The sequence below is a fragment of the Podarcis filfolensis genome, assembly GCF_964270895.1.
Source record: "Podarcis filfolensis genome assembly, chromosome: 3".
In the NCBI taxonomy this organism is placed as follows: domain Eukaryota; kingdom Metazoa; phylum Chordata; class Lepidosauria; order Squamata; family Lacertidae; genus Podarcis; species Podarcis filfolensis.
The window spans coordinates 101,593,693-101,665,466 of record NC_139606.1 but is presented as its reverse complement, the minus strand read 5'-3'; the positions used below and the strand labels follow the sequence as shown (position 1 = coordinate 101,665,466).

The window sequence follows — 71,774 nt, the reverse complement described above, 5'->3', positions numbered from 1 at the left end:
AGAAGAGAGAGAAAAGAGACATTAGTTATGAGATTTAAATGTAATAGTGAAAGTAAGAAATGTATATTAAGTGAAAAGATTGGAAAATTTTCAGATGTGATTGATGGAAGTCAAAAAAATTGTATAAGATATAAAAGTATGTTTAATAATTGTTGAAAATGATATGTTAAAAAACTAATAAAATATTTTTTAAAAATAGAATATGGTGTTGTTGTTATTATTATTATTATTATTATTATTATTATTATTATTATTATTACATTTATATCCCACTTTTCCTCCAAGGAGTTCAACGTGGTGATTCTCTCCCCACCTTCATTCTACCCAGAGAACAACCTTGTGAGGCAGGTGAGGCTTGAGAAAGAGTGACTGGGCCAAAGTCACCCAGCTGGCTTCACGGCTGAGCGGCGACTTGACAGCTGGTCTCCCAGGTCCTGGTCCAACACTCTAAAACCATTACACTGGGCAATCAAGTTACCTTGGGCTTAATTTGATGATCTGAAAGGGCTCTTTCTAAGCAGAAAAAGACTTGACTTTTGCAACCTGTGGGACACCATGGACAGCTTATGATTACAAACAGTAGTTGTGGTAGAGAGGGATATCTTATTATTGTAAGGTATGATAAAGGTAAAGGGACCCCTGACCATTAGGTCCAGTCGTGGCCGACTCTGGGGTTGCGGCGCTCATCTCGCTTTATTGGCCAGGGGAGCCAGTGTACAGCTTCTGGGTCATGTGGCCAGCATGACTAAGCCGCTTCTGGTGAACCAGAGCAGCGCACAGAAACGCTGTTTACCTTCCTGCTGGAGCGGTACCTATTTATCTACTTGCACTTTGACATGCTTTCGAACTGCTAGGTTGGCAGAAGCAGGGACCGAGCAATGGGAGCTCACCCCATTGCAGGGATTCAAACTGCCAACCTTCTGATCAGCAAGTCCTAGCCACTGTGGTTTAACCCACAGCACCACCCGCATCCCTTGTAAGGTATGATAGCTGTTGATAAATGCCCAGTGTAAAGTATACCGTAAGTATCCGAACTCCTCCTGCTTTTAGGTGTTCAGCAGAAAGCACAGTCCTGGAATCTCTTGATGAAGGGTGTTAAATTAACTTAATAAAAAAGTTTTGATACCTAAGTTAAAGTTTGTAGGGTCCAAGGCAGGTTCACCTGGGCCTCAACATCATTTGCTTTCTCATCAACATTTTATAATCCCCTGTTAAACGTGTGGGCTGGGTCTTCACATGCAACAGAAGGGAAGGTGGGATTCTAGGGGTAGCAGGATTCTGACGAAGACAGACTGCACCACTTCAGGTGTAGGGGGGTAGGGTTCATCTATTTTCAATACCTGCACACAGAACTCTCTGCAAACAGAAATTGGACCAGCGAAGGGTGTTGGGGACCGAGACACACGCACACAGGTACGTTGTTCGACTCCGACTTCCATTAGTACCAGCCATCATTGCTAATGGTCAGAGATTATGGGAGTTGTAGTGCATGACCACCACCTCTCTCACCCAACACCAGGCTTTGCTAACCCAACTTCATGCTGGCTCTCTATCTGTAAGCCTTTTTCCGCATAAGGAAGCATTCCAGACTGACATTTCCCACTTGCGTCTCAAGTGGGGCAGTCCTCATTCTGCCAACAAGACCCCGATGTCCTTTGACTGATAACCTCACTGCAGACGGAAACATATTAAACTACCAAGGTTTCATCATTTCGGCCCCTCCATGCTGCTCCATGCTGCTCCATGCTGCTCTATGGGACACGGGTGGCGCTGTGGGTTAAACCACAGAGCCTAGGACTTGCTGATCAGAAGGTTGGCGGTTCGAATCCCCACAACGGGGTGAGCTCCCGTTGCTCTGTCCCAGCTCCTGCCAACCTAGCAGTTCGAAAGCACATCAAAGTGCAAGTAGATAAATAGGTACCGCTCCGGTGGGAAGGTAAACAGCGTTTCCATGTTCTGCTCTGGTTCGCCAGAAGCGGCTTAGTCATGCTGGCCACATGACCCAGAAGCTGTACGCTGGCTCCCTCGGCCAATAAAACGAGATGAGCACCGCAACCCCAGAGTCGGCCACGACTGGACCTAATGGTCAGGGTCCCTTTACCTTTTTATGCTGCGCTAGCTTTCTGCTTACATAGAGACTTGGTTTGGGTTGTTGTTCTGCCCTTAACTAGGATGACAAGATTGCTGATGACACCAAGGTTGTAGGTTCTATACCCACATGGGGCAGCTGCATTTTAATTCCTGTATTGCAGGGGGTTGGACTAGATGATCCTCACAGTCCCTTCCAATTCCTATGATTCTATTTCATTTTTTAAAAACGTGATGCCCCACCTGCACACATATTCAAGTCAAAGAGCGAATTGGCTAACCACGCCTTGGAGTTTAACATGAGATCCCGCAGGCAGTACCAAGGCGCTCTGGCTGAAGGTTGTGATTTTTGCAACGAATCTGGTCCTAAAAAGACCGGGCAAGATAGCAGATAGGCGTTTCCCGTCCCTCTGCAGTCCCCGTGATGCGTGCTCGTGTGAATGTAACACGAAGCCGACGGTGCTTCGTGTTACCTCGCGCTGCTGCGGGAGATAAGGTGAGCCTCGCCTGTCTCTCTAATCATACGATTGAAATGTTCAGGCTTGGTGGGTTTGCTCATTCCAGCCTCGCCCCCCGCCCCATCTCGCTCGCTCGCTCCCTCCCTCCCTGGTTGGTAATCCTGGCTTTGCATGCCGAGCACACCCCCATCCCTCTAGACCGCCTCGCCAAAACAGAGCGTAAACTCTCTAATTAGCAACGTGTTCCATCATTAAGGAGCCCTGCTGAGAATTTCTATTTAATAATGGTCTTAAATTAGTTATGATGGTAAATACTCATCGGAAAATTCAACATCTAAAACCATCTACGATCTGGAAAGGCTCCAGCCCGTAATCTCCTGGAACTCACAAACGACCCCAAAGCGGAGCATTTTTTAAAAAAAAGAAAAACCCGACATTCCCCCCCTGCCTCGCCCCCGCTCTTTTTGCGCCAGGGATTGCGCAGACGATTCGCGCTGGATGAGATGGGGAAAGGGGGGGTGTTAATTAGGTTAGCCTCTAAACTGACTGCTTTGGCAAATATTTAGAAATAAACAAGAGCAGGGGGCAGAGTTGTCGAAGGGAGATGTTAAATGCGCGGAACAAAGGGCGGAGAGTGAAGGTACAGGGGTGATACCCCAAACCTTGCGAGAAACATCTTGCTTCTTGCCGCTGTTTGTGGTGGGAGGAATATTTCTCCCCCTCCCAAAAAAAAAAAAAACCACACCAGGACGCAGTTCGTTGATCCTGGCCTTAGTCTCAGAAGCAGATCTGGGCGCGAAATCCTTTTAGCCATCTGAGCATGTGCAGAGTTTATTTTTCTCTTCCCACCCCCGCCGTTGAAAAATATCACAGCCAGCCTATCCAATAGCACTGGGGGGGGGGGCGGGGGTAGAGGGATTCAGATGAACAAAGGAACACAGGAAAGCTGCCTCTCAGACAGAGTCAGAACACTGGCCCATCTAGCTCAATATGCTTTACACGGACTGGCAGCGGCTCTCCAGGGTTCTCTCTCTGCCCCCGCCGAAATCACCGAGGATTGAACGTGGAGCGGGTGTTCTACCGCTAAAGATGGCTGTGACCCCAGGCATCTCTCTCCTTACATTCATTAAGACCTTGATTGGTCGTGGGTGTTGTGGATAAAGGGTTGCGCTTCCATAGGAAGAGACTCTGCCTCATACATTCCCTTACCTATGAAGTCTCCGGGGCCTACTTTGTCACTGCAGTGTGTGGCCAGCCTGCCCGGGCAAAACTTTTATAACTGAACCTCCACGCAAAAATAACTCCGTTTGCATAGAAAGCGAAGGGCTTAAGCCCTACTTAGAGTAGACCCATTCAAATGAATGAACCCAATTTGGTCGTGTCCGAAATCTTCAGTGGGTCTACTCTGGGTAGGACTAGCGCTGAATAACAGAATAAGAGCGCGAATATACACGTGTCTACTCAGAAGTAATCTCCACCGAGTTCAATAAGACTTATTCGCCAGGAAAGTGCTCTAGGGTTGCAGATTCTGTCTTCAGAGATTTGTGATCATTACCATTTGGCTGCATTTAGGCTGCGATCCTATCCACATCTCCCTGGGCGCGAACTCGATGGGTCTTACTTTTCGTGGAGAAGCGCAACCGCTAAGGAAAATCGTGATGAAAATGCTATAAAGATAAACAAAACCTTTGCCAGGCTTAGGCGTCATCAGCGTTGAAACAATACAGAGCGCACCCAAACCCTCTGTGCATTTCTGCCCTGCAAGATGTCGACTGTGAAAATGATCGCTTTTCTTTCCGGAGATTAGGATTTCTCGTCTTTGACTTTTGAAGGCGGGCACCTTAGGGATGGCACTCTCTTTTTCACGCAGGAAATTCTGCTAGGCGTGTCGTCCCACTGCAATGAAACGCATCACCTGCCTCCACCGCGCAAGGAAGACGCCGAGTTTCTTCTGGTTCAGCTCCCAAGCCGTTTCAGAGAGGGAGGCCGTTGTGCAAGAACACTGCCCGGTGGATCGGGCGAATTACTTGCAAGCGAACACTGGAGAAGAACCTTACTGGAGGCAACGCATCATTACTAGCACAGAGGTGAGGTGGAAGCTTTGTTTACTAAAGACAAGTAAAATAAATGCGCTAAATTAGATCACTTCCCGTCCCCCGGGCAAAATTTCCACTCTAGACCAGCGATTATAACCTGCGGACTTCCAGATGTTGGTCCACGGCTCTCATCCTTCCATTGACTATGCTGGCTGGAGCTGATGAGAGGTGGAGCCCATCAACATCTGCAGGGCCACAGGTTCCCCATCCCTGGCTTCCATTCAGCCTCCTCTTGTTTATTTCATCTCCTTCCCTTCCTCCCAGGAACACCAAGCGGATCTCACAGTTCTGCCTCCCTCAATTTCTTCTCCAGAAGAACCCCGTGAGGTGGGTTAGGCTAGGGAAGCTGGCCCAAGCAAGGCCACCTAGTGAAGTTCATCATAGGGGTTTGAACCCCTGTCTTCTCCAGTCCTAGTCTGCTTACTATTCCACACTAGTTCTACACAAGCTTACGTCCAGGGCTGTTGATTGTCCTCAAAACATCAGAATGCTGAGTAGACGCCGTACAGTTAAAGCCTAGAGCTTTCCCCAATGGATCCAGAGCTGTACAGTAGTTCCCAGCACCCTGAGCAAACGACAGCCCCCAGGTCAGATTCTTTGGAGAAAGTCTGGTGTCCCGAGCCTGCTTTTAAATTTATGGTGTGTCTAACCATCGCCTCTGAAGATGTAACTTCCATCAGCCCTGTCTAGGCCTGTCCTCCAGGAGTTTGCTTCCTCTAATTTCTTCCTGACCTTTCGAGCTAGTGACCACAGACAACCATCATGACCATAGTATCCAACTCCCAATAAAATATTTGAGGGGGCCGGGACACCCCCCCACACACCAAGTTGATGGGAATTGCCACGCAGCTGGACTTACCTGCCCCCACCCCAATATTTCATTCAGGTTGGCACCCCTGATCCTGACTACGTCCGAACCCGCGAGACTGTCCTCTGAGTAGACACATCTGAGAGAGGATTGCACAACTGGGAGTTGTGGACCAGGTTGTTCCAGGACCAGCGAGTCATCACTTTGCTTTGATGCGACAGGGGCATGGAAGAAGCGACACTCGCGTGAAAGATGCAGAGATAAAACACGGAGCAAAACAAAAACCAGGGTATAAGTCATCTCCGTGGAGGTCCCAGCCGGAGTTATTTATAATAGCAGCTGAAAAGCAGTAAGCGAGACAGTTGGAAGGGAGGTGTGCGATGGAAGGGGGGGGGAGAGAATATTCCGGCTTCCACCTAAACGTCTAAACGTTTCTCCTCTCTTGCACTAACCTTTCATGTTTAATGAATGAATCTGCATTGCAGTCTCTCTCTCTCTCCTTCCCCCCTCCCTTTCCCGGGCCGGCTAGTTTTAAATCTGCAAGCATCATATAAAGAGGCCGTGATCCCATCTGCCTATGATTCCAAATTAAAGTTCAAACGGCCGGCTTACACGCTGCTGATCCTGTATCATAGCCTCTCGCGACCCTTCAATTACTATTTAATAGAATTACAGTTTTAAATCCCAATAGTCTTAAAGAATGTTTTTTTTTTTAAATCACACAGGCTGAAGAGAGAAAGAGAGAGAGAGAGAGAGAATATATACAGGCACCTTCAATGTTATTGAACTATTGCAGTTGACCCAGTTTAGACTTTCAAAAGAATGCTGGGTGTTCAAACAAGATATTACAAGAGGTACTTGTAATCTTCACGTAGTGGTGGGGGGGGGGTGTCTGTCTATATGCGCAACAAGCCTGTTAGGCACTAGTCCGCAACTCATATATAGCGTAGAAATCATAGAGACTTTAATAAGAGCGGTGCGGAGTAAATAGGTCACACACTCACAGACCCCGTAGATGACAGCAAATCCTGCAAAGCAAACCAAGCATAGTCCATTTGAACCGACTGACTAAAGAGCCGATCTAGTCCCACGGATCTGAATCACCTGAAATGCAAGTCCGGCTCTTTGCCCGGATGTCGCCTTGATCTGAGAAGCCTTATTACAATGTGGGTAAGATTTGCTAGGAGAGAACCCGTCTTATTTTCCTTCGCCGGAAGGGTGGGAAGAAAAATATAATGCCCGCTGTTTAAATCTGATGCATCTTCCTCTTAAGAAGTTGGAAGCAGTCCTCATTTATGTTCATTTGGAAGCAAGTTCTGCGTGTTCAATGGGGCTTCCTTCCTAGGGCTGCAACCTAACATCTCCATCGCGCGTCCGCCTACTCAGAAGCAAGTCCCATTCCTCCTCGCTCCCAGGGAAATGGGCACAGGATTGGAACCCAGATTGCCTTTCTGACCTGCCATTCAAGGGCCTGTTTTCTGAAGGAAAAGTTGCCTTCCAAGCTGTTCTTTGTCCTGGGCTTCAAGACTGAGACAAAGGTGCCAAGGCTGGTGTGACCACTTCACCGCCATTCTTAAAATCCCATTCTTCATCCCCCCACCCCCCCTGTTTGGAATACAGCCCTTGAGGGCCTCTTCCTCGAAGGAAGCTCATAAGAGCCTGCTGGATGAGGCCAATGGCCCATCTAGTCCACTATCCTGTTCCCACAGTGGACAACTAGATGCCCGTGAGAAACCCACAGGCAGGATCCGAGCACAAAAGCCCTCCAGCCCTCTTGTGGTCTCCAGCAACTGGTATTCCAAAGCACTGCTCCCTCCAGATGCTTAAAGCAGCTTTCCGCACAAAGTCCAGCTCCGACTTCCTTCCAGAAGCGTTTGGTGGTGTTTGACTGCTGTTTCTGGAGTTGCGCTCCCCGAGGAGCGCAATTTCTCCTGGAATATTATTCCTCAGCAACTCCTCTCTCTCTCTCCTCCCGTTAATCTGTGGGTGCTGCTGGGTTATTCCACCGCCCCAGCCAGCCCCCTCTCCCCCTTTCTACATTTGCTAACTTCTTTCTAATTGGTCTTGCGTGGGTGGGTGGACACCGCGGGTGGAGAGCAGGTGCGGAAGGCCGAGGCTTCCACGGTGCGCGTGAAGTGGGCCTCTGAGTTTGCGTTGGGCGCACGAAGTCGAGAGGGCTAAGGGAGCGCCATACATTTAAAGCACATTCTCACGCCCACCCCCAGCATGAGGCGTAAACTATAGTTGCCAGGATTATTGGGAGGCTGGTTTAAGAGTGTGTGAGAGTGAGTGAGTGAGATATGGGTAGATGATATGGTATTTGGGAGGGGCAGAGCTGTGTGAGTTTGGGTCTATTTGCATGGTATAAGCCTTTGTGTTTGGGGTAGTCGGCTGGGGGGTGGAATACAGTGGTACCTCGGGTTAAGTACTTAATTAGTTCCGGAGGTCCGTTCTTAACTTGAAACTGTTCTTAACCTGAAGCACCACTTTAGCTAATGGAGCCTCCTGCTGCTGCTGCAGCGCCACCGGAGCACAATTTCTGTTCTCATCCTGAAGCAAAGTTCTTAACCTGAAGCAATATTTCTGGGTTAGCGGAGTCTGTAACCTGAAGCGTATGTAACCTGAGGTACCACTGTACTGATATAATGGGACAGGCGTGGGGGAGAAGGAAAAGGGGGTTCTCCTTGCTATAACGTGGGGGGTGTAGGAGAGAGGGGATCTATGCGTGGTGGGGCCTCTCCCCCCCCTCTCTGTGTGTGTGTGTGTGTGTGTGTGTGTGTGTGTGTGTGTGTTCCCCAGCGTTTGCTGCGGCTGCGCTTCCCCTCTCCTTCCCCACACGCTGAATCCAGGGCAGCGCAGCGCAGTGTGGAGCTCAATGAGGGCCTGCATGAATAAACACGAATAGAAAAGTTGTGCTCAGCTAACCGAGGAAATCAGAGCCATGCCAGGGCACCAACGTCCCCGTTTCTTTTCACTGCAGCAGGCCGAGGCTCTAACCTTCCTCGGCGAGGCTGGAGAAGGAGGGAGCCAAAACGGGCAAGGCGAGGCCAGCTCCGTCGCAACAGCCAGCTGTAATTGATCAGGCCGAGAGAGGGAGAGGATCGAAAACCGATCCTGAGCCGGAAGCGCGGCCGCCCCCCCCCCGTCAATAGGGAGTGGATGGGGGTTGGGGTGTGCGCGCGGAGGCCGGATAGAGGCACACAAAGAGAGCTCCGAACGCGGCTGGGGGGGGGGATTCAAGGGGGAGGGGGGGCTTTCCAGGTGACACCCACGCTCGCCAAACAAAGGGCTTTACATATCTACTTGGATAGGTGTGCATACACAACGCGCCGCTAGCACCCACCCGGACACCTGCATTAATCCGCCTGCATAAATAAAAACCTTCATAAGAACAAAACAAAAAAAGGCATCGTCCATTGAAGTGCGAAGAAAAGCTCCCATTGAGCTTGAACGATGGAGAATTTACTGTAACACTAACAAACACACAGACGAATGGAGCAGGCTCCGGGGCAGACAGAAGAACTGGCCCTGAAGCGGAGTCTCTCCCTCAACCTGTTGGGAAAAGCCGAAGATGGGGGAAATGATGATGATGATGATGATGATGGTGTTTCCCCTGGGCACCAGCCCGCTGTGATCCTGTTTTCTCTGCCATTAGGTCTGACCTAATCTGGGGTTTGGGTTTCTTCATCTTGATGTTGTTGCTCGACCCCCCCCCCCCCGCTTCTTCAACCGTCACTCCTAAGTCAGTATTAAATGGTGAAAGAAAGAAATCCCGACCCAAACGGCAAGATGGCGGAACAGTGGTTGAAGCAGTGAAGCCCAAAGCAGGTAGTTGTTCCTGAAGTTCGCCTGAGAATATTTTTGTGTATTCTAAAATTTGAAACCATCAACCTTTTCTGAAGCCTTGGCGGAAAGGCGGTATGCAATGGAGAAACTCAAGAGAAGTAAGTTGCCAGTAAATTTTCGACCAAGCACCGTCGAAAATTTCTCATACGTTCGCCTTAGGTAGACCATGTCGCCTTAAAGCCCCCACCCCATACAAAGCAGCAAGATTTTGAGTCAGTGGGGCAACATCGACTTAAATCCACATACTCATGCTTAACTTTCTTGGGCGTAGGAGGACCTTGAGCCATCTGAGAGACCAAGCGGGGAGATCGTATAGACCTGACAACCGAATCTAGCCGAAGTCTGGACTTTTTAAAAAATTAAAATTAAAATTAAAATCCTATCCTATGCATTTTCAATTCCACAAGTCATCTCCAAGTAAGTGCATATAGAAATCTATAGCCATAAACCGGTGTAATCAACTAGTTTGGTGGAGACATTTGATGTCAGTCCAGACATGGGAACGTGCCTTCGCGAGCAGAGCGGGTTTTTTCCCGACGCAGCAACAGAAATCACACTCCACACTGACACACGTACGAACCCAGACCCAAATTCCCAAGCCCGGAAACCTAGACTTCCGTCTAAGTCGTCCCAACCCCTCTCTGCAGCGCCCCCTAGTGCTTTTCTGCCGCTCTGCCCCGTCGGGGCTTTCTGGCGCTGCGCGCCTTGTCTGCCATCTGGCGCGCTAGGTCTTGTGGCTTCTCTCTTGCCTATTGATCAAACGCACTTCAGCTTCCGAGTAATTTCATCTTAATCAACAGTCCAGCTTGTCCCGGATAATAAACTAATATAGGAGAAGGGGTTTGTCGATAACGATCGGCCAAATCAAGGAGATGCGGGGAGGGGGGGAAGAGGTAAGCCCCCCAGTTTGGAGTTTTTCGATAGGCACTATCTTCCCAGGGCAGATGGCTTTAGTTGGGGGTGGGGAGAGCAAAGCGGGGGCCGGAGAGAGAAGGCTTTAATGCAGATTTTCATAGATTTACACCTCAATCAACCATTTAGGTTTCGAATGCAAATCCTAAAGCAACTTCGTTTATCAGCTTGGTGGGGGGAAACTAACGTTTGCAGGAGGGGGGAAATGCTCATTAACTTGAGCGTTGTCTGGGATCGGGGGCTAAAAAGCACCCAACTCCTCCAGGCCGCACTTGGTGGTGCTACTTCAGAGTAAGGCGCTTGTGTCTTGCAAGAAGCAGGGAAGGAAGAAAAAAGACGCAGCCTAGCAACCCAGTCCTAAGTGCATTTACCTGGAAGTAAGTTACATCGATTTCAAGAGCATTTGCTTCCTTCCTTCCAGCCATCCATCCACCCCCGAGCAAGGTTTGGAGTCCAAGGCGGCCTTGCTTTGGACTAAGCCACGGTGAACACAGTGGGGCTTACTTCCGAGTAAACACGCATAGGCTTGGGGCTCGGTGGGCTCGGTGGGAAACCTTTGCGCGGCCTCTGCATCCAACGGCACAAAGCAACAAAGAAAACAGACAGAAATTCGTTTCTGAAAGGCAACTCAAAACAACAATTCCGTCGCTTCTGATAAAGGAGCCGGCGGCTGTAATACTTGCAAGAGGACTCCAGATGGTTGTTCTGTCTGCGGAGGAGCTCTGCTTTTAGGGCACAGAGTCTCCGCCTGAACTATTATTCTTAAATAATAATTTATATCCCGCCTGATGGTGAAAACAAAATAGGCGACTCACAATAAAAAGGGGAGGGAAACATTTCGCACCATCTTGCCTGGTCCTAAGACTGTTCCAGAGATAGAAATGGTTTCCGAGCGCCGAAATATATATTAAAAAAAGGGGGGGACGGCGTTAGTCTAGAAACGTAAACTCTGTTTAATAAAATTACCTCCAAACGCACCAGGGAAAATAATTCCTGGCAACAGGAGGGGTAGGTCCTAATTAAGACCCATTACGTAAACATGCTTTGATTCGCATTAACTTTCTTTGGATTCCAAATGTGCTTCGGATCAAGCACCCGGTTGGCTAAAAGGCGCCTAAACATCCATACCTGGAAGGAAGCCAGAGACTGACTTCAAGACAAACGTGGTTAGTCTCAGGCCGCAGACCCCAAACATCCGAAATAAAACGTGAGAACAGAATCTGTGCGATCCGAGGAGGCCCCCTTTCACATCTTGTGATAATTTCAAGCTACTTCTCGCGCAAAAACCCCCACGAGGCTTCCAGTAGTGAAAGCAAAATCTTAGGACGCCCCCACAAAGAAGTTTGGGTCAAGGCACTAGTCTTGCGGGTTTGACTCCCGCAAATGCCCAAATTTGTTAAAACGTTGTGGGACCCAGAAAATCGCCATCCCTTGCGACTTTTTTTCCCCTTTGATGAGACTGCAGGGGTCGGAGCCCTTCGCCTCGCCCTCCGTTTTCTTCGGGGCTACTTGAGGGACAAAGCGGGGTGCCCCCAACTTACTTCAGTGGGTTCACTCTTGGAAACGGGAGAAATAAAATCCTGTGCATGAAATGTGGCGGCCCTGACTGGTTCGGCCAACACGTTTAACACAGACCTTGCCCTTGCTTGCGAGCTGGTATGATCTCAGCCTCCGCTTTTCCTACAATGAAAATAAGAGGCGGCGAGGAGAGGAGGGTGCGGTAAGTGATCCTGACCTGACTTTAGCTCAAGTTTACCGTCTCAGTTCAGAACCCAGCTAAGGGCCAGCAGCAAATCCATTTCGGCTGATTTAGTCCCATGGAAGTGAATGCGACCCAAGGCTACACTTCCGCGCGCGCTTACAAGGGCTCAAGCCCCATTGAAGTCAATGGGACGAACTTCCCAGGCATAAGGTCGCTGTTTTTCGGGCTGTTGTTCTACTTCTACTTACCTGGGAGTAAGTCCCACGGAACACAGAGAGATTTAAGCATGCGTGGATCGGGAGCCCTCCTAGCTTACGCCAATGTCTGGGGGCAGGGGGAAGCATCGTTATATCCGAGAGCTTGGATTTGAGCCGATCCTGAGCACACGGACAGAATCGCTTTCCAAGGAGAAGCATTTAGGATCAAGGGGTTACTAGTCCCTGCTGCTGGTTCTAACCTGTTTGAACTGCAGGTAATTCGATTTAACCGGGAAAATGGGTATCTGTTGTGGTTTTACCAAAACAAAAAACATCCAACTCTAAACCAGTTTGATAGTGGAACAGGACTTTGGATGAACCACTGCAAGGTGGCGATAGGCTGAAATACACCTTCATAAGCATCATGCACTTAGCGGATAGCTTCCTGTTTTAACATGTTAACATCCAGGGTCCAAATCTTTCAAGGACCAGAGATAGTCTGCCTCTCGCCTGGTTCCTCCCCCTCTCTCAATATTCCAATAAGTTTCCTGAATTGCTTTACTATTTCTGCAACATACCAGCTTTTCTGTCTTTTAGAAACCTTTCCTACCTCGGTTAAGCTCGAAATCGTGATATTCCTAACAAACGGATAAGTCAATCAAAGTAAGTAGATTTCTCTCTCCCCTTTCTCTCTGTCTTTGATAGTCCTGTTTAAAAAACACGTTTACATAAGGCCCCCATAAAACAGGGTCACGATCCAGACCAAGTCCGGTCCATGAAAGAAGGAAACACGTGCCTCGACCTCTTCTGCTGGAAATTAGTGGGGCTTCGCCGCCTTTCACGTCGGGTGGATCAAGTGCCAAGCCTGATCCCACGACCTCTTTCTTAAAAGTAAGTCCATCGGGGCTTACTCCCAAGCAAGCGGGCATAGGCTTGCAAGCCTTAATTTCGCGTGCGAGGCGGCGAGGGTCGGGGTTTCACTAGGAATGCGGTTTACACCCCACCATCAAACACGCGCAAACGCTCCGCATTCTGCTTAGCAAGAAAAAAATAATACCCCAAATGAAAAAGTCCCATTTACACGCACACACACTCGCTTCCCCACCCCCTACGTCCCTTCACAACAAGCCACGGGAGCAACGTAATTCGGAAATCCCAAACGAGTTTGGAAATGGTCAAGAAAAATTCCAGGCACGTTGCTCCTTAATCCCAATCAAAGTTTCAAAATTGTATTTTCAAGTAAAAACAAGTTTAGAATTCACCTCTTCTTAATTCACGCCTGACTAACCTGCCCCGGGGCCAAGCGAAAACTTTTGAATGCGCCAAAGGTGACGCGGGACCCCTGTTCGCGAGGGCAGAGAAAGGCTCTTTTCAACACATTAACCATCTACTTAGGACTCGAGGGGAGGAGCCGACAACTGATTAGGGAAGAAGGGGTTTGTGAGGTGGCTTCGGACGGCTGCTTGGTTGTCATGTTTGCATTTAAAGCTACAGACACCCCTCATCCCCCCCAAAAAAACCCACCATCGCCCCACACCCCAAAATACCCAAACACCCTAAAGTGTCCTAAACTGCACTCTGGAGTTTACTTAAGCAAAACAAATTAAAAAGTCGTCAAGCTGATTTGGGAGGCGGAGAGGGAGAAGGAACTAAACACGATGGAGAAACCGTGTTGGAAAGCCATTTCCTAATGGTGCAGAATTCAAGAGAGAAGTTCTGCCGATGATTCGAGGTCAATGCCCACTTTCCAGCCCAAGCACCTAAGCAGAACCTCTCGACCCGTGCTTCTTCCGAAGTAAGGACCGCCAGTTAGGTCGATGCCACTTACTTGCAGGAAAATTGATTTGGTGTCACACAGTGAGGAAGAGTATCCGAGCAGCCTAGAGTTAGAAGGGAGCGCGGGCTAGGAATTATACGCACGCACATATGCCTACGTTTACGCACGCACTTCAGACCCTGCAAATCTCAGGTTATATTTTTGTCCGGAACGTGGGGCGTCCCAACGTTTTCTCACAGGTCCTTCATCAGAGAGCAACATGCCACACAGGAGAGAAAACACCAAGTAACCCCTCGCTTCAACTCACCCATCTACACGGGTGCAGGCACCCGATTGTCTGGGTACATACGTACATGCCCACTCTGCGCAATTTCGCACCCAGCACCTCAAGAATATTGACTAAGAAGAAAGCCTCAAGGATTGCGATGGGGTTCTAGCGGGCTGCAAGCCTAACACCACTGACCAGCTAGTAAGCCCCATTGTATGCCATAGGATTTACTTCTAAGTAGACATGATTAGGGTTGCACTGTATAACAAGTAGCCTTGCAGGCTTGCATCCCGAACCTTAAACATACACTCCTTTGGAAGAAATTACCATGGAAGTCAATGGAATTTATTTCCAAGTAAATTTGCATGAGGTTACAGGTTCGGGCAGCTTTCTTAGCCCTGTGCAAACCACAGGCACACTATATGGTCGACCAAGCTAGGCTCAGGGGCTTAACCTTTGCAGCTCAGAGAAGTCCTACCGGACTTAACGGGACTTACTTCAGAGAAAGCTCTTTTTTTCTTTTTTCTTTTTTGAGAAGTTAAGGGAGCAAAAATTGGCTTAACTCCGAGTGCTTCGGCTTAAGGGGCTTGCTAGCTTGCATAAAGGGGTGGAATCACTGAATCAACACGAGAAGAGATTTTTAAAAAAACGAAACAGCATTTCTTTGCGGCTGTTTCTATGTGCAGCAGAGGAAAAACACCAACGTCACTGAATAGATAAGAAAAATGGAATACTGTATTTGATTTTTTTTTTTAAGAAAGTTTGTACATATAGATAAACACGCAGTAAGGGAAACAGTGGTATAAGTGTCCTACGTGGAGTTTTAGAAGAGACCCCCAAAGCTGCTATTTAAATACTCAAAAATGCTTTTGCATAAGAGGAGGACAGTGGCACTCTAAGCCTCGTTTCGTCTACCGTTGAGGTCCCTTTTGAAAACCTAGTCCATCACCTCTTGACAACTAAGTTTGTGCAAGGAACTCAAGTCAGGGAAAATGTTTTTCTTTAAAAAAAAAAGAGGAGGAGGAGGAGGAAGAAGAAGAAGAAGACGGAGGAGGGGGAGAAGAAAGAGAAGAAGAAAGAGAAAGAAAGAAAGAAAGAAGGAAAGAAAGAAAAGAAAGAAAGAAAGAAAGAAAGAGGCAGAGGCAAGGGAGAAGAAGGCAAAGGGACAGAGAGAAGAAAAGTCAAAGAGAAGAGCAAATATAATATACAAGCAATTTTCTACACATATATTACAAACTGGGGGAAATGACCGCATCATTAAGATATACATAATTCATATAAAATTTTGAAATAAAAATAAAAATCTGTTACAGTCATAACTATTCTTTTCCCACATTTATAACCAGTACCCACACAGGCAGTGACAGACGTGTAGAAAAAAAGGTGCTTACGAAGAAAATGATTGTCTGTTGAACAAAAGAATAAAAATTCTTAAAAAATAAAAATAAAATAAAAACAACGACGGAGGGGGAGAAAAGGAGGAGGCGGAGCAGGAGATGCATCTAGATTAGACCATCGCTTGGACTTTGGGGGGGGGGATTACAGATCCAGAGAGACAAAGATTGATAAAAACCCAACAAAAAAGGCGATAAACATTTGTTATTTCCCTCTTCAAAGAGTTCCTTTAAACGTTTTTCTTTTTAAAAAGCATCTCTCTCTCTCTCTCTCTCTTTGTACAAATTTGATCGGAGTTTTCCTCCCGTCCCACACCCCAGTCTTTTTTCTCCTTTTTGTTCATTTATTATAGAGAATAGCATATCCCCCCCTTTTCCCCAGATACAAATTGAATCATCGTCATGCAAAATGGGTGAGATGCTGTCCATGGGAAAGCGCGAACAATAAAATCAAAACGAGGAAAAGAAAAGTAGAGCTGGAACGTGCTTTCGTCCTACAAAGAATACAAATGTCACCTTTCTTTCTTCCTTTCGCCATAATAATATTTATAATAGCAAAGTATGAGCATTAGTATTATTTCCCCCCCCCCGCTCCAGAATCAGCAACTGTCCAACTTGTGGTTTGCTCCTTTATGCTTTTATTTTTTATTTTTTTGCCTAAGTGGATGGTTTGTTTCTTATTTCAATCATTTGCTTGGTAAAGGTTTGGGTTTTTAATTCCTTTTTTTAAAAACAACAACAACAACTCTTTTAAAGGTCTTTTTGTAATTTTCTCTCTCGTTGTTTCGCTGCTCTGCCTACGAGTGTTCTGAAAGCGGCTCGTTGTTGCTTTCTTTCCTCGGAGGCCGGGGCAGTTCGGAGAGGGGGGCGGCTGTTCTCGCTCGCTCGGGGTAGGTAGGTGGGTGGGTGGAGAAAGGGGGGGCTTATTTTTGCCTTTTTTCCTGATTGGTTTATTATTATTATTATTTATTTATTTCCTCCTTTAAGGGTTTGTTTGTTTTTCCTCCTTTTTTATTTGTTATTTTTTTGTAGTATTCTGTTTTGTTTTTTGTTCCGTTATCATACATCACATTCTGAGTCGCTGGAGGTTACCGAGAGGATGGACGTGCCCGTCTCGGCTCGTTCCGTCAGGCTGGAGACGCTTGTGGTGGGGCTGGCCGCCGTGGACGGAGACTCCGCCGAGCTGTGGGTAGGGCAGCCCGGTTCTGACAAGGACCGCATGCCGCTCTGTCCGATCGCCTGGTGCTGGAGCCTGCAGGACGCGGGGTTGGGGGTTGGTGGGGAGACAAAGGAAGAGCACACAGATCCTTGCTCAGAAAGGAAAGCCACACAGAAAGGGAAAGAGGCGAGACTCCCCGAAAACGCGGCCCTCGAACGCAGCAATCCAGGCGCGTAAAAGCGCATGGCTAGGGAGGGGACCCGGATCCCAAAGGCGCTTGCCAAGAGGGCGCAACAATCCCGATCTAGCCAGAAACACCTTCCCCTTTTCTCCAGCAAACCCTTCGCTCAAACAACCGCTTAGCCTGGTTTATCGAGAATCCTTCCTTCCTCCCCTCTCTCTTTTCTTTCGGCCTGATCTCAGGCCAGCCACGGGGCCCGCTGCCGCCTTCTCTTTGCTGCCCAGCGCGGCGCTGCAAGCCAGCTTCCTGCCTGCAATGGCCCTCTCGCCCTCCGCAAAAAGTGTTTCAAATCAAAGGAGAGGGGGTGGGGGGGGTTGTTGGGGGGGGGGAGAGAGTTAAAAGCAAGCAAAGGGACTTCGGAGAGAAAAGGTCGCTTGGAAAGCACAGAGTAAAAGAAACGCTCTAATTATATTTTTAAAAAGAGCGGGGTGGAGAAGACAGAGGGTTTGCGTAGGAAAGCAACTGGCACGTTCAGAAATGCACACACACAGAGAGACGCCAAGGCAGGCACATAAACGCACAAACGGGCCGCTATCGTGTTGGTTTGCAAAATATTAGTCCGTTTCAAGCTAACGCTCCCCTTACTCACACTATCTCTATCCCTGTGGCCGGTTTCACTTGCGAGGAGCGGCCATCTGTGGGCCTCGATCTAACCTCTAGCGCATTTGCCGCCGCCGCCGCCCCCATTGAGTGACAGTCTAGCCCTAACAACAAACGTGGACAGTCACAAACGGTGGTCTGTAGAAGCAAAGGGTGGCGCCTTCTCAGATAGCCCCCGTGAATCACTTAAATAAATGCGTACCGATATACGCACTTGCAACACTTTCAAAAAACCCCATAAAATAAACAAGCACCCAAACCAAGTGAGGACACTGTTTTGTGGGGAGAGGGTGTCCGGAGAGCAGCATTTCCCAAGTCATCTGCATGCTCAATCTTCTCTCTTTTACACACACACACACAAGTGTATTTTCCAGCAATGCATTTATAGTTTTATTTATTTATTGCTTTTGTTGGGGCCGACGCCCGAATTCTCAGACTGCCTTTGGAAACATACAGACCGCCAAGAGACAAAGGAATCTCGGCCGCTGCTCTTTATAACAGTCAACAACTAAGTGGATTTCTATAGGGTGGGTGGCTGGGGAAACCAAGCCCAGCGAAAAAACAATCTGCAACCGCAGCAGAATATTCTGAATACTAACACACAAGGCGCTGGACGGTTATGAACTCTTGAGCCGTTCAGATCAAGAGAGCTGGGGTGGGGGGCGCTGAGTACACTGAGAAGTTGATTGCACACCCCCAAAGGCCAGTGCATTTTTTAAAAAAAGTGTAGGATCAGAGGCAAAAGAAAATAGCCAACAAATAAACAAAACAAACATTGTGCCGAGCCCTGAAATCCTTTGTAAAATGTTTTGAAAGACAGCCTTCGGGCAACTGGATCCTGTAAGATTTTAATCCCCCTCTTCACCTCCGCAGTGAAGTGATTTTAAATATATTACATATTTAAATTGCGTTTCTGCACTTTTTATTTCCATACTATTTACTTATTCCCCCCCCCCCCACCGTCCCTCCACCGCTGCCTTACAGTTCCTAGTCACCTACTGACAACTCGGTGAGTCAACCCAAACCTTTAGCAACTTTCCGGATTCTCTGTTATGAGTCGATCTATTCTCCCTCCATTGATGAAGCTGGAAGGTGGTTTTTTTATTTTATTTTTATGCTTTCTTGCTTCCCCCTCAACCCCCTGCTCTACATTTCAGATTAAACTTTACCAAAATATACATTGCTATATAAACTGGGAAAGTCCAATTGGAGGAGGTAAAGTGCCACCCTTTGTTTATATTTTCTGCATTGTTTCATGGGACCCTTAAAATTCTTTGTGATCTTATTTATTTTCAAAGCTATTATTTAAACCCCAACATTCTTAAAGCCACGTTGAGCAATTTGGATTGGCAAGAAGATTCTGCGTGGCACACCGACACAATAAAATCACGCCTGCTCACACAAACCCCTGCATATTTATTTACATACTCATAAACATGCATAACTCAAACTAATGACATCCGGAAACAGAGATAGGAGAGGGCGGATAGCTTAAAAAAATGCTTTCCCTTCATTTTATTTTTATTTCCGCACCCCCGCACCCCCACCCTCTCGCCTGTCTTCCTTTCGGCAAATGAATTTGTTTTGTTTTTTTATATAATTAATAAGAACAATAGAGGGACAGCTGCCTTCTTTTCGCTCTGTGGAAGAACGCTTCGCATTATTATGTTTGTTTAAACTGTTTATAGCTTGGGCGGAGGGGAGAAAAGTTAAGTTGCCAAATACAGCTTTCACGGCACAAATAAAAAAAAAATACATCTAATCCGCACCCCTTCTGCATTTCGCTGCGAGGAGTTGTCCCTGTTGTTATTGTTGATGTAGCAATAACAATCATGGCGGTAAAAATAATAGGCAATCTATGAACAAAAAGAAAGAGGACGTGCGAAAAGGAGAATGAAAATTTTAATTAAATTAAGAGCTCCATCTAGAGCTAAGAGGGTTTACACCCATTTCTCTCAGTTGGTTCCACTGAGTGTGGGGACTCGGCTGAAGATAAAGTCCCTTTATTTTGTGGTTTTTGGATCCCTAGTTAGAGTAGGCACACACGCGCACGCATACACACACAGACATACATTCTGCGTTCAGAAAACTGCAAAGCATTTTACTGAGAGACGGGGTGTCCTATTTAGAACTGTGAAGGAGAGAGACGGAGTTTGGAAAGAATGTGAAACTTTGAACGGGTGGCGGAATCGAGTTGCTTCTGTTGAGCAGCCCATTCGGGAAGGGGAAGCGAGCCCTGTCTTTGGCTGCGTAGTCCCCTTGATAGCTCCCAGGTGGGGAGGGAACCCTCTAAGGGCCTCGTTTTGCTTTTTAACAGAGCCCACTGACTTCCTTATCCCTGCTGTTGAAGCCAGCGAGCCCTCTAGGACAAGATTTAAGGTCCCCCATATCACACGCACACACACGCAGAACTGAACCCAAAGGCGATTTTTCAAAGGGTCAAGCCTCGCAAGGCGTTCTCACTCTTGGGAGACTTGCAGGAGGCGAGGCGTCCGATCTAGGCAAGGCAGGCCCCGCGTGGGATGGACATGGGTTTGTGTCCTGGCTGTGTGAGCCCCGCACACCCGCTGCCTACCCCCACCTTCAAGCCTCCCCCCCTCCCCACACACGCCCAGCTTCAGCCGGCTGGCACTGACCTGTTCTTGGCGGCGGCCGCCCGGTCTCTCTGCCTGCGGTTCTTGAACCAGTTGCCCACTTGCGTGGGGGTGAGGCCGGTGGCCTGCGCCAGTTCCCTTTTCTTGCTGGGGTTGGGATAGGGGTCCTGGAGGTACCACTCCCTCAGGAGGCTGCGAGTCCTCTCCTTGAAGCAGTGCGTCTTCTGCTCGCCGTCCCAGATGGTCCTGGGCAAGGGGAACTTCTTGCGCACGCGGTACTTGTCGACGGGGCCCAAAGGTCTCCCGCGGAGCTTCTCGGCTTCCTGGTAGTGCGCTTCCAGCCACATAGCCTGCAGCTTGCCGTGCGACTCCTTGGTGAACTTGTGGTTCTCCAGGATGTGGTAAAGGTCTCGAAAGTTGCCCGTGTGGAAGGCCACCACCGCCCGGGCGCGCAGGATGGATTCGTGCTTGTTGATCGCCTCGCATGCCCCTGGCGCTACCGGCAGCGACCACAAGAAGCGGCCCAGCCTCTCGATGTCGCCCGTCTCCTCCAGCGTCTCGCAGACGCTGGCCACTTGCTCCGGGGAGAAGTTGAGTGTGGGCAGCTGGAACATGGACAGTTCTTCCGGGGCTCCTCGAGAGGCGCCTCCTCCTCCTCCGCCGCCACCGGCGGTTCCTCCGCTACAACCGGTGGCGGCACTGCCGCTGCCGCCGCTGCCACCGCCGCTGCCTCCTCCTCCTCCTCCAGGTCCGGAGCTGCTGCCACCGCTGGCCAGAAGGAGCGAGCGGTGGTGGTGGTGCGGGTCGCTGGGGAAGTTTGGCAGGAAGAAGTGGGTGGGATAGAGCTCTAGAGGGGACCTGAACACCATGGGACCCAGCCTGGCGGACGGGGAAGGGGGGTCGGAAAACTAGAGAGAGAAAGAGAGAGAGAGAGAGAAAGGAAAAGAGAGAGAAAGAGAGAGAGAGGAGCTGGATCAAAGCGAAAAGAAAGGAAGACAGGAAGACGGAGAAGGCGCAGAGAAAGAAGAAGAGGAAGAGGGGAGGGACAGGGGGATCACGCACCCCACGCGCATCCACACCCGCACCCGCACGCGCAGCCACATAGAGACCCTCATCCAAACGCACACACGCACTCAGCCGCGCGCGCGCACTCCCCTCTCTCTCTCATACACGCACACAAACACACTCACTCACTCCCACCACCTTTCACACACACTCGCACACGGGCAGGCAGGCACCGGCTCGCTCGCTCACTCACACGCACACGCGTGCCCAGGCGGGCGGGCAGGCAGGCATCCGCGCGCTGCTGCGGGCTCTCTCCACACACACACACCTCCCGACCCGGGCGCTGCTGTTGCCGCCGCCGCCGCCGCCGCCGAGGCGCAAAGCGATTCAGTGATTCGGCCGCGATCGCCCTAATGACAACAGCCTCATAATATCTCTCCTAAATCCACCGTGAGTGCAGCGCCGAAGCATTTTGTTTCGCTTTTCTATTGGCCCGCCGGGTGTCGTTGTGGCGTCGCCATGGCAGCGCCCTGCCAATCACTGTCAGGCCTGCCAATCATGGGGGACTACGTAAGAAAAAGGGCTCTTACCACGGCGCCCAAAGGCGAAGGGGAGGGGAGTTGGGAAGGAAGAAGCCAGCCAGCCAGCCAGCCGGGAGGAGGGGCGGGGGGGGGGAGGGCGATCGGAGGAAAGCTTGTGTATGTGTGTTAATCTTTGCAACTCCTAATCTTAGCACTTCCACTTCTCTCGCTGCGTCTCTCGTCCCCCCCCCAACACTCCCCACCATTCCATTCCCTAAATAAAAATGGTTTTTAAATAAATTCTTTGGTGGGAGGCGGATGCGCAAGGCAGTGCGCAGCGCCTCGTTTGAATGGGATCAGCAATTACACGCGGAATATGACCGCCGCCTTTCAGGAGAACCCCCCTTTGAGCTAAAGGAAGCGAGGAGAAAGTAGAGAGAACGAAGAGACCTGGGCCAACCAGCCCGCCCTGAGCTCGGTCTTCGAGAGAAAGGGCTCCGAACGGAGACCATTTACACATGATTTGCACGTAGTTGCGCTTCATTCTGCCTATCTGAGCACTAATAGCGCCGGGGAAGAAAAGCTAGATGAGATCATTAGGCCCATCCTCAGGCCGCTGACCCTGCCAGGAGCAGCATCTAAATGCAGGGGAGGCGCGGGGAGGGTGGGGGGGTGGAGGGAGAAGGAGGAGAGGGTGAGCTTCCTTTCCTCTCTCCTTCTCCCTCTCTCTCCCCTGCCCTCCACCCCACCCCGCTCTGAGTTTCTGAGAGGCTGGCCTCACAAGACAAAACTTTGCCAAACTCGTTTTTTCCCCATTGGATCGCCGGGATCTGGGGCTGGGAGAGTCCCAAGAAGGAACCGCGGGGAACTGAGGCCGACGGGACCGAGTTCCAAATCGGGCTGCGAGCTCCCACGCGCCCTTCACCCGGGAGAAAACGCCCCACGCAGCCAGTGGAGCTCTGGCTTCCGAATGTGGCCACCACAGGCCACCCTCCGCAGTCTTGACGCGCGGGGCCACAGGAGGCTCCGATCCAGCCTCTTTTCTTTGTTTATTTGTTTGTTTGTTTGAGGATTGTGGCGGACATAATTACGCTCTGGTGAATTCTTTTTCAGGGGCCGGGTGGGTGGGCTCGGATTGCAGCCCAGAACTTCCCCCAAAGTGGTCCTCATTCCCTCCCCCGCGCGCCCCTGGACGCTGCTCACCGCAGACCTTTCGCCCTGCCCAAGCGAGTTTCGTAAACCCACCGGGGATATTGCCCTGATATAATATCCTAAGGATTGGTTGCATCTCTTCGTAGGTTTCTCACCCGTCTCAATTCTTTCTTTCTTTTTTAAAGGTCGAAGAGTAATCAAAATATTCGTGGAGGGCGGAGTCTGGTGGAAACCCCATATTTACACCTATATCTATAGGTGAAAACAAATCGCTGCATGCTTATCTCTGGCCCTAAAGCTAAGCCGGCCTTTTCCGTCCAGCCGCCTGCCTCCATTTATCCTTTAGGTGCGTTCCTTTTAAGGCGATTTTAATCGGCATCTTGAGCTGGTAACTCCTTTTGTTTGGTAGCTGCGGCTATGGAAGTGTGATTTACAGAGATTTGTACGGGTCATGGATGTCTTTCCAGCCTTACTGTGTATATTTAGACAGGACTTTGGTTGGTGTTAAAAAGTGTATATTTTGAATGGGTTCACACACAGTAGCAAAACAATGCGGACATTGTCAAGGCATGTAGAACGCGTATTGAAACGCAGCATCCAGACTTTTCCTAATCTGCCCTCAATAAAGCTGAAATAATTATCCTAAGCCGTCTTTCTAGAAGAAGAAGGGGGGGGGGAATCATTGAGGAATTCAAAACTTTAAAAAAAAAACCTGGGGGGGAGAGAAACTTTGCTCTGCATTCCGATGCAGATCTAGTAGTACGAGGGGAGGGCTAGGGGGGTGAGACATGGAGCCCAAACTCCTTGCAGACATCAATGGGAGCGGAGAGGGAAGAGGTGGGGGCAGATGTACAATTAAAATGGGGAAACATCGCGTGACTTGGCTTATTCGGGGGGGATAATCATCATCATAATTCGCAATGCTGCAATGAGAGAGAGAGAGAGTCTTTAACCGGACTCCCAAACTGGTCGGGATCTTTTCACTGCGCAGCCCCCATGAAACAAATGCCAAGTGGCAGATGAATAGGTCCAGTTGGAATAGCTATTGGACTGGAAGATCCTGGCTGGATTATGTATTCATCACTTCTCTAGCAAACTGTCAACGGGGGTGTGCTACGTTGGTTCATATTCCTAATGAAAACAACTCACCCTCTTAATTTTTAGTGATGTACTTAAACACTTCTGTTAACGTATTGGCCGGGAGGGGTGGGCTGGGGTGGGAGCTGAGGAATCCTTGCCTCGCCATCCTCAGTCCCTTGCCCCAGCTCAAATTTCAGCCCTACGCGGTCGGTTTTATGAAAGCCAGGAATTGCCCACCGTCGTGTTCAGCAAGAAAAGAGGGAGGGAGTAGGGTCATACAGAGCACCTCATCATTACAAGCATTCTCTTATAGGTAAAGGATTATAAACAAGGGGGAGAAATGAGGTTAAGGATTCGGGAAATGGGAAAGCGGGGCAAGACTTCTTTCTTCGCTCTGTTCGTCTTACACGATTAGGAAGAAAGCAGTTGGGGAGAAAAACTACCACTAGTCTCCAAACTGTTCCTTCTTCCAACCCAGACGTTGCCTGCTCCCAAGAACCTTTCGTGCCCGTCCGTGTCTTTCAGCGCGACAGCTTCGTAACAGCTGGATCCTACACGTGTCTGCTCCGGAGTTAAGGCCCGTTGAGATCCACGGGCCTTCCTTCGGAGTAAACGGGCCTGGGCCGCAGCCGCCCTTCGAATCCTGCCTCTCTCGAGCAAAAGGTCTCCACACACTTTAAACGTGGGGTTCACGGATGGGTTTGACTTCGACGTAAGGCGTTTGGGGTTGCGGGGATAGAGATGGGGGACCCACACAGAAGTTGTATTTCTCTCTCCCGCTAACTTTCACCCAGCCCCTTCAGGCGCTTAATCGACAAACTATGGGGAAAAGACGGGGTTTATTACACTTCTCAGCTGAGCTCCAATTCTCTCCTAGCGCAGAAACATCCTGAAAAGAATAAATGCCCATATCTTTCTCTTGAGTCTTCACGAATCGGATGCAACAAGCTTCTGCCCTCCCTAGTGGGGGCTTCCTTTTCCCATACAAGGGACTAAGATGGATAAGGGGCAAAATATGAAAGGACATCTCAGCAGGTGGAAACAAGCCCGGGTCGTCGTCTTCTTCTGACTAAGACGTGTTGATTCTTAGCTCGGCCGTCCCCAAGGCGACTTTCTGCAGACAGCCCCGGACTTCTGTTTCTAACGCAGCGTCAGCTATCTCCCCAATGCCGACCCCAACCTTGTTTCAGGATACCGGTGCCTCTGTGGCCCCTGCTGAGGTTATCCTCCCCAAACACCCGAGCGCGCACACAAGCGCACGGACAAACTTTGGGCATTGTTACCGGGTATCGGGTGGGGGGGGCGGCGGACAGCGAGGATAGGCTTTGCCCTAAGCAGGGCGACTGGAGCTCTCCATCTCCCCTCGCCTAAGCCTGTTAGGGACACATTCTCCTGTCCTTAAACGTACAAGCAGATAATTGTTGGCGCGCTATCTTTGTACGGAGGAGGCCAGGGTGTAAATGCCTTTTAATGACTGCAGCTGCTGGCTGAAAACTGTCAATGGAATTGGCGAACACAGAGCCCCCGGAAAAGAAAGAGAGAGAGAGAGAGAGAGAGAGAGAGAGAGAGAGAGAGAGAGAGGAGAGGCGCTTTTTTTCCTTTTTTTTTTTTTTTTGCAAGCAAACTGCTGAGCCTGAGAGCCGCTGGAGCCGGAGAGCGAGCGAGCGAGCGAGAGAAAGAGACAGACAGAAAGGAAGGAGGAGGAGGAGGAGGTGAAAAGAGAAAGAGTGATCGGAGGAAAGATCCCAGCAGCCGAGCCGTCCGCTCTTCCGCCTCTTCACCCGGGCCAAAGACAGCAAGCCATGCTGACCTTGAAAATCCTTTCCGGATCCTGTAAGTGGCGGTTTGTTTGGGGGGATGGTTGTGTTTTTGTTTTTGTTTTAATTCATACGTTCAGGTCCCACTGGAAAAGCTGCTGCTTTTTTTGCTTGTTCAGGGTTATGTTTTCTTTCTTTTTAAGGATCCATTCCCACCCCGTATCTCACTTCCGTGACCCGATGGCTTAAGAACTCGGGGATAGAGTTCGATCCCCATCTTTGCTAAGGAGCCCGGGAGGGGAGGAGAAGGGAGGGAGGGAGAGAGAGAGGAGAGGAGAGAGGTCGTAGCGGGTACAACGCCTCTGCTCGCAGCCTGCTTGTCTTTTCTTCGACACGCTTGCTCCTTCCTTGGGGCTCTGCATTTATTTACCCGCCCCCCCATCCCTTTCACCAAAGGGCATTTTGCAACCTCATTTTGAACAGGCTAAGAGGAACAGAAGTCAATTCCCCGGGAGAGATCAGTGGGGCTTGCTTCCCAAGTAACGTGCTTTGGACAGGATGGCGGGGCGCGCTGAGTGGGGGGGAGCCGTCTCTGACCGCTCTTCCACCTCATCACTCGTTTGGAAGGGGTTGTTTCAGCATTTAGATCCCGGAGACGATTTCCCCAGTGCTGGAACTACCTGGAGCACCTAATTTGAGGGAAGCGGGTTCCCAAGTAATTGTCTTCCTCGGAAGTCAGTCCCTTTGAATTCAATGGGGCTTCTTTCCCGGTCGTCCAGGGTCTGGGGAGGAGGCGGCGCTCCTCTTGCGCGTGTTTGCTGTAAAATCCAGTCTCTCTTTGGGCAACTCGGTGGATGCCATCCCGCGCCACCGAGAGGCAAATCCCATTCGTGTGAATGGAGCGTGATACCATAAGTGCGGATCCTGAAAGCGTCATCTTAACACTTAGCATCTCCACCGCGCCTTGTCTTGGGACTTCAAGCTCCTTTGGTTCAAATGTAATCACTGAGGGATGGGGGGGGTTGTCTCTCCTTGTCTGCGGGATTGCTTTCTTTTGTGCTTCCCAGTTTATCCCTCTTTCCTGCAGCCCCCCACCTTCCTTTAATCCTGATTCTGTCCGGAACGACCTACCAGGCGGGTCAGATTCTCTCACCTGCTTTTATGTGTGTGTTCAGATTGTGTGCTGAAGTACAATTCTAGGCTTCCTCTGGAAATTAAAGAAGTGTTGGGAAGAACAGGGAAGAATTAAGAAAGGGAAACCGGAAAAAAAGGAAAAGGAAAGGAGAACTCAGATCAGTCACAATTACACACACACCCCTAGACACAACAACAACAACAACAACAGGGTTTTCATTGAATTACTTAATAGCAAGCAGTGATTATGTCCTGGTACAATTATATCCTTAAAAAGAAGAAGGCTCCCTTCCCCATTTCAGAATAAATAAGAAACGAATACATATGTTAGACGTCCTCTTAAGTTTGACCCACTCGGCAGGTGTAATTCAATCCGGTTGATGTGAAGGGTGTGTTGTCCACGCGGGTGTAAAAACCGAAGGCAAAGGACTTTGGCGGGGGGGCGGGCTGGTGGGGATAAGTTTGTATTAACTGGCTCAAAGCCACCTCCAAAGGTTCAAGGGGAAACCTATAATATATATATATATATTTCAGTATTTCTTTTCTGCTGGTAATATCGACGTTAAGGCTGCAGCCTTAAACTCCTTTATCTAGTGGTTGAATCCAGCGAGGTTTTCTTCTAAGCAGACAAACGTGTAGGACTGTGCTATTCAGAGTGACAAAGAAACCGAATTGGTTTCGGTTAGGAAGAATGCAAAACGTGTGTGTATGCCTAGTTTTGAAGCCAATAAATTCTGTGCGGAGGAAAAAGTTGTTCTTCTGTTAAAAGGAATAGTTGCGTTTCTAAAGCAGCCCTCTCCAACTCCCTTGCAATGAGTTTGTTGCAGGAATTCAGAGCTCTCGTTTTCAAAAAGGTCTCTCTGGTAGCAAATCCTGTTTCTCTGACTCGAAAACGAACCCTCTCTCCTATAGTTTGTCCGGGTAGTTCTTTTTTCCAGTTCCTGACAAGGACACTCTAATTCCAGGTGGAATGTCTTTTGCTTCAAGTCTTCCGATTTCTGCACTATTTTCAACCACCCACCCAACTTTCCCCCACGGGGACCTTGGGTTTGCTTGTCTGAAGGTTTGCACTTTTCCCCGGTTACTCGGGATCCCAAACAATTTATGCTTCGCAATAATTCACGCACATTTCAGAGGACTGTATCTCAAGTAACAATACCCCCTGATTAAATGCAGGTACTTAGAAATTCAGTCCCAAGTGACTAACAGTCAGGCGCTCAGACTGATCTTATGCAAACGAAGCTACTCCAAAGTAAATGTTGATCCTTATTTACTTGTAATTACGCCCAGGTAAGTGTATATAAAATTGTAGACTTATCCGCACCCTATGGCTTCAATTTAGAGTTAGGAGCGGCCCAATTATTTCAGTGGAACTTAAACTGGCTTCAGGCTACAGTCCCATTATACTTGGGGGGGGGAGCAGCATTGGTCTCAGTGGCACTTACTCCCGAGTAAACAATCCTGGGATCGAGCTTCACCTGCCCACTGGGTTATGGCCCCATGTGTTTAGGATCAGAAAGTGGTGCCCAGTCCTGCGGGCAAAATCCTGATTGTATAAATCCCACTGAGTCCGGTGGCACTGATCTCCTAAGTCACTGTGTTTCAAACTGCAGCCATAACCTGGAAATCGTTTCCCTGCACGGTCTTGAATACCGTTAAATTTTGTTATTGAAAAATTTCAATACGCGTGCGTGCATGTATCAGTGCAGGCGTAAACTTTAAAGAATAGTTACAGTTACTGGAAGACAGTACCTATTGCTTACTCCAAAGAAAACGTGCTTTAAGGATGCTGTTGTTATACGCATCCTCGGTAGTAAATATCGCCAGGTACAGCGGGGGCTCTACTTCTGAGTGGCTCCGGATCAGGCCGCACCAATCGGTGCAAGGGAGATCCTTAATCTAATTTAGAAGCTGTAATTTAGCTATGTTAAGTAGAAGACACGCTCGGGCTTCTTGGCAAGGGCTGACAAGGGCCAGCCAGGCCGTTGGGACTGATAGCCGCCTCGTGATTTAGCCATCAGGGAGGAGGACAAAGGTTAACGTTCCCATGCCAAAACGTAGGGGACGGTGTTAGTCGGATCCTACGCTGGGTTTTAAACAGAAACAAGCCCTTCCGCGCTCAGCAAGCCCAAGGAAAGACGCACAGCCCAGAGAAGTTTCTCCCGTCCACAGGCCTGAAAAGGAAGACGCCGAGAGAGCGCAGGCAAAGCACAGGCATGGCTGAAGTCCGATTCTCCACTTTCCTCCGGATTTCCAAACAAGAACTAAACAAGAAAAACCAGAGTGCTACGATTTCCATCCAAATTGTTCTCTCTCTTTTAATTCCCAAATTCCTGGCGCGAGGAGGAGGAGGGAGGAGGGGGGGGACCCTGAATATCTTATCAATCTCTGGCAGTGACCCTCATTAGGGGGGCATCCTGTTCGAGGCCCCGCCGTTGGAAGAAGGCTGCCCAATCAGAGCGATTGCACGCCTTGTTAGTGATGGCTGTAATGAAGCTTCGCCATACACTCGAAGAAAAGCTCCCTCAATGCCGATTTACCTAATGTCAACTCGTTACTTCTAATGAATCGCATCAAAACCCGGCCCTGAATGGGAAGCGGGGAGCAGGCGCTGAACCTGCAGCCCCTCCGCCCTCGCCGCCCCGCTCTCGACTGCAACCACCCGGGGCTGCCTGCTCCCACCTCATCCAGCCAACGCCACCTCCTGCCTTCTGCGCCTTCGAAGAGGAACGTGTACGCAGCTCTGGGGTCTCGGGGAGGGGGGTGGGAGACGACGCTCGGTGGCCCCGATCCGTCTAAAGCAATCCGTGCAATTTGGCCCTCACAACGACCCTGTGAGGTAGGCTCAGGCACAGAGGGTGCCTGCCCCAAAGCGCCTCTTCGCTGGGCAGAGATTTGAACCCGCGTAGGCAGCGCTTGTTTCTAGCCCCGACGCCACTCCCGGCTTTTCTTTTCAGTGGAAATTCCGACCCAGGCTTATCCACATTAAATCAGAAGCGCGTTTGTTAAGTAGGTACATTGGAGTTTAAGGCAGGGCGGCCGCCAGGCCGTATTGCGTCACGGGTGAGACGAGGCAGAAATACCCCACCCTACATTTCGAAGGGACTGATCACCCCAACTCCCCCCAAAAAAGATTGAACCCACCTTCCCTGGATTGGGACCAGCACCCTTAGGGGGACGGGGCCGTCGCGTGGCGCCTGCTGCGTCGGCCAAAGAAACGGGACGTGGCCCCTTTAAATCCGGGGCTCCAACATTCCGTAAGGGAACTTTGCAGCAGTTAAGAGTCTTTGCGCTGCGTTTTCGCTTTTCTCCGAAGGGGCGGGCGCGCCGCCCTTTAAAATCAATTAGTATTTTTTCTATTCTGGAGGTAAATTATTCAAACAAATGTTTGGAAAGACCCCGAGGGGGGAATTTGGCCATGACAAAAGGTTTGATTAGCCTGATTTCCTCCTCCCCCTCGGCTCCCCCCTTCCTCCAATAAACACCTCCCCAAAAGTAACAAAGCAACAGAGGAGCTCCAAGCCACTAGAAGAGGGCAGCGCCAATTAAATGCCAGCCATTCTCTTCCTCGCCCGAAAGTACCCCCAAACTGGGGGTGGGAGCTCGCGGGTCTGGGTGTATGTTTGTTTGGGGGGGGGATTTATGGCCTTGGATTTGCCAAAGTACAACAAGAAAATAAAGCAACTACCACAAATATCAGAAAAGCCGCAAGTTCTAATGTTGTGTGTGAGAGAGAGAGAGCGGGGAGAGCTCGATCCAAACAATAGCAAGCCCTAAATGCAGATTATTACATCCACCGATCCTGGTCCATTATCTGCCCTCCGTACTGTCTATATATTGATTTCCATATCCGCGTTTCATGTCTGTGAAGAGAAAGGGCGGTGGTGGTGGCGAACCAACAGAGTCCAGAGGCTGAACTGCAGTTCCCCTTTGGTCCTTGCAAGCATGCCGAGTGTGGTTTCTCTTTTTTTGGGGGGGGGGCTTGTTCCTTAACTTGTCCACCTGGCTCGCCCTTCCCATTTCACCTAGGCACAACCAGGCTCTGCAAACAAACCCAAGAGCGCTTTGGCAAGCAAGTTGTCCGTGTTCTATATAAGCGCAGCTTGGCCTCTAAGCCAGTGGCGTAGCGTGAGGGGTGCAGGGGGGGCCGGCCGCACCGGGCGCAACATCTGGGGCTTAGGGTTAGGGGGCGCAAATTACTTGCCTTGCCCCGGGTGCTGACAACCCACGCTACGCCACTGCTCTAAGCCGTCTCCCCAAACCTTTCCAACGCAAGAAAAGTACAATCCTGAAAGACTGGTGGAAGAACTAGACAGACTGGCAAAAAGGTAACATAAACATTTCCCCGGGGGGGGGGGAGGTGGTACCGACAGCGGATCAATCAAGGCCCAGAACAAGAGTGCAGTGCTTAAACCTCCACACGCACCCCTCCTGACACCCCGCTTAAAATCAGCTGCTTTTTTTGTTTCCTCCACCAGAAAGCTTTACGAAAAGTCCCCAGCCAGAGAGAAGAGGGCAAGTGCGGATTTGAGAAGCTTTTGCAAATACGGGTTGCCCCGACGCCATAAACCCTTACTCCGAAGTAAGTCATGTTGATTTCACTAGGAGGGACACCCCTTAAGCGCGCACAGAATGGCGCTGTTATGTCGGAGCACCGGGGAGGCGCCGTACAATATAAATGCTACTCAATCTGCTTCGGAGTAAGGAGTTTCGGGATCGTGGCAAGTCCCGTAACTGCAAGATATTTCAAAGGAAGGTTCCAAAGTGTGGCTGAAGTTAGTGCTTGTGTGTATGTGAAATTATTCAAGATAGGTCTACACAAGCCAATATAACCGCTCTAGAGCGCTGTAATGTGTGAATTTCTTGGAGGGCGCGATGAGCACGCAGGTGTGTCGCCTCTCTCCGCACCATCCCTGTATTTATTTTAATCAGCAGTGCTGTGGAAGGTCGAAACTAAATGAAAATATCTTCCAAATTGCAAGTAACCCTGCCAGCCAAGATAATGCCTCCGTTGCTTTCCATACACCTCTCTCCTGCTACAGCACATTTAAGCTGAGACGGTCACTGTGTTACAGAATCAATTGACATCGGCTGAAGTGAGTTGTGGATGTCACTGCGATCTTTCACAAGCACTGGAGCTTCTGGCTCAGCGGGTGAAAGCATGGCTTTGCTATCCCCATATATAAACTAGTGTTCCCACGAAAATTGAAAATAAACATTTTATTATTATGTTTAAATAAAAAAACAACCGCCGCCGCTACCACCACCCCAGGTCAGGACTCAGCCAAAGGAAAGCACTTTTCAGTCCCACTGATTTCAAAGGAAAAGGCATGAATATTGGCTAAGTTCTTCCATTGAAGTAAATGGGGATGACTCGTGATTCACTTTGGCTCACTGTCAAGGAGAGTCCAAGGTTCTTCAAAATCTTAACACTCCTAGCACATGCAAGGATTTGGGGAGAAGGAAACTGGGTGACGCATGATCAATTGATGATGATGATTTCTTCCTACAAGTGTTCAAATTCTCGCTGACGACGGCCCAGGAGTAACAGTTCCACCCTGAACAAAATGGGCTGCCCTCTTTATCATGTAAATTGCCATTCACTTGACACCGCACACCCCCGTTTAGCGGATCAAGCTCGGTCCTGGATTACTGGGAAACTTTTGTAAGGCTCTTACTCAGGACTAAACAAATATTTGACAAAACTCCCCAAAGAGAACGCTGATCATCTTCGGCTGTGTCAGGGAAATGACCATTCATAAAACGTAGGGGAAATTTCAGGCATAAAGATACTGCCCTAGGCAGTCTTGCTGGTCAGTAAGTGAGTTCCGTTTTTATAATCAGGAGTCCCTTATGCTTTAAAGTCAATATGTTGAGGATGTGATATTAATATACATGCATTTTAAATTCAGGATCCATATGCCCACACATATTAGTTCAGTCAGGCTAGATTACTGAGAATATTAGGTTAAAATAAAATAGGGAAAAAACAAGAAAAGGCGTGTTTGTGTGCCTGATTTATATCTGTACGATAGAGATAATTGATACATGTGCATGTCTACACACTCCAAACTCCAAAAAACTGTTCCACAAATATATATATATATAAAATAGCAGGCTCTAAACCGATCTGAGATGCCATTGCTTTTAGTGGTATAATTTTCTCCCGAGAAATCTATTGAGAGCAAGGGAAGTCACGAGTCTGCTTGTGGATCCGGTGATAATCATAACAATATGACACGGATCGCACCCTGCATGTAGCAAAAGCATTGCTCTCGCTGTGCACACTGCATGCGTCTTTATCAAAGGTCCTAAACAATCACATACACACGCATTCCCAGTTAAAGGTGCATTTCTGTGAAATTTCAATTCTGTCTTCTGAAACCGCTAATTGCTCTGTACTCTATTCGTTTTTTAAAAAGATGTGTACACATCATCAGCAAGGGAGTGAGAGAAAGAGCGCAGGGAAATTGGATATTTTTTTCCTTAAGGAAAGAGAACGGTGGGGAGGGGAATTTCATATATGAAGAGGAAATATCTCCAGGAATTTCTCTCTCCCTCTTACGCCTTCTAAAGCAGTCAAAGGAGAGAAAGGTATTTAAAAGTTGTGAGCCGCTGAACGGTGCTTCAGAGAATGTTGCATCAAGAGGCGCAGCCCACAATTCCTGATTGGATTCAACAAATAGGCTTGGGCCGGGAAGTCAGGTGCAATTTTCTTTGCGTTTCAAATGAAAAAAAAAGCGCTCCCGAGACACTGATCTAGATAAACAGAGGAGGAGGCTCCGATTTCATTACAAATTAGTCGCTATGAATTCAGGGGGGCGGGGGGGGCCCGCAACCCTGATAATTCCTATCTGAGAAGAATACAAGGGTTGACTGCAAAAGAGGTCACGCTCGGAGAAGGACCCATTGAAAGCAATGGACTTAAGAGAGGCTGGTTTGACGGGACGTTGGTTTCAGAAGGTCTTCTTCTCTGAGAGTGACTGAATCAGCTTCAGCATGTAAATAGGGAGACAAATAGATCATCCGAATGCAGTTAGGCAGCCATAAAATGCAGCAATTCGAATCTAGGGAAATGGATTTAATCTATTTATTGGGTAACCCCCTCCAACTAACTAACTTCCTTCCTTCCTGCCTGCCTGCCTTCCAAAAGAACCACAAAGTACCATGCACGGACCCCTGGGAGGACTGAGTGTCTTTCGTGACGCTCCTGCTCCTCTGCTATAAACTTTTTAAGGCGGGCCTCAGCGGGCTAACAAACAGGCTGGGGGCATGAAAGGCCAGGGACTGCGAGAATCGCTCTTGACTTCTTAGCAGTCGCCGAGAAAGGAGCCGGAGCGGCTTAATATGAGGGGCTCAGTCAGCAGAGAAGAAGACAAAGTTTGGGGCTGGGGGGGGGAAGAGCCAAACAAAACGCAGAATCGAGGGATGACGGGGAGCGGGGTGCAGGGGAGAGAGGAGGAGAAGGAGAGGACGAAAGTTGCGTTTCACACGTGCACTTTGGCTTGGCCCCTTTGACTGAGCACTGGATGCTTGGTGGGAGAAACACAGTAACAGCTCCACTGCCTTCCATAGGAACCTCCTCCCCCCCCCCATTTTTCCCTCCAGGGTATCCGGAAATCCATAGGAGCTTTCACCTCCATCTCCATCGATCCACCTTCTTCCTCACCCCAGATCCAAGCCAGGGAAGGGGCAGGTTGAATCTTTCCGAAGCGATCTGGCTGTTTCCTTTCTTTGCAAAAGGCCATTATCCCCCAGGGCGCACCAATAGTTATTTCAGTGTGCCTTTGCCTTGCACACATCGATGGTGGCAGGCAGCTTTTGAGGCAGACAAGAGGCACGGACCCGCGCGCGACAGAGAGATCGTACAGCAGGAGCGTGCGGGTCCATTCAGAAGTTAACAGCCCTAGGGGCCACCAGGGCTGTGCTTCTGAGTAACAGGTGCTGGAAACTGCAGGAGCTGGGGTCCCGCTTGCAGATTTCCCAGAGCAGGGGTACCAACTTGAATAAAATATTGGGGGGGAGCCAGATAAGCCCCGCCCCACATAATCAATCATATGACGTGGTGCACACATACCATTTGAATGGCAATACTCATCAACTTGGGGGGGGGTGGCCCCCTTGGAGTTGGCTCCTATATCCCAGAGGCACCCAGCTGGAGCCTGATCTAACAAGCTCCTCTTATGTTCTTAATCTCCAGGGACTTTTAATTTCCAGGGAAGGATGCTCAAGGCTGGAGGGTGAAGCTGGGAACATGGGGAGATTCAGTCTCATCCAACTCACTCAGAGGGCTTATCTCCTTCCTGTCTAAGTAGGTGTATGTGGGAGACTACAGACAAATTCACAAGAGCAAACAGCATTTTTTGACCACTTTCACATGTGGTCTCTTCTCCTGTCTTGGTGTTCACTGTTCGCAAAACATGCAGGGATCCTTTAAGGGATTTCCCACACACTTCTAGATGTTTCAGTCCCGATGGATTTGACTGGAGTTACTCTCACGTAAAAGTACAACCCTATGAGGCTGCTACCCTGAGAAGAAGTTCCATTGAAGTCAGCACAGCTCACTTCTGAGTTAGCATGCATGTTAAGTATACTTAGACTCATACCCATGTAGTCTAATATATATACTGCATGTGTATCAATTTCCATAAACTGGCCGTGCTTATGACCAAATTTTAATTTTACAGGTATTTGCACAGGTGTATGATTTAAGATGTCCCTACATGCACACAGAATTCTTTCACATATCTATAGATTGCCTGTATGACATACCCTTACACGTAGCTATTTAAGTAAATGTAAAATTGGATTTTGGAAGTCCAGCTGTGTAGATTTTGTATACAGAGGAACCCATATTATGTTTGGTATAACACAAGACTAGATATCAGAAATCGATATCCAGAGAAGACAGCTTGAAATAAGGAAGCTTTGCTTTGCTAGACTAGTTTTAGCCTTTTAGTTTAAGTAATCTGGGAACGCATAGTAGATTCTCCTGGTATTTCCCCCTTTAAAGCAATCACCACACAAAGTCTTGCAAAAGCTAAAAACAACATTTACTCACTCAGAATACTTGTTGAAGAGCAACAGATACAGCAGCTGGGACTTCAAGAAAAGAAATAAGATGTTCCAGGTCTGAAGGCAGTGTGTCTTGGAACCTTTCGGATTAGAGTTAGGTTCCTGCGACTCTATACACCCTTACTTGGGGGAAAACCCTGTTAAGGACTTGTTAATAACTTCCTTACTTCTGAGTACTTCTGAGTACCTAGGACTGGGCTGTTGAGCACAGTGGCGTAGCGTGGGGGGTGCAGGGGGGGCCGGCCGCACAGGGCACAACATCTGGGGGTTAGGGTTAGGGGGCGCAAATCCACGGGTTAGGGGGTGCAAATTACTTGCCTTGCCCCGGGTGGTGACAACCCACGCTATGCCACTGGTTGAGCACTATTCAAGCAGGCGTATGGTGAATGACATTTAGTTCTAAGTAACATTGGATGCACTTACACAGAAAATAGTCCCATTCAGAACAAGAACCAAGACTGATTATTTCACCCATATGGTCCTCCACATGTACTCGGAGGCCGGTTCCCAATAGCCCCAGCCATTACTGCAGATGGTTATGGACGATGGGAGTTGTAGTGCAACAACAATACCTAGAGATTACCAGGTTAGCCATCCCTGGCCTAGCCCTTTATTAAACACATATTCAGCAGGATCTGCTCCCAGCTTTTCATCCATTCATTTTCCAACATGATTTATTTCTGCTTACTGCATTTAGGTTCAAGAAGCACACTGATACCACATTTTTTTACTGAAAGCAGCAGCACTAACTTCATAATGAGCAGCATCTTTTTGTCCATGCAGACCTCCTTCTTAATCTATCTCCCCTTAATGGGAAAGCCCTATTCAGGTAGGGTTGAGCTGCTTGCACAAGGAGAATCAAGGAGGGACTATCAGGGATTTTAATGAAACAGCTGGATCCAGTATCCAGTTAAATCCTACAATGGGGTTCAATGGAGCTTACTCCCAGAAAAAATTTGAATAGGATTGTGGTCTTAATCTGTAAAGTGCCCCAAAGCAAGGTGTTTTTGTTGGGAAGGGTCTTTGGCCCTCATGGAATACACTATAGAAGTCAGTTAAATACTTTTGCCAGTAGATGAATGAGATACAAGATACAAGAATAAGAAATGACAACATTCTCATGAACGCAATGCCTTTATTCAGTAGTGGCTGGTGCCCACTGAGAATGCAGTGGGGCCAAATGCAAGGAGCCCAAATAGTAGGCAGAGCCAAGCCAACTAATTCTAGTTCCCACCCCTTCCTCCTCCCTGTTGATGTCTACAAGGGCAACTGAGCCTAAGGAAGAGGAACCTGACAGGTAGTGCCAGCCCCCTCTGCACTGCTTATTAAGAAGGTAGATAGGTGGGAGATGGATGAGGGAAGGCAGAGGTGGTTGGGACAGTGCCTCACATGCCCTAGTAGACAACTCCATTGCCTCTCTTAGATCAGCCAAAATACCACAAAACATTAGTCATGTTTTTGAGTTCTCCAGACCTCTTCATCAGACTGGATGATAAGCAAAGCAGTGGGACAGGATGCACAATCTGCATCTGGTAAGGCTGGCCAGGGAAGTGTCTTAAGGCACAAAATGGTAAGAGATAACGACGACAACAACAACAATTCCCTGCCTTTTTCTCTTATGGGTTTCAGCTGTCTTTTAGGTATTATGCAGGTATTAGGCCTCATCAATGATGATTGATTGAAGATTAAATCTGTAAATTTAAATTTCCTGTCCCTGTGTGTGTGAGAAATTTGAGAGTAAACAGACTGTGAACTGCTTTATAGCAGAATAAAAATACTTCTGCGCTTTGGCAACTTACTGGAAGATAGGAATTAGGCAATTATTTGTGGTCAGCTGATCTTTCACTTCTCTGCCCTCTTTACTAAGAATGAACCACTTTTTAGTAAAAACAAACAAACAAAAAGATTTACTTACATTTCAATGTAGGCAGCAAATATGCAGGTAAAAATACTGATTGGTTACAAAATTAGTTTCCAAAATAGAGCCTGAGCTCTAAGCAGAGCCCAGGCATGTACATCTGCTCACATTACTGGCTTGAAAGGAAGAGAGAGACTGAGGCAAGGAGGAAGGAGAAAAGATTAAGATCCCTTGTCCTATTTCCCACCACAGGAAGTAGGGGATATGACATCACACAGACCTGTCTTCTCTAGGAATACAGGAACTCTGTGAGTCTTAACCTTTGCACTTATCCAGCCGGGCTCTTCTTACAGGTGGCACTTCACTCTACTGTTCTCCAAATCCCAGTCCAAGAGGGTCAACTTGCAGGTACCATGTATTTGGAATGTTTCACGACTTCCATTTAGCTTGTTTGTTGGGATCAGATCATAAACGTGCAACACAGGAAGGCAAATTATATGGCATATGAACATAATATTGAGCAGAACTTTTGTCCAAAACTGGCAGTGATTTTGACTGCAGATACCTGGGATTGAATCTGGGAGCTTTTGCTCTCAAAGCATGTGCTCTGCTACTGAGCTAAGGACCCCACACACTTCTGTTGGGTAGGCCATGTTTCTCCCCCTACCAGCTTTATTCACATAGAGAGGCCCAAGTAACTTTCCCCTCTTGTTCAGCTTTTATTCTGCCAGTATCCTCCCCATCTATAATGGGATAGCTGAAGAGATCAATGCCTACTAGCCAAGCTGACAATATTCTACCTTCGCTGTTGGAGAAAGGACACTTCTGCAAGCCAATTACTGCGAGTCAAAAGTGAGGAGAGCACTGTTGCAGTTAGGTCTTCCTGAAGGCATCTGGTTGGTCTTATCTACTTGCACTGGCATGCTTTCGAACTGCTAGGTTGGCAGGAGCTGGGACAGAGCAACGGGAGCTCACCCTGTTGCAGGGATTCGAACCGCCAACCTTCTAATCGACAAGCCCAAGTTGCTCAGTGGACTTTAACCACTACACTATACTGACTCTCAGTCATTTAGGTGCAGAACATTCAGTTTTCATAACACTTATTGAACTAGGACCCTTAATAAGCACAGACAGAGTGCTAAATGTTGTGCAGGGCAGCAGCAATAATACATCATCTGTCCAGGCTTACCAATTGCAAGAGAAGAGGATTAAAGGAAAGAATCCTGGCCAGGAAGAAACAGATACAGAGAGAAATATATTCGACTGACTCAGCACCTAGCAAAACCGATCACTCCTTGCCTGCCAGTGAAGACAGAGCAATAATCTAGAGTAAGCTATGCCCTGGAAATGCTGGCCTAATTGCACAATTGAAGAGGTACTGCCCCAAAATAACGGTTAGGACAGAAAGTCTCGGTGTTGTTGTTTTTTAATTTGGATAGTGGCAGAGTTAGGACATTCCCTTTCAGAGTGAGGCACACCGTCCCCTGGCCTGTGAGCAGGTTCACCCCTCCTCTCCCCAGCTGGTTCCCAAGCCCTGTTGAGATGCAATACTCTGAGGAGAGGTAGGAAATCCCTGCATTGCCTTACATGACTTTGAGGTGGTGGGTCCATTTCTTGGCAGCTTCCAGGAAAGTGGGGAGAATAGTTTTCAGGATGAAGGGTAGGCGGTAAAGAACAGTTGTGGGGAAGACACTACTACTGTGATTTGATAGCTGAATGGACTTTACCCGATCTTTTCAGACTAACGGCACAATCCCTTACTGGGAAAAGGAGCAGTTTTTTTCTTACAACACCTGTCTAATCAGAAGGAAGCCCCATGGAGTTCAGTGATGCTTGCTCCCAGCTAAGAGAGTATAGGATTGTTGCTGCAATTCACTTATCTGGGAGCCAGCTTCCTTGAACTCAGTGGGACTTCCTTCTGAGTAGGCACATAAAGGATTGCATTGTATTTCCACTGTCTCCATGAAACCTGACTTTCAGCACCATATTTTTCATGCTTGCTTCGAACAAAGTCTCATTACATGTCCAATGGGGGCTTAGTCCCTAGCAAGTATGCTTGGGGCAGAAGCCCTACCCTCACAATTTCTCTCCCTTTTCCTACCATTCAGTAACTCTTTCGCCTTCAAACTGTCATCTTTACCACACTGATCACTTTTCTTATGTAGTTTGGGGAACCTGTGGCCTTCCAGATGGATAGCTCAGTTGATGAGAACATGGAGCTGATGATGCCAAAGCTTCAGGTTTGATCCCCATCAAGGAAAGCTACATATTCCTGCATTGCAGAGGGCTAGACTAGATGATCCTCAAGGTCTCTTCCAACTCTATGATTCTATGCTTCTATGTTAAAGGTAAAGGTAAAGGGACCCCTGACCATTAGGTCCAGTCATGGCCGACTCTGGGGTTGTGGCGCTCATCTCACTTTATTGGCCGAGGGAGCCAGCGTACAGCTTCCGAGTCATGTGGCCAGTATGACTAAGCCGCTTCTGGTGAACCAGAGCAGCGCATGGAAACGCCGTTTACCTTCCTGCTGGAGTGGTACCTATTTATCTACTTGCACTTTGACATGCTTTCAAACTGCTAGGTGGGCAGAAGCTGGGGCAGAGCAACGGGAGCTCACCCCGTCATGGAGATTCAAACCACCGAACTTCTGATTGGCAAGTCCTAGGCTCTGTGGTTTAACCCACAGTGCCACCCGCGTCCCTATGCTTCTATGTTACTGGACTCCAATTCCCAGCATCTCCATACAGCAATGTCAATATCCAAGGATAGTGGGTGTACTCATCCATCAAAATGATGGATGATAGTATCCAAATATAGACCAAAACTTCCCTTTTAATCTCAAGATTGGTAAGAGCTATTTGACATTGGTGGTTTCATTGGAGGTTTTTAAGCAGAGGTTGGATGGTCATCTGTCATGGATGCTTTAGTTGAGATTCCTGCATTTCAGAGGGGTGGATTAGATGATCCTTGGGGTCCCTTCTAACTCTACCACTCTAGGATTCTATAAGGTCACCCAGTGAGCTTCATGACAAAGTAGGGCCTCGATCCCCGGCTCTCAAGATGCCCAGATCTGTTCTGTTTCTGCTGGGGATGAGGACAAGGGAGCTGAGACAAAGACTTTGATGGAAAGGGTGGGTTTTCTGGTGGGGTATAAAGGAAGCGAAACCGTCAAAGCAGCCAAATAGAAAACAGCATAGGACATTGGTTTCTACCTGTCTAGACAGTCAAGAGATTTCATTGTTAGTAAATAGATACTGTATAACCTAGTGATTGTCTTTAGAGATCACACCACTTGGAAGCTTAACTGAGCACTGAATCATTGTTGGAGGAGCACACTTTACCCTGGATATAATCACACAGACTCTGAGTTTAGGAATAATAAGAAATCTAAGTTCATTAAAGGAAATGCATACTTGATAAGGAAGTTCCTGAGGTGGAGATACAAAGATCCATGCTTGCTCTTCTTTCTCAGCAGGAGAGACACACAAAGATGTCTCCTCTTCCAAAGTGAGGGTAGAGAAGGAGGAAATGAAGTCAGCAACCCTAAGGGTATCTGTCTAACACCTGAGAGAAGGTGTTAAACACAACAGTGTAGGAAACTTGGAGCTCCCTCTATTCTTTCCCATGCAGACTCCAATGCAAGTTGAGTTGCATCCCAACACTTTGAGCATAAAGAGTTTAACTCGTTATGAAAATCCATGGCAGCATATTCACAACAAAATACATCTCAGCTATGATGAGGTCTGTGAGCAGGGTACCTACTAATCCATTTGCCTATACTATTTAGTCTACAGATATCATCAACCACAATGTCTTAGTCGGTGTTACTTTGAACAAGCCTTCCATCCTGCCCCTAACACCCACTGATCCCTTTTAGACTTCCTTCCAAAGAGATGCTCTCAGAATTTTGATGCCAAGCTGCACAAGGTCTGCAGTAAACTCATTGAACTCACATATGAGTCAAAAGTGCTGGGAAATGCAGCTAATGGAATAAAAGAGTGTAGAACTGGTTTGTAATCCACTCATTAATCTCTACCCAAAAGCTCACCAACAGGACAATCCTACACAAGTCAGCTCAGAAGGAAGTTTCATGGAGGAATGCAGCCTAGTGCTCATACCCTCCTAAACACGTTGTTTCTTGGAACTTTGAAAGTATATCATCTGGAAATCACATTAACTTTCCAGTGAATGTTCAGAAATAGAGTTGACCAGATAGATCTTTCTTCAATGAAGAAAAATGATCATTTTAGACAGGCAGCCTGCTCCCACCAGTATATTTCTTGTGTAGAATTTAAGGGTTATTAAAACATTGACCAATTCATTCCCTTACCCACCCACCCCACCACTTCATAACAAGTAGCAATATTAAGCCCTGTAAATCTCCATAGCCCTGCCTTTTGCAACGTACTTGGAAGTAAAAAACCCATTCATTTGAATGAACCTTGCTCTCACCAAGACACACTTAGAATGGAAGGCTTTAAAGACCCTGATCCATGCACCCTCGACTTTAGCTGACACATTTTCATTTCCATCTACAAAGTCTAAAGGGGATAATCTTTTTAACCATACAATTAGGCTACTTGAAAGGTGGAAGGAAGAGTGTTAATGCTATACAATACATGTATATATAATCATTTAACAAACTGATCCCATAAACCTCAACCATAAAAGAGAGCAAATATGTCCTAGAACTGAAACACACACACTTTCACTGTCCTTCTGGACTTCCTTTGGTTGTGGGAAGCAGTAAATAAACTCAATAAAGTAAATTAAAACTCAGATCAACTTAAATCCGTGTAGCCCAGTAGCTGAAAGGGGTTGCGCATAGGAAAACCAATTTGTGCCCACTGGCTCCCAACCCAGTTAAGCTGTGGTAGTCCTTTGGTACTCACTCATGGGATCATCTCCTTGTGTAGTGAGTGGGCTTGCATGTTCCTATGATCCTTGTGAGCAAAGCCGTCAAGGGTCTTGTACTCCCAGTAGGGTCACCCAAGACAGTATGGTCAAAGGGGAGGATCTAGACAAAGAATGATCCAAGAAGTCCTCAGCAGCAGAATAGATAACAAGTGGTGTGTTACAATGGCTGTGAAGGTGGATGAAGCCTGCAGCAGATAAGAAACTATCAATCGTAGAGATACTCATGCCATCGGAATAGAACCTTATTGCGAAGACTGTGTGTTGATCAGCATGCACTGATCTCCACACATAAAACAAATTCACACACAGGTGTCTTCCAAAAAGAAAAGTCCTTCGGTCACACAAACCGTCTTTTAAAATGTAAAAAATAACATTTACTCACTCAGAATACTAGTTGAAGAGTAGCAGATACAGCAGCTTTGTCCAGGCAGGCTTAAAATGGTAATCCAGTTACAAAGACATACTTTAGTCCAGTTTAAAATGGAGTCTGAGCAATGGAGCTCAGACATGCAGATGTTCTACATCGCTGAGATGAAGTTCAGAAAGCAGAGGGCAAAGGGCAAAGAGGAAGTGCCTAGCCAGGTGAGATTTTATGTATCTATAGTCCCTCCCCCTAACAGGGCACAGTGGGTGTGTCGCTCAGAGTCCTCTCTAGGAAACCTACAGGAAAACTCTGTGAGCTTCAGCTCCTATCATGTGCCTATCTAGCAAGCATGCATTGTTGGTTTGACTGCACTGTAAATAACCCACAGTAAGCCCCACTGAATTCAATATGCCTTACTTCTGAGTAGACATGGTTAGGGTTGCAGCAGGTCAGTTTGAACCAAAGGAGATTTAAACAACAACAACATGCTTAGGATCGCATCATTGCAAGTGGAAATTGACTTTCAAGGAAGGAAGGGGGACATAGCCCCCCCCACAGCCTCCAATACATCCCTGTCATTTCTGTCCTTGTATCCAGAGTGCAGTTGCTGAAGGTCAACTAGAAAGGGTCATAGCTGTGCTTCCCCCTCTCGAAAGATTTTGCTATTTAGACAGCTACTGCTACTCAATACTAACTTACAGGATAATGGCGAGAGCCAGCACAAGCACTGAACCTGTTATTCACGAGTGAGCTGCGTCTGTCCAATACAATTCTCATCTCTTCTCCCTGTTTGGATAGAGCGCAATCAATAGGGAGAAGGAAGGATGGACGACTCAGAGAGAGGCTCCGTGTGTGTGTGTGTGTGTGTGTGTGTGTGTGTGTGTGAGAGAGAGAGAGAGAGAGAGAGAGAGAGAGAGATGCATTTAACACTCTGGAGTTAATGTGCTTGTGCTCCGCTCCCCTCTTTAGATACTAATGTATATTACTGCTGAGTTGGGTCCTGGACTTCTGTCCGAAAAATAGCTGTCAACGTTTCACCCTTTTTAAGGGAAATCCCCTTATTCCGAATAGGATTCCTCGCAAGAAAAGGGAAAAGTTGACAGCTATGGTCCGAAAGTCCTGCTCTGGTGCCACCATCGGAAGTGGAGCGGGAACCTCAATTGCTCTGCCGCAGAACAACAGATCTAAGCATGGGCGTAGCCAGGATTGCGGGGTGGGGTACAGAACCTCAGTTAGCTAAGTATTTTTATTGATTTACTTGGCTATGTCATTTACTTGATTTACTGGCTATGCCCATGGATCCAAGGCTGCAGCTATTTGTTGTTTAGTCGTTTAGTCGTGTCCGACTCTTCATGACCCCCTGGACCAGAGCACGCCAGGCACTCCTTTCTTCCACTGCCTCCCGCAGTTTGGTCAGACTCATGTTTGTAGCTTCGAGAACGCTGTCCAACCATCTCGTCCTCTGTCGTCCCCTTCTCCTTGTGCCCTCCATCTTTCCCAGCATCAGGGTCTTTTCCAGGGAGTCTTCTCTTCTCATGAGGTGGCCAAAGTATTGGAGCCTCAGCTTTACGATCTGTCCTTCCAGTGAGCACTCCGGGCTGATTTCCTTAAGAATGGATGCGTTTGATCTTCTTGCAGTCCATGGGACTCTCAAGAGTCTCCTCCAGCACCATAATTCAAAAGCATCAATTCTTCGGCGATCAGCCTTCTTTATGGTCCAGCTCTCACTTCAACGAACTTTAATTCATGCCGGGAACGGAAGACATCCCCATAGCACAAAGGGTTAAACGGGACAAGGCCCGTAGTATAGCAGGTCCCACCACTTAAGGAACATCGGAAGTTGCTTTAGACCGGTTCTCTATCGAGGCCAATATCGTCTACTCTGACTGGGAGCAACCCTGTGGTGGTCTGAGGCACAGGTCCTGCCCATCTCCTGATCCTGTTTAATTGGAGATGCTGAGAACTGGAGCTGGGAAGACCTTCAACATGCAAGTTCTGCGCTCTAGCAGTGAATCATCATCTCTTTCCAAAGCTTCAAAGATCCTTCCTATTCGTCGTCTTCAACCGAGTCAGACCAGCCCAGAACTGTCTGTCCATCAACATTTGACCTTTTCTCACGGGAGACGTGCCAAAGGTGGAACCTGGGACCGTGCAAAGCACCACCGAGCTAGGACCCTACTGTAAGAAAACCGGCATATATACGCGTACGTGTTTATTCATACGATCAAATAGCCCAGGTTCGGCGGTGGTCACTTGTGGAGAAAGCGACCCAAATCCAGTTCACCGTCCAACGTCTTAGCCACGTGGGAAGAATCTTGTGTCTTCTTAAAGACCTACAGCAGCGCGATCCTAAGCCGGGAGGAGATGTATACTAACTTGAGTTCCTTGGAGGAAAAGGTAGGATATAAATAATATTAGGCGGAATATAAATAATAATAAGCAATAGACAAACCACCCAGATAAGTGGGGGTTTGCTTTTATTTTGGACACCAGTTCCATCGAGCTCAATGGTCCTTTCTTCCGAGCGGATAGATGTAGAATTGCACTTCAAGTGCCATAGGAATGAATCATATTCACTTCCGGGTATGCAAGGATAGCACCTTCGGCGGATTTATACGGGATAAGCGCCCTGGACTCTTTGCACCAGATAAAGGGCGCTCTCGTTCTAGCCTACACACCGCAATCAAGACACGCGTCCTAAACACACGCGCGCTTACAAGGGAGTCAGTCCATTAAACACAACCAGACATACTTCCAAGGAAACATGCTTAGGATGACAGAGCAAATCCACCCCTCTGTTGAAGTCGCCGCAAGACTTTTAAATGGAGAGGGAGGGACCATCCGTTCTCGAGGGACTTCGGATTCTGCAACCTATCCTCCGCCCCTGCGCTCTCCGCTCTGAAATCGAGGATACACTTCTTTTTTGCAAGCAGGCAGGGGAGGCGAGAACAACCGGACCTTTTTAGGGTTGCGAGTCTTCTAAAAGCCCCAGCGGGAGTTCTGCCGAAATCCGAGGAGATTTAAGGCTGCAATCCTACACCCAATTACATGGGAACTTGAGCAGGATTGCAGAGTGTAGGATTACAGTGCAATCCTATACACATCTGGGCAGGAGGGTGGGGGGCAGGAAATTAAGTGAATAAAAAGTTTGCAGCCTTACTTTGGAGTAAATGCACTTTTGAGGCTGCAATCCTAACCCCACGGAATTGGAAGTAAGAGTCGCGGAATTCAATAGGACTTACTTCTGAGTAGGCGCTGCGGACCCAGGGGCACAGGGATCGCCCTGCAAACATGGCTAGCCCGTAGCTGGCTATCAAAGGCGTTCATTGCAAAAAAAAACCACTTCAAGAACGTCAGAATTCGCTATGTTCAGGGTGTTGCTACGTCGAGCTCAAAACCCACCCTCTACACTTACACCTAAACTCACCATCTTGGGGGTGCCTTAAACCGAGGGAACGCACCTCAAAATAGCGAGCCTGCCATTTGGTTGGGGAAACAGAAGCAACTCTTTCGACGACAGGCACAAACGTATAGCTGAATTTTGCTATTCTTTAACGTGTCCCCAAATCTTGTTTTTGCTGCAACATGCTAATGTATGGTGGCACTGGCCACACCTGCCGGATTCTTGCGAGTATGGCTTTCCTCGCCATCTGCCTGTCCCTGTCCCTACGCGAGTGATTCAGTTTATACGCCGTCTTTCTGCATGTTGGGCGCAAGGCGGCCAACAATTGTTGGAATAACCGGAACATATATGGGGTGCTGACTTACGCCAAGTCAGCCCAGTCTTGTCTAGACTAGCAGAGGCTCCCCGGGGTTTCAGACGTACGTCTAGCCCAGGGTGCCAGATATATAACTAATAAATTCATACGCAGCCAATCCTACGTGTCTCCTCTGGAAAGGAAATTCGGCCGAGCTCACTAGAGCTTATTCCTAAATTATTACACGGAAGAGTGTGGTTTCATTTGAGAGTAAACTCCATTCACTAACCATAGAGGGATTAAAGTATGTTCTTAGACGGAGTGGGGGCTATATTTTTGAGGGGGGAGCGGGTCGTTTTCCTCTCCTATTTTAGAACGCAAAAGGATTTGAACAAAAAACGCTTATTTTCTAAGTTTGAGTCTAACAGAGGAGTGCGGTGCAGTGGTTAGAGGGTCGGGTGTCGGTCTGAAGGGGCGCAGGTTCGAATCACCTAGAGATCTTCGGCCAGTCACCTGTCTCTCAGCCTAACCTGTCTCCCAGGTTTGCTGTGAGGATAATGAGGGTTAAGATGGAGAAGTGAGAATGCCACCCTTGCGCTCCTTTGAGGAGGGGTGATATATAAGTGTGATCAATCAACAGAGTGGCCATGATCCACTTGAACTTCCAGGAAGAGGATACCCTATGCAGCCTGATGCCTGACTAGGCTTGAGGTCCCGGATAGGCTTCAGGGATGTCCGATTTACCAAACGGGAAGCTACGGACCATAGCAGACAATTGAGTCCGTTTGGGAGGAAATTGGAAGGGGCGGGTTACTGGTCTCAGTCAAAGTGCTTGGCCTTAGCTGGGTTAGGGGCTGGCTGCTAGCTGACTCTCAAATCCTCCAGTTTAACGTATGCGGATGGAGATGTTCACCATATCTATGCCTCCTATACAAGCTGTCACTTAATCCGCTTTAAAACAATTGAGAGCCAATCCTCCTACTTAAATGGCTTGTGGATAGGACTGCTCCCCTTGTTAATTGTCTCCTGACTTTATAGGGTGATTATTTTGACCACCCTGTGACCAAACCTGTTTAGAGAAAACGAATGGTTTCTTGGCAATATATAACTCTTCCTGTTCACCAACCAATTGATCCGCGAGGAGTTCACCTTTCACATCCGTTTAACCAATGCGGTGCAGTGGGCAGAGTGTAGGACCTGGGAAACCCGGATACCAACCCCCACTTGGCCACTAATGAAGCTCACTGGGTGATATTGGTCACTGCCTCTCAGCCCTACCTCACAGGGTTGTTGTGGGGAAGCAATGTGTGATGAGGAATTGGAAGCAATGTGCACCATCTTTGAGCCGCTTGGAGAAAAAAGGTTGGAAATAAACGCATTTTAAAAATCCCTCCTGATCTTAAATGCGTAATTCCGAAGCGCTTCAAAGAAAGATTAGAAGGTGTGAGAATGTGATCAGTGGCGTAGCGTGGGTTGTCAGCACCCGGGGCAAGGCAAGTAATTTGCACCCCCTAACCCGTGGATTTGCGCCCCCTAACCCTAAGCCCCAGATGTTGCGCCCGGTGCGGCCGGCCCCCCCTGCACCCCCCACGCTACGCCACTGAATGTGATGACCACCTGGATTGGACCGAGGGTCCATCTGGAAGAGGGTTAGCCAACAGGGCGCCCTCCAGAGATCAGACAGATTCCAACCAGTCTAGCCAGTGGTCTCGGACGTTGGGAGTTGTCGTCCAGCAAAATCTGGAGGGCACCAGGTTGGCTACTCTTGATCTAGATTCTAGTCCATTTCCAGCAGCCAGCCAGCCAGAGGCCCCTAGGAAGGCAACAAGCAGGCCATGGATAATACTTTTTAAAACACACGTTTTTCCTTGTTCCCCGCAGGCGATTAGTATTTGAGCTTTGAACTTGGGTGGAGTCCATCCCGCTAACAGCCGCGAGAGATCTGTATTGCATACCCATTAAAGGCTATCTGTGCCAAAAGCTGTTACCGCCTCTTGTGGCAGGGAGTTCCGTAGGATAATTATGAGTCAGACTAAGGAGTACATAACTTTGGTTCCGCTTAAATCTAACTGAACGTCCATTTCATAAATCCCACCTCCCCGTTCTAGTATTATAATATATTATTAGATTCTATCTACTTTCTCCACACCCTGCTTAATTTTAATAAACTTCCACAGCGATGTCCCTTCTTCCTAAAGCAAGAAGGAAAAGAACTCCTCGTTTATCTATTTGGGTTGACTCACTGAAAGCTAAAGACAAACGTTTGTACAGGAGGAGGGGAAGCCTTTTTTCCATTCAGGATTTACATTTTCCCAATGAATAGAACCGTGAAACGGATCTTCCCCACTCGCATGAAAAAAAATAAAAATACCACACACACCATGTATTTAAATCCGCGCAAGCGCAATGCACAGGGCACGTGAGAACGTTAGTGGGAGGCTTCGAGTGATTGACAGACAACCGGGGGTCAAGATTCAAGATGCTTTTTGCAGTTTAGGGTAATCGGGTATAGTGCTGGGCTGAAATGAATGGTTGAAAGTAGGAGCAAACAAAGGAAAGGCCCGTTTAAAACAGGGAGATTCTGTTTTGCAAATTCCCGTTAGCGAATATTAATGTGGTCACAGAGATTCGCGTCAACTTACAGATCAATTCTGTCTGCTCGCAAATAAACCCCATTGAACTCAATAGGGTTTGCTCTCAGATTAACGTGTATATAGAAAGACTGCTGCCGGGAATCATTATTGATAAGTTCTTTTACAGCAACTTTCTCTGTCCTCTTGAAGAAAAATTTATATTTACGCACTTTAAGTAAACCCATCTGTGCGTGGGCTTATTTTCAATATAAAACTCTGGTAGATCCGACAAAGAACATAATTTCAAAGCAGGCCAAACCACACTCGGGGCCTGGATTTGTGGAGAAAAGTCTGCTACCGTCTGCGTATTATTTATGTAGAAATACCAAGGGGCAGAATCTAGTTCAAATCAATGTCCTTTCCAGGCTGCAACCCTAAATAACACTTATTAGGGAATAAACCCTGTGAAAATCAGTGGGTAAATTGGTTTCGAACGAAGCTCTGAACCTCCGGCCGACTTTGATCCGGAAGATTTAATGCTTAACTTTCGCATTGAAAACCATAGAATATTGAATTATTTTTATTATTATTTTGGCAAGGCCGGGCCGAGTCTTGACTGAAACTAGGAGGTCTTGCTTCCAACCAGATGTGCATGGAACTAAGGGTTTGCCTTCCCAGATGTGCAAACAGGGATTCTAGAAGTGTAAAAAACCCCACCTCTGGATATAAACGTGAGGGTTTAGCAAGGAAATACCCCCCTAATGTGTCGATTTTGCCGTCTTTTTTATTATTAAAAAATGTCTTCTAAAGCTTTTCTTTAAAAAAAACAAAACGCAAATCCCCATTTTACTGGCAAGGTATTTCCTCTCCATCTAACTGTAATTAAATTCTTTTGAGGACGTCGGGGAAAAAAGAAAAGGAAAAGGAATCAAGAGCAAAGTATTTCTAAGAAGGAGAACAAAATGAGCTAGTAAACCTGAGCTGGGCAGGTTGGACTGAAAGACGTACTTTTCCAGCAAGTTTCTCCCGCCCTAGATAAAAATGTAGGGGACGGGTTTAGGGTGCAGGCGCTGAAAGGTTTATTTAAGAAGCAGGAAAGCTCAGGGAGAGCTTGAAAGTTATTCCCCATCCCCCCTTTTCTACCTTCATCCTGCATTTGACTTGCTCGCTTTATGGAGAATGGGCAACAGCTGTTACTTTAGGAAAAGTTTTCTTTAAAAAAAACAAGAAAAGGGATTAAGGACAGGAAATAGAGACACAAAAGAGTTTCGTTTTAGCGGCGAAAGGCACGGCGCCCCTTTCCTGAATGAAGGTATCGAAATACGTTGGGAAGGACCCCGGGCAAAACTACCCCGGGGTAGGCCTTAAGCTTAATCTTCAAGGAGCTTTTATTCGGCCCAACAGGTTTGCGGATCGCTGCCCAAATGCCTCCCATTCCATTCTGCATTTGTATTCATGGCCTAAGAAAACAATGCTTTAACAACAAATATAATAATAATAATAATAATAATAATAATAATAATAATAATAATAATTTTGCTCTGTTTGGCAAGAGGTTTTGAATGAGTTGTTTTGGGAGGGCAAGGGCACCTTGGTTTCACACTGCGAAAGTTCGCCTGTGGAAGCGAAGCTGCTCTTGCCTCTCGCGTTCAGGAACCGCATTATTTATCTTCCTCATTTCAGAGTTCAAGTGGGCGCATCCCGCTGCAAAAGGCTTCCTTTTTGAAGCTCGGAACTGGCAGCCTCTTTTGGCAGCGAGCCGCCCGCAAGTCCAACCCGACATTACGATGATGCCCGCTCACTCGGGAGTAAGCCCCACTGAATCAAGAGGAAAACGTGTCCAGGATCTGATTTCTAGGCCTCACTCAGTCCTATGGCGCACCTTTCCTTAAGTGTGCATAGAACTGAGGCCTAGCGGTCCATTCCAGCTGAGCTGGTGGGTAGAACCGGGCTGCCTGTAGGAGGAAACTAAACTGGAATAAAAAAAATCAGTGGGGATTTTATTTCGCAGTAAGCTTGGAAAGGGGGTGGTACACGCGGCTTTTCTTTGGAAGGCATATCCCTGTGGATCAGAGCAGTCCATCCTGTGTGTTGTATTAATTCCTTTTAAAAACCTCATTGGCGTTCATTTGGTAGAAAAGGCAGGGGTTTTTTTATTATTATTTTAAGCCCAAAATCTTTAAGTTCCATAAACGCCATTCTGTAAAGGAGAGGAAAAGGGGGGACCCGAATGTTCCCCAGCCCTAAGCGGCCTTATGGGCAGACCCCTCCGGCACCCCTGCGCACGCCGATCGGGAATTTACTCCCGAGTAAACGTAGCTGGGATTCGGATTGACTGAAACAGCGAGAGCCGACATGCCGGGTAGATGATGAAACTGGTTTTAAGTTCTCGTCCCCGAAGCGTTGACTCGGCTCTAAGCTCCACTGACTCCCAGGGAAACGGGCTTCCCGAGTGTTACGAGGCGCAGCGGGTCACCCGGATCCGAAACATATCCATTGAAATGGATGAATGGGGTATCCTCCGACGTAATGTGTTTTGGATGAGGTGTTAGTCCTGCAGAGGTCAGCTTGGGGGAGGGAAGAGGTCTCTGTCTCCCTCTTTGTGGTTTTCCTCTTCCTTCAGCCTTCTCGGAAGCGCCGGGCTGCATCCAGCTGCCCTTTAGAAAAAGTGGAGAGAGCGGTGCAGCTAGAGGATTTCAGACTCCGGACTTAATGGGCCTCATTTTATTTTATTTTTAATTATTTCAGCATTTCTACGCCACCCGATCCACTGGGTCTCCTGGTCGCTTGGCAATTTAAAATCAATAAAATAAAAATATAATCATCGGTGCTATAAAACAACCAGCCTATAAACAGAAAAGACACTCTTTACGTTAAAAAAAGAAAAGCCCTCTCTTCTGATGAGAGCATAGCTGTCAACGTTTCCCTTTTTTTAAGGGAAATTCCCGTATTCCGAATAGGATTCCTCGCAAGAAACGGGAAAAGTTGACAGCTATGGATGAGAGCCCACGCTTTTTAGGTGGCAATGTGCATTATTACTTCGCGTACTTCGAAATGCGGTTATATGTTTTCTGTGTCTTCGCTGTCACGCCGAAGAACGCGTTTTGCTTTATTTATTATAGCTATTAATTAGTGATTACATTTAGAGGTCTCCTCTCCTCCAAGGACCAAATGTCGGAGTGCATTGTTCTCTCTCCCCCCCCCCCCAAATTGCATCTTCACAACAACCCTGGGGTGTTGTTAACGCAGAGAAATAGACCGGCCCAGTGGGGATTTGAACCCAAGTCCTAGCCCAGCTCTCTGACCACTGCACCACACACGGTCTCCGTTTTGGTCCGAAATGACTTTAACCTGATTGTAAGCCCCGCTGAATTCAAGAGGCTTTTGCTTCTGTGCGGACATGGTTTAGGATCGCGCTGCGTTACTCCCACGGCGCGCTTAGCCTCACGCAAACTGGGCGTGGACGTGCAGGCTTCCTCCCGGATCCATTCCGTTTATTCGGGGTTCAACTCGTATAGTTTAAGGCCCCCGATTCCATCTGCGTTAAACGGAGTGAACCATCCGAGAAGGGCGCATAGGATTGCAGACGGATGTGTGGTTGAAGTCTCTCCTCTCTCTCTCTCTCTCTCTCTCTCTCTCTCTCTCTCTCTCTCTCACACACACACACACAGGCGCGCGCACTAACACACATACACGTTTTCCATTTATTTTCCCAACTCCCGTGATTACTAAATTAATAGCAGGCACTAAGACAGATGTCAAAACGTCTCGAAAATGTTTATCTGGGAATAATTGAGAAGGTGGTGGGACGCATTATCTGATGGTGTAATGGAATATGTATGAGGAACAGCTGTTTGAAAGAGGCACCTCCCGTGGCTGCATTAAGTTTGGAGCCTCCCTCGCTTAAACAGGCCTTCCTGGAGGAAAGGCAAGCCAGGCGCTCTCCCACCACTTTGGAGACCTCGCCGTCGGACTGGAGACAGACACCGCTTGCCTCCAGCAGGGCTAGCCGAGCAGAAGCGATTCCTCCCTTGCCAACTGGGGGTCAGCGGGTTAAGGCACGGCTTCCCACGTGCACGTCTGGAGCAAAGAACCCGGGAAGACAAGGGGGGCGTAGACCCTCCAGGGAAAACCAGCGGGGCCCCCGTCGTCGCTCTAGCGGCCTCAGGTGGAGATGCGCGCTGGGCAAGACTTGGGCAGCTAGGTTCTCGTCCACTGACCCTGGCGCGATTCCTTCCACGCGGTCTGCAGCCGGATCCTATCCACAGTCATTTCGGAATTAAGCCCAACTGCGTTCAAGGGGACTTACCGTCCAAGTGTTTCTCCAGCTTGGGTCCCCAGCTGTTGGACTACAACTCCCATCAGCCTGACCACTGGTCCTGCTCGCTAGGGATGATGGGAGTTGTAGTCCAACAACAGCTGGGGACCCAAGTTTGAGGTGTTGTGAGACTGCAGCTCCCATGATCACTGACCAATTGGCCATGCTTGCTGAGCCTGATGGGAACTGGAGCCCAAAATCATCCTTGGCATGGAATCAGAGGGCCTGATTGCTAGGTCAACGTCTGTTAGAAAGGGTTGGGAAGAACTGCGGTCGACCTTCGGTGCCACTGCAACAGAAACGTTGCACTGCCTGGTTGAACCCCGATGATGCTGGAGTATTGTTATTATTATTTATTAAATTCATATACCACCCTATATATACCCAGCAGTTCACAAGATAAAATTAAAATATAAAAACACGAAACACATAATCAAAATATAAACAGAAACAGCTGAATAATCCCCCCAATGCATAAAAACAATTTTAAAAATTAAAAAACACACAAATAAAAAGCGGTTTAATTTATGAATTATTATGATTATAAAATTTGAAAATATTTTTTTGAAAAAATAAATAAAAGAGCATAAAGTGTACTCTCTGCTGGGCTACAGCAATCCTTTTGTAGTCTATCAAGCCCCGCCCTAGGCCTGGTGGAGAGAGCCAGGAGCAGGACCCTCAAACTCTCAGCAGGAGCAGACTACAAGTGTCTACACATGACAGCTTTAAAGCACAGTGGAGTCTTAGTTTTCCCCTCAAAGCATCCTGGGCATCGTAGTTCGCTAAGGGCTGCTGGGAATTGCAACTCTGTAAGGAGTAAACTACGGCACCCATAATTCTTTGAGGGGAAAAATGTGCTTCAAACAGGCCTGCAAAAGCATTGTGTGTTTGTAACATTTTAACTGGCTGCTTTGTTTTTTCCTTATTTGGTTTATCTATAAATTCTTTTTCTTTTTTTAATCAGAGTCTTCAGAATCTCTCTTTTTCCCCTCCTTCCTCAATTTTTTTGGGGATATGCATTTTGTTATATAAAAAAACCTCTCGTCACTGCCTTACTGGTGTCCCATACTGTCTGGAGCTCTGTTCCTTGATTTACATTTAATTCAAAATAATCTTTCAATATTTTCTCTGCTTTTTGTAATATTTTTTGATTATCTAATAGATCTTCATTTAACCTCCATCCGAAACTGGAGTTTTTTTCTTTTTGCATTTCTAAAGTTAATGGATTATGATCAGATAATGTTCTGGGCAAAATCAGTGATTTTTAAAATTCTTATTTCCGATTCGTTAGAGACCCATATCACATTTATTTTTGCAGTACTTTGCAACTCTGTAAGGAGTAAACTGCGGTGCCCAGAATTCCATGAGGGGAAGAATGCATTTCTGCTGGTCTAGGTTAAAGCCCATTCAAAGCACATTCTCCATCGCCCCCAAACAGAATTCTGGGCACTCCAAGCCACATTTAAAGCACATGCATTTCCCCCAAAGAATCCTTGGAGTCATGGTTTGTTAAGGATGCTGGGAATTGCAGCTCTGTAATGGGGGAAACTGCAGTTCCCAGAATTTAAATGTGGGCTTTAAATGCACATTGGATGTAGTTTAAAGGTGTGGTGTGAATCTGCCCTAAGTTGTTTGTTTGTGTTTGTGGTTGTTTAGTCCTTCAGTCGTGTCCGACTCTTTGTGACCCCCTGGACCAGAGCACGCCAGGCACTCCTGTCTTCCACTGCCTCCCGCAGTTTGGTCAAACTCATGTTGGTAGCTTCGAGAACACTGTCCAACCATCTCGTCCTCTGTTGTCCCCTTCTCCTTGTGCCCTCAATCTTTCCCAACATCAGGGTCTTTTCCAGGGAGTATTCTCTTCTCATGAGGTGGTCAAAGTATTGGAGCCTCAGCTTCAGGATCTGTCCTTCCAGTGACCACTCAGGGCTGATTTCCTTAAGAATGGATAGGTTTGATCTTCCTGCAGTCCATGGGACTCTCAAGAGTCTCCTCCAGCACCATAATTCAAAAGCATCAATTCTTCGGCAATCAGCCTTCTTTATGGTCCAGCTCTCACTTCCATACATCACTACTGGGAAAAACATAGCTTTTACTATATGGACCCACAGCGCTACCTGCGTCCCTATCTATACGTGTACGGAACGCAAAATAAACCAAAAGCTGGATAGGTTGAATACACACACACACACACACACACACACACACACGCACCTGCTTTTAAAATTTTGCTGGGCAATGAACCCAAGTTGCAAAGGGTTTCACTAAACGGTTTTTTGCCATAGTCCTGCCTTTAAAACACATTCAGCGTGGATCCCTGCTCCCCAAAGAATCCTGGGAACTGTAGTTTGCGCTGGGAACCGTAGCTTGTGAGGAGTGAACTACAGGATGAGCGTGCGCTTTAAAGGTACGGTCTATTAAGCGCATCTAAGACCCCAAACGGCTTCCACCTGCTCCTTCCCTCCAGCTCAACAGAAGATGGAGGAATGAAAAAGAAGATGGACCTCTGGGTCAAAAGGGGCCGACGCCATGAATCCCGAGCCCCCAACTTTAGAAATTAATCCTTACCCCCTCCCCCACAGCCCGCCCAATTGCGCTTTTCAGTCCAGATGATCGGGGAGTGGCGAGGACGTGCGTAACCCCATCGGGGCATCTAAGAACAGGATCTAAGAACAGGAGGAGCCCACTCTTGGCTGGCGTCCAAGCAGAGAGCCCTACTCCCGACGGAGGCAGTGGGAAGCCCTCCCAGGTCCACGGGGAGGCCGTCGGTTCACCAGGGGGTTAGGCGCCTCCTCCTTCCTCCTCGACCTCCTTTGTGTGCTCCCCTTGGGGACCCTGTTTCCTTCCTCCCGGAGGACGTGCCCGGCTCTCTTCCCCTCCCTTGCGCTCCCCGCCCTTCTCACGCCAGCGCGGCCTTGTTTGTTTTTCCAGTTTCCCCCCCGACGGCCCAAAAGGAGAAAACAAGCGCGGTGGTGGCGTCACCGGCCGGCCACCTCCGCCTGCTGCCCTCGGCCCGCTCTGCGAGGGCAGCGAAAGAGAGAGCGCGCCGTCCAGGGATTGTTTGGGGAAGATGGAGGCCACGCTGCCCGCCCAAGTTCATCTAAAAGTAGACGGGCTCGACCTTTGAAGAGGGGGCAAAATAACAAGCAGAGTTCATGACCAAGCCAGGCGGTCATCTCTCACGTCTCCTCCCGCGTCTTGGGTCCTTCTCTGGCTTTCTTTAGATCGGCGGCGCTAAGATGAATTGTTTGGCTCAACCTCCAACTCACCCCCCTCCTGTTCTTAGATGCCCCCACCACCACCCCCGACGGAAAGGGACGCCGACAGCGGGAAAGGACAGCTCAAGAGTTCAGTACGTCAATCTTCAGGAGATCAAACACCAGAGGCAAGACGGCCACTCGCTAGCAAATCTCCCTCCCTCTCCCCTTCCGTCTCCCTCTCCCTCACCCACACCAGCAGGGGTGCCAACTTGAATAAAATAGGGGGGAGGCTGCTAAGCCCTGCCCTGCACAATTGATCACATGATGCGGTGCACACACACCGTTTGAATGGCAATGCCCATCAACTTTTTTGGGGAGTGGCCTCTTCAAATATTTTATTGGGGCAAAATCTAAGCCCCCTAGGAGTTGGCTCCTAGGGCTGCCAGCCAGGGTGACTATGCTCTACCTCCGCTGTCCATGGCATCATTTACTCATTCATTCATTCCATTTCATTTCACTTCTATCCCCACTCTCCTTTGTTTTTAAGCAGAGGTCGAACGGCCATCTGTCATGTATGATCTAGCTGAAATCCCTGCATTGCAGGGGGTTGGACTAGATGACCCGCAGAGTCCTCTAGTCCAGCTCTTAAGTTTCTACGATTCCGTCAGGAGCTCAAGGTGCTTATCTGGCTCTCCTCCTCCCCACTTTGTGCTATCAACAACCCTGTGAAGCAGGTTAGGCTGATAGACTGTGATTGGCCCAAAGTCACGCAGTGAGATTCATGGCTGAGTGGGGACTAGAAACTGCCCCCCTCCAGTCCACCTCCCACATCTTGGGCCAACACTCTAACCATCACAAGACACTGGCTTTCAGTGGGCCTCTGAATCACAAGTGGGGACAGCACTGTTGTGCCCAGGTCTTGCTTTTGGGTTGGCCAATGTGAGAACAGGATTCTGGACAAGAGGTGCCATTGGACTGATCCAGCAGGACCATTTCGTTCCTTTGTTCTTCCTTCCTTCCTGACACAAGAAAAATAATAATTATCTCCACCCCATTCTGACACAGTCCTACCATCACCTAGGAGGCAGTCCAGGCCTGAAATAGATTTGCCAGTTACAAAAATATGAACAGTTTTTATTTCGTTTCTTCTTCTTCTTTTTTTTTTTGAAAGTGGGGATGTATTCCCAGAAACAACAAACAGATAGTTCTGCCAGTTTCAGGGCTGCTATCATGTTCATCTTCTCTCTTTATAGCAGCTCCTCTCCACACCCAAAGGATGTTTACCCAGGAATGAATCCCACTGAGTTCAAGGGGACTCCCTTGTAAATGTGGAAGTCTATACAAACTCCCGCAGAAACAAAGCCTTGTTGGAGACAATGTGACTTCCGAATAAAGGTGTTTAGGGTTGTCGTGCACAAGGCTATATTATATTGTTATTTTATTTCTTCATCTTTCAGGAAGGTGGAACTGGAGTTGTTTTAACATTGCAGCATGGCGAACACTTTTCGTCAACAACCTTTAAGTATCTTTTTGATGTATTTTGAATTTTGCATTGTAAGCTGATTTGAGGCGTTTTATGCCATAAGTGAGGGACGCGGGTGGCGCTGTGGGTTAAACCACAGAGCCTAGGGCTTGCTGATCAGAGGATCGGCAGTTCGAATCCCCACGACGGGGTGAGCTCCCATTACCGGGCCTTCTCCTGCCAACCTAGCAGTTCGAAAGCACGTCAAAGTGCAAGTAGATAAATAGGTATCACTCCGGCGGGAAGGTAAACGGTGTTTCCGTGCGCTGCTCTGGTTCGCCAGAAGGGGCTTAGTCATGCTGGCCACATGACCCGGAAGCTGTACACCGGCTTCCTCAGCCAATAAAGCGAGATGAGCACTGCAACCCCAGAGTCAACCACAGCTGGACCTAATGGTCAGTGGTCCCCTTATCTTTACCTTATGCCATAAGTGACAAATAAATGCAGAAAATAATAAATATTATTTAGGCTTTCTTTAAATAAGAAGCATATTAATAGGATGGCTCTTTGGGGGCAGGGAAAGATAATGCTGTTTCATTTTCTCCATTCATAATCCCTTCCTCTTCCTTAACTGTAGGAACTGAGATCTGTCTCCCCAGCCCTTAGTCCCACTTTACACATAGCTCTTTGGGGTTTGGTGATGGTCAAGATTCATTCCATGTGCTTCTGGTATGTCCCTGTCCTTAATCCATGGAGATAATAATTTCTTTTTTAAAAAAAATATTCAAAATTAAAACAAGACATATTATCCAAAAACATATCATCCTTGTTTCCCCCCCCATTTTTCCTCCCTCCCCCCTCCCACACAACCCCCCGCCCCCACCCCCCGACTTCCCTCAGTTCCAGTCTTTGGCTTCTCTGAGACTGCTGTTTTCTGCATGTGTTGTATAGATCCTCAAACTATTTAGCTGATTATTATCAATAAAAAGTTTGTGAATGTTTATTCAAAACCTGCCAAGGAGTCCAGTTCACTTTGTTGCATCTTCAGATACTTTGTAAAGGGTTCCCATTCATCCTTAAAGTCACAGTTATCCTTGTCCCTTAGCTTATATGTCAGTTTTGCCAGTTCTGCATAGTCCATCAATTTTTCTTGCCATGATTCTTTAGTTGGGGTCTCTTCAGTCTTACATCCTTGTGCTACCAGAACTCTCGCGACTGTTGTCGCATACATGAAGATGTTTTTCAGCTTTTTTTGGCAGGTCTTTCCCTACAATCCCCAACAAAAATGCCTCGGGAGATAATAATTTCTAAATGATTCAAGTTTCATCAAGTTTGAGGGCTGGGAAGCAACTGAACCTCTCCTGCCTGGACATTTAGAGGCAGATAGGACCACTTGCCTTTCCTCCATGGAAGCTTCAGATTGCAACTCCTGGGGTTGTTTCCGTCAGGTCTTCCTTGCAAGCTTCCCCAAAGCATCTGATTTACTACGTTGAGAACAGGAAGCTGAACTAGATGGGCCTTTGGCCTGATCCAGCTTGCAGGGTAACATCTTTATTCATTTTTAGGTACCAGGCAAAAACTTGCCTCCCTCAGGCTTTTGACTCTTCATCTGAATAGTTTCAAGTCCTTGTGGCCCTTTTCAGTAGATCAGGTTCTGTAGGAGCCGCCTTTTATATGTATAGATGTGATTTTAAAGAGCTTTGTCTGTTTGTTTTAATTGGTTTTGTGTTTATACTGTGTTGTAAGTGATTTTGGGTCATAGAATCATAGAGTTGGAAGAGACCACAAGGGCCATCGAGTCCAACCCCCTGCCAAGCAGGAAACACCATCAGAGCACTCCTGACATATGGTTGTCAAGCCTCTGCTTAAAGACCTCCAAAGAAGGAGACTCCACCACACTCCTTGGCAGCAAATTCCACTGTCAAACAGCTCTTACTGTCAGGAAGTTCTTCCTAATGTTTAGGTGGAATCTTCTTTCTTGTAGTTTGGAACCATTGCTCCGTGTCCGCTTCTCTGGAGCAGCAGAAAACAACCTTTCTCCCTCCTCTATGTGACATCCTTCTATATATTTGAACATGGCTACCATATCACCCCTTAACCTCCTCTTCTCCAGGCTAAACATGCCCAGCTCCCTTAGCCGTTCCTCATAAGGCATCGTTTCCAGGCCTTTGACCATTTTGGTTGCCCTCCTCTGGACACGTTCCAGTTTGTCAGTGTCCTTCTTGAACTGTGGTGCCCAGAACTGGACACAGTACTCCAGGTGAGGTCTGACCAGAGCAGAATACAGTGGCACTATTACTTCCCTTGATCTAGATGCTATACTCCTATTGATGCAGCCCAGAATTGCATTGGCTTTTTTAGCTGCCGCGTCACACTGTTGGCTCATGTCAAGTTTGTGGTCAACCAAGACTCCTAGATCCTTTTCACATGTACTGCTCTCAAGCCAGGTGTCACCCATCTTGTATTTGTGCCTCTCATTTTTTTTGCCCAAGTGCAATACTTTACATTTCTCCCTGTTAAAATTCATCTTGTTTGTTTTGGCCCAGTTCTCTAATCTGTCAAGGTCGTTTTGAAGTGTGATCCTGTCCTCTGGGGTGTTAGCCACCCCTCCCAGTTTGGAGTCATCTGCAAATTTGATCAGGATACCCTTGAGTCCATCATCCAAGTCGTTGATAAAGATGTTGAATAAGACCGGGCCCAAGACAGAACCCTGTGGCACCCCACTAGTCACTCTTCTCCAGGATGAAGAGGAACCATTGATGAGCACCCTTTGGGTTCGGTCAGTCAGCCAGTTACAAATCCACTGAGTGGTAGCATAGTCAAGACCACATTTTACCAGCTTCTTTACAAGAATATCATGGGGCACCTTGTCAAATGCCTTGCTGAAATCAAGGTAGGCTACATCCACTGCGTTCCCTTCATCTACCAGGGTTGTAATTCTGTCAAAAAACGAGATCAGGTTAGTCTGACATGACTTATTTTTCAGAAATCCATGCTGACTATTGGTGATCACAGCATTCCTTTCTAGGTGCTCACAGACTGTTTGCTTAATGATCTGCTCCAGAATCTTCCCTGGTATTGATGTCAGACTGACTGGGCGGTAATTATTTGGGTCCTCTCTTTTCCCCTTTTTGAAAATAGGGACAACATTTGCCCTCCTCCAGTCTGCCGGGACTTCGCCTGTTCTCCAGGAATTCTCAAAGATGACTGCCAGTGGTTCTGAGATCACATCTGCCAGTTCTTTTAATACTCTTGGATGCAGTTCATCTGGCCCTGGAGACTTGAATACATCTAGACTAGCCAAGTATTCTTGTACTATCTCCTTAGTTATTCTGGGCTGTGTTTCCTCTGCTGAATCATTTGCTCCAAATTCTTCAGGTCGGGCATTGTTTTCTTTATCGGAGAAGACTGAAGCAAAGAAGGCATTGAGGAGTTCAGCCCTTTCTGTGTCCCCTGTTTGCATTTCACCATCTTCTCCTCTGAGTGACCCCACTGTTTCTTTGTTCTTCCTTTTGCTACGGGTCACTTTTGTGAATCGTGCAAAATGCTGCATAACAAAAATATCTTACTCTGTACACTTGTAATTATGTACTTTTTAATCTTTCAATAAGGATAACAACAACAACAACAATGGCATAGAGTAGTTTTCTGGAGTTCAGATTCCTCCCCCAAATCTAATTACTGCCAGCAGAGAAGTGTCCACATTTGGACATGGAAAAACACGCACAACCTAAACAAATGAACCAGCCTCAAAGGTAACCTAATCCAATCCCCTGTTGACGCAGAATATCTAGTGCTATAGTATCTGGATAGCTCTGTTCCACCATTGAACAGCTCATAATGTCAGGAATTTCTCCCTATTGCATAGGCTAAAACCCTTTCCCTTGTCATTTGAACCCATTGGTTTGGTGTCCTACCCTCGAGAGCAACAGAGAACAAATATGCACTATCATTTATGAGGCAGCATTTCAAACATTTGAAGATGACGGTCATGTCACCTCTCAGTTGTCTCTTCCCCAGGTTAAGCATTTCCAGCTCATTCAACCTTTATTCAGAGGACTTGGTTTTCAGGCACTTCACCATCTTTTGCTCTCTGCATAGCCAGGCTGGGTCAGGTAAGGTTATCTAATCAGCTTCATAATTAGGTGGGCCCTTGAAGCTCAGATTTCCAGTCCAGATCCAACCCTAGCCATTATACCACACAGGGCATGTCCTTAGTATCAGACGCTGCTGTAACAAGTGGATGGAGATGTCCCTGAAGGCCACGCTGGATCTGCAAGCACTGATATATTCTGTTTTTCCCCACTAAGTGTTGGAAGTGTTGGGATTCAACTCAGCTTGCACTGCAAATGGGAAGGGTATCTAGACCTTCAACCTTCCTAGACTGCCATTTTTGTGCTGATGTGTTAGAATGATACTCTAAGGTTGCTGACCTCATTTCCTACTTCCTGCTACTTCATCCTCATCTTGGAAGAGGAGACATCTTTTTTGGGAATCTCGTGCTTCTGACAAAATGCAAGCATGGCTCTTTGTATCTCCACCTCAGGAACTTTCCTATCAAGTATGTATTTCCTTTAATAAACTTAGCTCTCTTATTTTTACTACACTCCGAGTCTCAGTGTGATTATCTGAAGGATAAAGTGTGCTCCTCCAGCACAGATTCTCTGTTCCATTAATTTTCCAAGTTAACTCCAAACACCACCACCAAGTCCTGCACAGAGCAGACCCATTGAAATTAATGGGCCTAAGTTCATCATGTCCACTGATTCCAATGGGTCCCTTAAGAGCAACACTAACATTGGATACAACCCAGTGTGAGCTGTGAATCAGAAAACTTAGGTTTGAAACCCTTTGTGCATTTATCTGGCGGTAAGCCCCATTGAACAGGGACGTGGGTGGCACTGTGGGTTAAACCACAGAGCCTAGGATTGCTGATCAGATGGTCGGCGGTTCGAATCCCTGCGACGGGGTGAGCTCCCATTGCTCTGTCCCACTCCTGCCAACCTAGCAGTTCAAAAGCACATCAAAGTGCAAGTAGATAAATAGGTACCGCTCCAGTGGGAAGGTAAACAGCGTTTCTGTGCGCTGCTCTGGTTTGCCAGAAGCAGCTTCGTCATGCTGGCCACATGACCCGGAAGCTGTACGCCGGCTCCCTCGGCCAATAAAGCGAGATGAGCGCCGCAACCCCAGAGTCAGCCACGACTGGATCTAATGGTCAGGGGTCCCTTTATCTTTACCTTTAAGCCCCATTGAACACAGTGGGACTTCATCATCATCCCACCCAACCAACTGCAATAAGGGAATGAGGATTTTGCCCTCTAATTGCAAGGAGGATGTTAGAATGTCTGAGATACATGCAACACCTCAAATACCTTGATGTGCCAGATAAGCAGCAAGTGCTATAGTTTTCAGTGGAGGTAGTGCTGCTGATATCCCACATTGCCTTTTGGAGAGGTACAAATACATGCATTATCCACAGCCCAATTAAGCAAAAGTACTTGGATTAAAGAAGATTAGTATACCCTGATCCCAGGCAGCTTGTTAACTTAGTTTATCCCTTAGGGTTTTCCCAACTTACCTTACGCAATTTTATACAGGTTTTTGGCTGGGAAAAACTCCTGCCACAGTAAAACAGGAGTCTGTATGGCACTTTCCCCTCCTTCTTGCTCCAGATGTCATGTGGCTACACACACTGCAGGAAGTAGAGCGGTACAAAGGAACGACTTGATGGCCCTACTATTTGACAGAGCAAGACAACTGCCTATGTACCCGCTAAACTTGTCTGCTGGCCTCAGGTAGGGAGGAAGACATGGCCAGGCATGGTCTCCCTGTTTTCCACCCCACCAGTCCCAATAGGCCCCAGCCACCACCAACGCTACCTTATTACCAACTGCCAAGTCAGCCACCTTCTGTGCATGGAATTGGGAGAAGGGTAGCCATCTTGTCCTTTGCCTCAGGTGGCAAAATGCCTTGGCCACCCGCCACAAACCTCCCTTATCATTGCGCATTATCTTGATTGCAGCCGCATCTTAATTTCTATTTTCTTCCCACATTGTTGGAACATATTTTCCTGTCAGCCAGATAACTCCCAAACAGCACACATTAGCTGAGGAAAACACTTTAACAACCTCCATTAAGGCCGACCTTGTTTTAGCACGTGAAGTTTGCAATAGTTTTACATGTTACAAGACAGCCCTTTGGAAATGCCCAAGCTACACACACACACACACACACACACACACACACACACACACACACCATGAGCCCTAGAAATGTGCCTTTAGCCAATGCCTGCACAATATGTACTGGTTGTATCTGAGTTATTATTAACATTTCCCTCCCTTTGCACCTAATCCCTTATGCCTTTTATTATAATCCCACACATTACAGTTAATCTGTAATGATACTGCTTCAGAGGGACCTGTTGCTCACAGTGATGGTAATTTGTAACCTTGGTAACAATTTAAATAATGAATCTAACAATGATGTCTACCGTATTTCTACAGTAGGAGGAGCCTAAGAATTATTGCTTCTGTAAGAGAATGAATTTAAAGAAAACATCAAAGGCGGATTCGACATTCTGAGTAGCTAGAATTTCATCATTTTTATTGGGTTTTTTTCCAGGATTGACATTGGATTAATGTGTGTTTAGGTGATTGGCTGGCTTCCTTTGAGTAGATTAATATATCCAAGAGTATACATATAACCAACTATATATATATACATATATCTATAAATTAAAAATTTAATATATTACAAAAGTATTACTGTATATCTATAAAAGTTAGTGAACTACTATATTTCTCTCTATAAGTGTGTGTTATCTATCTATCCAAACATTTACTATTTATCTATTTCATAAAATCTATATACTACTTGATTGCAGAAAAAACTTCAAAGCAGTTTAAAAAAAAATGCTAAAACAATAAATTCACCCTAAAAAATTACAACTATAATTTGAAACATACAGGAAGAGAAAACCACAATAGACTAAAACAAGTTAAAACCAGTATACCTGAAGGAACATCTCCATCCCCATCCTTCTGCCCGGACACTGAGGTCCAGTGCCGAGGGCCTTCTGGTGGTTCCCTCGCTGCGAGAAGCCAAGTTACAGGGAACCAGGCAGAGGGCCTTATCGGTTGTGGCACCCGCCCTGTGGAACGCCTTCCCACCAGATGTCAAAGAGAAGAACAATTACCAGACTTTTAGAAGACATCTGAAGGCAGCCCTGTTTAGGGAAGCTTTTAATGTTTAATAGACTATTGTATTTTAATATTCTGTTGGAAGCTGCCCAGAGTGGCTGGGGAAACCCAGCCAGATGGGCGGAGTATACATAAATTATTATTATTATTATTATTATTATTATTATTATTATTATTATTATCTGGGTAGGCTGGGTAGGTATGCAAGTGGTTGATGCCCCTGCTCACTTCACTCAATAACCCCCCTACCCCCACCTCACAATCCAACTCCTTCCCAAAGCCTCCTCCACTTACTCTGAGCTGGAGTCCCTTCCCTTTACTCCTTGTCCTTTACTCCTTCCCATTAACCTCCCTCCCCTTCCTCCTCGCCACAGTTCTGCAGCTTGCCCATACCACTGTATCACCCTCTCGCTCAACCTGCCCTGTCGTCACAAGCCCAGCTCACTTGCCAGCACACCTATGCCAGCCCCCTTCTCATTCAACTCAACTGCTGCCATAAGACCAGTTTCACCCCACTTTTGAAGCCTGGTCTACCTTGGAAGGTCACAAGCTAACAGAAAGTCAGTCAGGACAGGCCCCACTGAACTCCACGAGTTGTTCATCCATGTGTCCTTTTCCAATTCTACTGCATTTCAGTGTGTCTTGTTCAGGATGACTTCCTAGTGGGTGGGACCCAGAGCTGATAGCACTGATCATTTTTACCGGAAAATATCCCATGGGAAAATCTGTCCCAGACTAGTCTTTAAGGTGCTGGTTTTGACCTTTAAAGCCCTAGGACCCACGTACCTACGGGACCGCCTCTCCTGGTATGCCCCGCGGAGGACCTTAAGGTCCACAAATGACAACACTTTGGAGGTCCCAGGTCGCAAGGTGGTTAGATTGGTCTCAACTAGTGCCAGGGCCTTTTCAGTACTTGCCCCGACTTGGTGGAATGCTCTGTCACAAGAGACTAGGGGCCTGGGGGACTTGACATCTTTCCGCAGGGCCTGCAAGACAGAGCTGTTCCGCCTGGCCTTTGGTTTGGACTCAGTCTGACCTTTACGTTTTCCCTCCCCTTACAGTTTTGATCCATGGGCTACTTTTAAAATGAGACTGCATTTTAAATTGCATTTTAACCTGTATTATAAATTGTTTTGTCCCCCCCCCATTATGTTTTTATTATAATTTTACTGGTGTTAGCTGCCCTGAGCCCGGCTCTGGCCGGGGAGGGCAGGGTATAAATATTATTATTATTATTATTATTATTATTATTATTATTATTATTATTATTATATTTTGCTAGGAAATTACTACTTCTGGGGTTACAGACAGGGGCAGCCCATCTCATTTTGCCACCTGAGGCAAACCAGGGTGTTGCTGTCTCCATCGCTCCTTGCTCCCTCGAAGCCTTGTTCACGGGGTTGGCATGGCTATCTCATGCAATTTCATGAGAGTTCTGCGAGATATTGCTGGAAGTCGCCCCCCCCAACCCCAGTTGGGTGGGTGGGACACCTGTGGGGATTTTGCCCCACAGAATTCTGCCGCCTGAGGCAGGCTGCTTTACTCCACCTCATACATGGGCCAGCCCTGGAGAGAGAGATATGTAATACCTCCACACGGCTTCAATGAAAATATGTCTCTGCTTGTGGAGATAACTTTGGGAATCTACACCTGAGCATAAAAGGCACAGGAACGGTACAAAAACAGGCACATACTCCTGAACAACTCCCACAGAAGTACCTAATGCTGCTTACTCTTGTTCCTGTGAATGGAGTCTTTGTTTATCTTTACAAAGCCTGTGCATTATTTTAATCAACGGTAATATTTGCAAACTCCCGAGAAGAATGCCATCAAGTTGCATGTTAGGGGAAATACTGGTAAATGCATTATTGTCCCAGGTTCCCTCCCAGAGAATATTTTACCTTTACTTGGGAAATATCCCAGGCTAAGTACTACTTAGAAACCCTGATGAATGGTGCTAACACCAAATCTACCATTAGCCCTTCTGCATGAGCTTTCTCCATTATTAAAGCTAACAAAAAATTGCTCACAAGCTGAAAGCCAAATTAAATGTAATTGCTTTTATTTATCTATTGCTTTTATATCATTAAAATATTTTTAGTTACATTTTATAAAATAGCATCCACTCTGATTATTACCTGCCATATCTGTTGAGCCACTTCCTGTGTATTCAGAACCACAACATTAGCGATTATGTGGGCTGTTAGAGGGGGAGAGGTGTATTTTCTATATTGTATCTGTCAAGATATGTTACATTCCCCATTAACAAAAACATTATTCCTGTTGAAGCAGCTATGAAGCGTATCTTTCATGAGCACTTTATTAATAATCAATAGTTGTCAAAAAATTAGATATACACAGATTTAAGATGCAAAGGAGTGTGAGGAAAAAAATCCCAAGGAAACAGAACAGTTGAATTGAGGCAGAACTCTTGTCTTCCCCTCTTTTTTAAAAAATAAAACAAATTTATGGAATGAAAAACTGAGCTATTAAGTGTCTTTAAAGATGGCTTTGTTGATTTAATTATACCGTAGTTATTTTATAAATATGTTTCAAAGGAAGTGTGCCATATTGAATGCCAATGAGGCCTAAAAAATGAAAACACAAAAAGGCAATGCATACAAAATTTTAGTCATTAGTATTCCCGTTTTTATTATTATTATTATTATTACAAACCAATGGATGCTATTAACAGACAAGAATGGCTGGTTAGCTAGCATTACAGTGTTTGGCCATTTAAATTAAAAATACACAGTATGGTTTTTGTTCTGCACCCCGTTCATAGGACACTTTATTCCTCTATTTGGAAAGTGAAACATACACAATCACCACCCAACAAAGAGCACTGCTACCACTAGCCAAGGATCTGGGCACAATCTGCATACAGAGAGTTCTGATGTACAGGAGGAGGTGCCAGTGTGGTGTAGTGGTTAAGAGCGGTAGTCTCGTAATCTGGGGAACCGGGTTCGCGTCTCCGCTCCTCCACATGCAGCTGCTGGGTGACCTTGGGCTAGTCACATTTCCTTGAAGTCTTTCAGCCTCACTCACCTCACAGAGTGTTTGTTGTGGGGGAAGAAGGGAAAGGAGAATGTTAGCCGCTTTGAGACTCCTTAAAGGGAGTGAAAGGCGGGATATCAAATCCAAACTCTTCTTCTTCTCGCTAATGTCAGTGGAGGGAGAGCCATTCATGCAAAGGCTGTATGGACCCTGCCATTGAAACAAATGACTTTACATTGGTACCTCTGGTTGCGAACGGGATCCATTCTGGAGGCCCGTTCGCAACATGAAAAGAGCGCAACCCGCAGTGGCGTGTCTGCGCATACACGGGTTGTGGTTCACCGCTTCTGCACATGCACATGATGTCATTTTGCACTACTGCACATGCGGGAGCAGTGAAACCTGGAAGTAACCCTTTCTGGTACTTCTGGGTCTCCGTGGGACGTAACCTGAAAGAACATAACATGAAGCGGACGTAATATGAGGTATGACTGTATAGCTAGGGAAACATGTTCTATGCATGGCAGATCCCATATAGGTGGCAAATTGATGAATAATGGTGCATGCTCCCCTTGCTAGACAACATAACATAAGCCAAATGTTTTATTTATATAATTTGTATACTTAACATTTTGGATGAGTCATGCATGTTAAAAAACAGCAACCCAGCAAGCATAAAAATAAATGTTAACAAAGTACTTGGAAAGCTCAGTTGGCTAGAGCGTGAGTGCTGATAATACCAAGGTTGCAGGTTTGATCCCTATATGGGGCAGCTGCATATTCCTACATTGCAGGGGGTTGGACTAGATGATCCTCAGGGTCCCTTTCGACTCTACAGTTCTATGATTATAACTCTTAGCCAAATGGCGTGCTGGCACTTTGCCTGCTCCTCTCTAAGTATCTGCTTAGCCTCACGTCCAGCTGAAGTCTGCAATTTGCTGCCTTAGAAGAATTAAATCCCACTCAAGTTTTGCAACATCAAATGACTGAGACCTGATCAGGATACTTTTTTCTTTAGTTTTTGTGAAATCTTGTGCTCCACACTAGTTGATCTGGACTAAATACAACCCTCAGATCCCCAGGGCCTATGCTGGAAAGGAGGAAATTGCTGACCTTTTTTTTTAAAAAATGTAAGTTGTCCCTAAGGTCAGCCATATCTGAGGAATGGGAAGTGGCCAATGCAAACCACTTTTTAAAAGAGAATCCAGACAGATTTTGAAAAGTGAAAGGGTGGTTAGCCTAATGTCTGTTCCAGAAAAACTGATGGAAGGAAATACAGTATTAAACATAAAGTAAGGAAGCATATAGGGATGAGGGTGGCGCTGTGGGTTAAACCGCAGAGCCTAGGACTTGCCGATCAGAAGGTCAGTGGTTCGAATCCCCGCGACGGGGTGAGCTCCCATTGCTCAGTCCCTGCTCCTGCCAACCTAGCAGTTCAAAAGCATGTCAAAGTGCAAGTAGATAAATAGGTACCACTCCGGCGGGAAGGTAAACGGCATTTCCGTGTGCTGCTCTGGTTCGCCAGAAGCGGCTTAGTCATGCTGGCCACATGACCCGGAAGCTGTCTGTGGACAAACGCCGGCTCCCTTGGCCAATAAAGCGAGATGAGCACCGCAACCCCAGAGTCGGTCACGACTGGACCTAATGATCAGGGGTCCTTTACCTTTTTAAGGAAGCATATGGAACCAAAGGTCTTGCTGAAGCATAGCCAGATGACCATCATTGAACTTATCAACCAATAGCCATGCAGACAAATATTTGTTCTTACAGAAGAGATGAAAGTGTGGAGGGTGTGGTCAGATAAAAATAAAAGCATAAGTATGTTGCACCTCCAACCAGTAGATGGTGCTATACTATTTCCTTCCTGTTCATCGTTCTGTACGCTGTTGACTTGTTCTGTTCTGAGATAATGCATGTGCTGCTAGGGTGGCTTAACACAGTGATTTAATAAAGCTATTTCTTTCAGCAAGTATGAATGAAATATAATGTTTTAACCCCACAATGCATTGCAAAGAGGTCTCCTGTATTCTCTGATGCCTCTTAAGGCTATGGGGCAGGAGAGAGGTTCGAATGAAAAGCTTCATCTATCAAGTTTAACAACTTCTCTGGTGTAACTTCTGAGCACGCTCATTGCTTATTCATGTAGAAACGCGTCCGCCCAGCTTGCTCTGCTTGGTTTCCCTACTCCTCTTTGTTGGTTCATGAGGCTCTTATGGTAGCAGCAAATGGCTTCTCAAGTGACATTTGCTGACATTCAGGGGAGTGTATTTATCAGCTTTCTTCAGCTCACCTCTATACATGCAATCCATTTTATTTGTGTTCTTCATAGCAACCTCCTTTTTTCTATCCATGCCCTGAAAATGATAAATGGCGAGATGGCAAATTTCCCTAGCTACACTAAAATGTCACTGTGAAGGGGGGAAGGAAGACGGGGGGGAAAAACCCTTTAATGGACTAAGTGTAGCATTTCAGGTTGTAACTTGTCAAGATGCTGAGAAATTCTAGAGTTTCTCCTTAATCCACAGTTCTTTGGAACTACACTAGTGTAGGCAGAGAAGCTAATTACAAGTTACACCAGTCAGAGCTGGACAAGCAATAAACCAAGTGGAAAACATTTCACGGCAGCTAATTTTATATCTCAATCTCTGCATTCTCAACACTCTGCTACTCCATTCCCCAACAGAGCAAGTGCCCAGTATGTTTACCTGTGTTCTAATTATATGTGTGCATATAATTTATTGGATTCTTAATTACTTTGTTTCTAATTATCACCAAACCTTTCCTTTCTTGCTTTCTTTAATTACTGTTATTCTTTCGTCTCACTGTTGCGCCTAGAGGCCTCTGCACAAAATTGGGCCCTTTCGTGAAATGCGCCGAAAAGGCACAGTTGCCCTCAACAATGATCCTGTATTATGAATGGATTAAAGGAGGAAAGAAGACTATTATCTCTATCATACAAACCCTTCAAGCACTTTGTTTGCAGAAGAACAGTTCATTTCACTGCTGGGATGAACATTTTGAAAGTTATTGCTATTGATGATTCTGCATGCAGATCCACAGCTGGGTCAACCCAAATGTCATGAGAGAGCGTGCAAGCTTTCACATACTCCAGAACTCTTTATCTAACTGTGTGCCAAGTTGTTTGCAGCCTGTAACTCTCTTACTTCACACCATGCCTGCAAAATAAGTGATCAACGCTCCCCATTTTACAGCTGGAGAAACAGAGTGTGAGATTTATTCAATGCCACCCAGTGATTCTTGAGTTGAGACGTGACCTTTTGTCTTCTACATGCAAGTTAAACATGTCAGCTATCAATCTACACT

The 71,774-nt window shown here is 47.2% G+C and overlaps 1 protein-coding gene and 1 long non-coding RNA gene across 2 annotated transcripts; one reads left to right on the top strand and one right to left on the bottom strand.

Moving 5' to 3' along the window:
* Positions 1-15,159: 15,159 nt before the first annotated feature.
* SIX3 (SIX homeobox 3) lies at positions 15,160-21,589 on the bottom strand. Its single transcript, XM_083605745.1, has 2 exons — positions 20,183-21,589; positions 15,160-16,798 (listed from the first exon to the last, which is right to left on the bottom strand). The coding sequence occupies exons 1-2, from the start codon at positions 21,007-21,009 to the stop codon at positions 16,606-16,608; spliced, it is 1,020 nt and encodes a 339-aa protein (XP_083461871.1). The 5' UTR covers positions 21,010-21,589; the 3' UTR covers positions 15,160-16,605.
* Positions 21,590-25,530: 3,941 nt separating this feature from the next.
* Positions 25,531-71,530, top strand: LOC310758933. The gene is made up of 2 exons (XR_014546109.1): positions 25,531-25,731; positions 71,286-71,530. It is a non-coding gene; the product is annotated as an uncharacterized lncRNA (long non-coding RNA).
* The last annotated feature ends 244 nt before the right edge of the window (positions 71,531-71,774 follow it).

Coding starts and splice junctions, on each gene's coding strand:
- SIX3 (XM_083605745.1), bottom strand. CDS start 21,009: ATGGTGTTCAGGTCCCCTCTAGAGCTCTATCCCACCCACTTCTTCCTG. Junction 16,799..20,182: donor GCGGCCGCCGCCAAGAACAG/GTCAGTGCCAGC, acceptor CGCGTCCTGCAG/GCTCCAGCACCAGGCGATCG.